The 72,089-nt window shown below is 37.7% G+C and overlaps 3 protein-coding genes and 1 non-coding gene across 4 annotated transcripts in view; 1 reads left to right on the top strand and 3 right to left on the bottom strand.

Moving 5' to 3' along the window:
* Positions 1–8,728: 8,728 nt before the first annotated feature.
* LOC141609136 (hydrophobic protein OSR8-like) lies at positions 8,729–9,283 on the bottom strand. The gene is made up of 2 exons (XM_074428326.1): positions 9,120–9,283; positions 8,729–9,023 (listed from the first exon to the last, which is right to left on the bottom strand). The coding sequence occupies exons 1-2, from the start codon at positions 9,207–9,209 to the stop codon at positions 8,889–8,891; spliced, it is 225 nt and encodes a 74-aa protein (XP_074284427.1). The 5' UTR covers positions 9,210–9,283; the 3' UTR covers positions 8,729–8,888.
* A 24,941-nt stretch (positions 9,284–34,224) lies between these two features.
* LOC141608092 (uncharacterized) lies at positions 34,225–35,498 on the top strand. The gene is made up of 4 exons (XM_074427443.1): positions 34,225–34,532; positions 34,727–35,049; positions 35,202–35,254; positions 35,406–35,498. The coding sequence occupies exons 1-4, from the start codon at positions 34,225–34,227 to the stop codon at positions 35,496–35,498; spliced, it is 777 nt and encodes a 258-aa protein (XP_074283544.1).
* Positions 35,499–41,834: 6,336 nt separating this feature from the next.
* On the bottom strand, positions 41,835–41,941 carry LOC141609724 (small nucleolar RNA R71). Its single transcript, XR_012527640.1, has one exon. It is a non-coding gene; the product is annotated as a small nucleolar RNA R71 (small nucleolar RNA).
* Positions 41,942–71,823: 29,882 nt separating this feature from the next.
* The window catches only part of LOC141605826 (hydrophobic protein RCI2A-like), a 1,083-nt gene continuing 817 nt past the window's right edge, over positions 71,824–72,089 (bottom strand). Inside the window, exon 2 of the mRNA XM_074424734.1 lies at positions 71,824–72,089. This exon is cut by the window's right edge and continues 115 nt beyond it. Within this exon, the coding sequence (XP_074280835.1) occupies positions 72,067–72,089 (23 nt within the window). The 3' untranslated portion in view covers positions 71,824–72,066.

The following is a 72,089-nucleotide window of genomic DNA, read 5'->3' as shown; positions in this document are numbered from 1 at the left end:
CGGTCTGCCACTAGCACCACGGGCACCGCCGGCGTCCTAGTATGCAGGGCTCCTTCTATTGCCCCGGACAAGTTGTTCGGGGTCACTTTATGGGCCCTGTTCACCTGTGGGTGTGCTGCCGTCACCGTCGTTGTGGCGGGGGTGATCGGCGTATTACCCATCAGGTCCAGGAGTAGCTTTAGTTTTGCTGCATCGACCACATGTCCCATGATAGTGACTTGGCCGGCAGGCAGCGGTGTTTCTGGTTCAGAGGGTATCCCGTACTTCACCGGCTCAATCACTCGGCCGGTGGGGGAGCGCCCGATCTCAGAATTGTGGACAGTGTCATCCTGATAGAATGCAGTTTCGTCGGTCACAATTGCTTCTTGTTGTTTTGACATCTTCTTAGCTTGATAGGTGGGTTTTGTTTTTTTTTTGTAAGGGATTTAATGAGCTTTTAGTAAGTGTTTTCCCCACAGACGGCGCCAATTGTTCCGGGTGTAGTTCCAGAGCAGATTTGTTACCACGTAAGCTTGTAGAATGATGACTTTGCTTGACTCTTCCTTTCGGCCTCTCCTGAAACGATGAACAAACTGAGGGCTCGGCTTGGTACCGAGCGAACTCACTCCGACGCTCAAGTCAGTAAACTTAAAGGGATTAAGTTGTGTGTTACTTGACACAAAGTATATTGTAGAGAGATAAGGGAGTTTATACCAGATTAGTATGTTTGATTGATTATTTGCGGATCCTTTCCTCAATGAGGGTTGAGGAGTATTTATAGACTTTCACCTTTTGTCACGTAGTGGCCAAGTGGCAGAGCAGGTGGAAAGACTGATCTACCCTCGGCCGAGGGACCCATGGCAGGCCGGCGGGCCCTGTTGACTCCATGCCGAGGGGTCTTGGATGTGAGTACGCGGATGTGTGTCCCGGCTGGCTAGTTGCATGGCCGAGACCCAAGTGACAGCCGACCGGGCTGCGCTCGGCTAGGGTCATCAAGTGTTGACTTGCTTTGGATATCTTTGACCTTGCTCAATATGTTGACTCGGTCAGCGGGTGCAGAATATGCCTCATCAACAGCTAAAATCGAAAAAAAACAAGTTTTTTTTTTTTTTAAATATGTCCAGCACGTGAACAGTAACAGAAACCAAAAAAATTTTTTTTTTCTTTTCTCTCGGCTGGATAGACAAAACAACAAAAACAACCCGTTTTTATTTCTTTCTTGTGGTTTTTCTGTAAAAACCATAACAAAACAAATTTTTTTTTTTTTTATTCTGGCCACTGTGAACAGTAACAGGAAAAAAAAATTTTCTTTTCTCGGATACTTTTCAAATCGGCATAAACAAAAACAGCCGTAAAAAACTTTAATCGGTTTTTCAGGAGAAACCGAAAGAAAAAAACAGAATTTTTTTTTTTTAAAAAAAAAAATACTGTTCATCCGTGAACAGTAATGGAAACGAAAAAAATAAAATAAAAATAAAAATAAATAAATACCACGGCTCAAAAAAAATCCAGCCGATTACTTTTTTTCGCAAACCCTAATTATTGTTTACAAACAATTTTATGAAAATCATCAAAATTAAAATTCGTGGCCTTGGCTCTGATACCACTTGTAGGATTCATCTGTATGCATCCCTTTAACTTTAAGGATTATAACGAATTTAAAGTGATGATAACTAGTCATAAAATTAAATTGCATAAACAAGATCGTAAAAGATTAAGAAATAACCTTCGGTCCTAGCTTTTATGGCCTATGAACAATATCGCAATGATATTCTCCTATCAGTTGCACCCAAGATGATATGAGAAATGCCCTTTGATTATGCTAGAATCGATCCAAAAATTAACTGATTAATTAGATTTTTTGTGTTTTTAGATGAGAGGCAAAGAAAAATGAGTTAGAATGAATTAGGTTAGAAAAATCACCACTAATCCCTCTTAAACCGTGTATGAGGTAGATTAGGGTAGATTTTTCTTTTTAATTATTCGGCCCAAATCCCGAAATAGCAAGGAGTATAATCTCCTTATTTTCGGTTATTCCAAAATGTAAAAAATGTGTAAATTGTCATCTAGTGAGGATTGAACCCATGACCTCTTGATTTGAGTACCCTCACTATTACCACTATGACACATTCATCTTGTTGATATTAAATATAACCGATTACATTTAATTACGAATTAACAGATTAATTCGTCCAAGCTAACATTACATACATTCAATTAAATATAACTTATTATATTCAATTTACGAATTGACAGTTAATTCGTCTCAACTAATATTATTTAATCTTCATTAAATAATTGTCTCATCAACACATTGACTAACTGTTTAATCATATAAGGCATCAATGTGATTATATTTCTATAACCACATCTCTCAAACACATCCTATAGGTGTGACCTTTAGGGACCAGTTGATCACCGCCATCTGTATGATAATAACGTCAAACTTTCTAGCAAGCCAACCGTTATTAGGTAATCGTTAATCAACTGATTAAAATACGAAGTATACCCTTGTGAACCTTTAAGAGATTTATTAATGTTATCACACTAATTTGTGGAGGACACAGGCTCCAACACAAGAACAGTCCCCTCCCAGCTGATGAATAAGTACTATCTACAATAGAAGCTATAGGATCCATGACATGATTACAAACTTACAATAATGTATGTTAATGTGAGGTTTTACTTAAGACCTATAAATTTTTTTTGATATAAAAACTTGAAAACCCAACATGACAGACCCTGAACTTTCCTCATTTTGCCAGGGTTAAGACCCGTAAAACTTGACCTATGACCAAATTCTGAAATAGCAAATTAATTTATTAAAACCCCATCCATCTCGATTGACGCGATGAGTCGAGGATAAGTTATAATTAGGAGCATAATAATAAACGCCCTAATCATCACTTTATCACCTTATCCCCTATACATAAAAGCTGAAGCATTTAGCTCAATCATATTGGCTCCTTAACTTTAGGGATTGAGAAACAATTTTTTTTTTTTTTACTGTAAATGAAACCCATGATCATCAATCCAATTAATTTCTCGCTTTCTTACTTTTAATTCTCTTTCCTATTTCCCATATTAATTACTATTGAATGAATTTTATATTATATGATAATACATTTATGGTTTCATATAGTTTAATTTCATTAATTAATGAACTGAACATTTTATATTATATTAAAATTGGAGTAGATCAATGAATATTCGAATTGGAAAAAAAATTAGGACTATTAAAACTGAACCAATTTGACACATATTCGAAAAGGAAATAATGAAGAAATAAGATATGAAAAAAAAATTAAAAAAAAAATATTTGCATATAAAATGAAGCACCAATTTTTATATGCAAAATATAAGAATAAAATAACATAATCCTATAATAAAATAACACAGTGAATAATTAAATTCCAAAACTCCTTATTGATAATTTCGTCTTTAAATGCCTACCAAAATAGCTTTGTATTTCAGAAATCAAAATTGTAAACAATGAGCTTTGTATTTCACAATCAAAATAGCAAAATTGTTCACATGCAGGAAACAAAAGCAATGAGTTTAAACAGCAAATATGAAAATCTTTACCTATTTTTCTAGAACTGTTACTTTTAGTGTCAATATTGATGAGAAAGATAAAACTAATGAATTAATAATAACAAAAAAAAAATCTATATATTGGACAAGACTTTATATTCTCATGGAAATAGAGATGAAATTATAGGGGGTGGCAGATTTTAGTTGAAAAAAAAAACATTGAAGATTTCAAGGGAGGGGGCGGCAGACGAAAGGAGGGAACAATAAAAAAATGAGCATTTAGGTTTTTATATTGAGGAAAAGATTTCTTTGATTGAGATTTATTAGAGTTGTTATATTGGGCTTGTGAGATTTGTGAGAGCTGTGATGTAGAGGTGGCAATCGGGTCAGTCGGGTCGGGTTTGGGTCGGGTCACGTCGGGTTGGGTCATATCGGATTCGGGTCATATCGGGTCAGCATACCCTTTCGGGACGAGTCGGGTCGGGTTCGGGTCATTATCGGGTCGGGTCATTTCGGGTCAAATGATGTATCGGGTCGGGTCGGGTCGGGTTTGCTCGGGTTCGGGTCGGGTCGCTCGGGTCGGGTCAGACTTGCCAGCTCTAGCTGTGAGTTATTATTATATTGGGTTTGGTTGTATACAAATTTTTTTTTCAAGGGAGTAATATAAAATCAAGTATTTAATTTAATTATTATTTTTTCTTTAAAATAATTGAATTGAGATATTTTTCTTTTGTCTTCTATCTATTATGTATTTCTTCCGTTTATTTTGATTCCATACATTCGTTTAATATACGTGAGATGTATTTTAGTAGAGATGTCAGCTATGACTCTATGAGTACCATCCAACATTCAACCTATTTGTGGAGGTTTGATTTATCTATCATGGTAGTAGAGTGAGCAATTGCTATAAAGATTTAATGCGATGCCGATAAACGTATGTTAGACGCAACTACTTATTAATGTAATTTATGAAGAGATGTTTTCAAATTTGAGTTTCATTGATTTTTATTTGTGCATTGAAAGTCCTTTTATAATAACATTTCTTATTTAATATGTTCATTTAGAATATGAAAGTTGCCGTATTAATTAACATATTTCGTATGTCACAATCAAAGAATTAACTCGTGCATTTTTTTTTGCACGGGATTAAAACTAGTTAGAGGCTTAGACCATCCCCAAGCAGAAGGTCGCCTTAATCGGGTCACCAAAAATTTTCCTCTTAATCTTACCTTATTAATCTTGACCCACTTTCACCCTCCCAAGCAGAAGGTCACGACCTGGGTCACCAACCCAATCATTTTTCCACTTTTCAACATTTCCAATCATTTACCACATTCACTACCCCACCAAAACCTCTCTCTTACTTTTACAATTATTATTTAATAACATACTACAATTAAGTTATTCTTTTCATTTTTAAAATAAATTCTACTCAAATATGTTAAGTAAATTAATTTGATAGTGTACATTAAAAAAAATTATTGGCAATAAATAAAATTTATTGAAAGCATGAGTCAACATATAAAAAAACCGCATACATAATTCAAAAAAAAAACACGATCTTAAAAAACATTAAATACTACGAAATAAAAAAAATGCATTCTAAACTAATTCGAGTTACGGAAGTTTTGCCAAATATGCTCAATGAGATCATTTTTCAGAGCGTTATGAGTGGCACGATCACGAATCTCACCATGAATTTCTATGAATCGTTCTTGAGGCGATCTTCTAAGACGATGATATTCATATGGATCATCACTAGCTGAAGTCGGATTATCTTCTTTGAACTCTGCGATTATGTTTTCATAGTTAAGATAAGTTTCTCTTTCATCTTCAACTATCATATTATGCATAATAATACAAGCCATAAGAACCTTCCCCATATTAGCTCGATCCCAAAGAAGACAAGGGCGTTTGATGAACGCAAATCGTTTTCATTCATTGATTTCATTCATTCCGCTTTGTGATTTATTTATTATCGAAATCTGATTAATCGTTGCAATTTTGTTCCGATTTATTCCGATTTATTTTCTGATTAATATTTAATTTTCGAAATCTAATTAATCCTTGCAATTTTGTTCCGATTAATAATTTATTTTCTGATTAATAATTAATTTTCGAGTTTAAATATTAAATATTAAATATTAATCAGAAAATATAAACCCGATTAATCCTTACAAAATATAAACCCGATTAATAATTTATTTTCTGATTAATAATAATTTATTTTCTGATTAATAATCCTTGCAACATATTAAATAAACTAAATATCAAACATATATTTGTCCATTAGCTTGTCCTTCAACTCTTGATCTTTCGGGTTTATATTTTGTTGCGAGAGCAATGTGTTCAACCAATTCATCTCTATTTTTGTTTTCATTTTTTGAATCCTAATTTGTTCGATTTCAAAATCAGCTGCAAGCCTTTTTTGCCGAAAATCAATTTGCTCTTTCGTAGTGAGCCTATTTCCCTCCATTATTTCTCGGTAAATGCCCCGCACTTAACATAGAATCGGCACGACCTCGGTGCTTTTCCATTCCGCTTCTTTTTAGTCGCCTCCCGTCCTTCGGGTCGGTCACTTGCGTCGACATTAAGACTAGACGGGGTTGGAACATTAACACTAGACGGGGTTCCAACATTTAGACTAGACGGGGTCCCGACATTTACACTAGAAGGGCTAGAATCCATTTCCGACCTTGACCTTTTTGAACCCGACTTAGAGTTTCCAAAGAGCTCAAATTGATGTTTTTGTAAGCTCCACTTGGGGTGACCACTCATGATTTTATCGTAAACATAAAAGTCGGTAAAATCGTTACCATTATTCACCTTTCGAAATAATTTTTGAGCTAATTCTATGTCGTCGTTGATGTTGATGTTAGTGCCGCTTTCAGGTGGTCGATTTAGAACTTGTGTGTAGCAACCAACCCATTTACTCACAAATTTGTATTGAGTCGTTTATATCGATTTTTCATTCCCTCGATACTCCTAATCCCAAGTTTATTTTGATTTTGATTTTCCGTACGACTTTTTCATAGAGTGAAATACATCATTCCATCTTGTGATGGTTCTTTGGTTTTTTCCAAGTATTGAGTCGGTACTACACATAATCCATGCGGACATAAGAGCTTCTTCCTCCTTTTCGGTCCAAATCCGATCATCCATTTTCGAATTGGATTGATTTTTTGTGGATGCTAATGATTTTTTGTTTTTTTTTTGAACAAAAAAGGGGGGTTTCTGATACAAATTCTTGAGTTTGTAGTTCGGACAACAAGATTTGATTTCCAAAAACATCGATATTTTGATTTTTTTGGCTATCCGAAATTAATTCCGTAAAAGTGGGAATTGGATTACTTTGATTTAAATCGAAATTTTGAGAGTCTTGATATGTTGAATAATCGTCAATAGCATAACTTGAAAAATCAAACTCGTTTAAATCCATAATATATTTGAAAATTGAGAATTATATAAGTGTTTGAGTTATATTTTTTTTATGTTTGTAATTAATTTTAGGTAGGAGATTAAAAATATTACTGATTTGCATTTTTTACTTCTAGTTTTATACTGTTTTTTACATTTACTTTTACTACCCAATTAATATTTATGGTTGTATGGTAGGAGTTGAGAAGATTATGGATGAAAAAATTAAAGAGACTTGGGGAAATGGAAGGAAATTGGCGGAAAGAAAAGAAGGAAGAAAAAGGGGTAAATTGTGAAGCAGTAAACAACAGAGAAGAAGCAGAGAAAGCTGCACTTTTTTTTTGTACTTTTTTTATGTTTTTGATTTTTTAATGTTGTAAACCAATAGAAAGACGCCACGTGTAAGGTCACCAACTTCTAACAATTTCTCTACTCAGGGTCATGGGTTGCCCCTGAGTTATTCAAGGTCACCAAAATCGTGTTGTTAATCCTAGTTTAAGAAGTCATTAGCGTGACCCGACAAGGTCACGACCCAGTCGGTGACCTTGCTTGGGGATGGTCTTAGAGCTATCAGGTTTTGCTTATTGTTCCTGTGTGTTGATGTTTACTTAAATTTGCCTGGTAGCAGTTCTATGTAGTGATGTCCGTGACTCCGTGAGCATAGCAGCTCTGTCAATCACCATTGCTTCCTAATTGGACTACTGTTTTCTGTATGCATAATAGGCTAGTACCCCTAATCTGAAATTCGGCAAGAAAAAAAAAGCTAGTACTGCAAATCTGCAATGTGCCAGGTTTACGTGTACAATGTTCTTTACTTTTCAATTTATTTGTTTGTTTTGTGATCCAGATCGTGTACTTGCGTGGTTTGTACTTTGTAATACAAACTAGATTTTAACTGTAAGAGAAGAAATAAATTTCCAGTATTTGGCCCAGATCTCAGGCCTAAAGCTTAATCCGTGTGATTTAGACTCGTTGTATTTCAGGCTAGTCTGGGCAAATGTGAGTCAAGCGTGTCTGAATCTGAACCTGGATCCTGCTAAACAGACTCTATAATACCCGATTAAACAAGAATTGTTGTTTCGTCAAAAACCTTGGTATCTTACTTGCTCTAGCACTCCCAACGGCTTAAATTTTCTACCAATCCATGGAACGAGACATAGATTAGCCAATCCCGTAGATAAAAGTCGCTAGATGATTCATTTATATTCCTGTACTGTCCTCAGAATGATTAAATAGGAATGAATGCTTAAATAGGAATGGCGGTCATCCACTATATCGGACGACTGCTTCGTTGAAGACCAACGTCCAAGGTCTACTTTGCTACTTTTGTAGGCTCAGAAGTCAAAATAAGGCCATTTTTGCACGGGAAACAACTCCAATTTTGACAGAAATAAGGCCCCAGAGTTGCTTCGATTAGAAGGAAGCATAGCACTAGGGATTGAACTAAATTGGGTTCATTTTCCAGATCAGACCAGAATGAGATAAAACCCGAACTGGAATGCTAAATTATACTGTATTATATTTGGATTGAAGACTGAACGGTAAACTTACATCCGAGTCCAGACAGATAGAACTCTTCTGTACTTAGAATTCTTCGAGTCCGGACAGATAGAACTCTTCTGTACTTAGAATTCTTCGAGTCCGGACAGATAGAATTCTTCCGCACTTAGAATTCTTCGAGTCCTGACAGAGAGAAGTCTTCTGTACGACCAGAGTATCTCTCTTAATTCGCTCACTGTCATTGTAACAGACTCTTAGGTTCCAGGTGAGCGAACGGTTCGGTCAATCGAGTCAAGTCTTAAATCTTAATCAATCCCAAATTCACATAAAAATAGGTCAAAAAATCGAATACACAGTGACAACGCAAATAACATTACGCAGAATTGCAGAAAATCAAATTAAGATCCATATTAACAAAAAACATAAGAAGGATTACGATACGCGACTTATAAAGTTGATCAAGCAAGAGAACGGTAGTGGTAATCTTCGTCTCTGTACCAATTATTATCAACGACAACAATTGCATAAATGGCGTATATCATTCCAGGGACGTATCCTAACATCGTCAACAGCACGCATATCAGGAATTCACACTGCAATTAATCATTACACCATGATTATCATTCCATGACATCTAACGATAAATCGATTAATTAGATAAGATATAAATAGTAAAGGAGAGAGCTTACACTGCAGCAACCATGGCGGAAGAAGACGCCGAGGGGAGGTAGAAAGATTGCGCACATTATCTCACAGAAAATCTCGCACCCGCTCGCCATTGCTGTGTTTTGTATTGCTACACAGATAAGAGAGGGCAACTAAAAAAAGCAAAAGAAATACGGAGAGATGCTGATTGATAATTTGATATGGTGAGGACTGAGGAGAGGTTCAAAGTCTCAGAGTATTACGTACACAAAACCTAAATTTGAATTGCCCAAATTCTAATATACTACTCCCCCTATTCTAAATAATCTTTCTTATCTCTTTTTTCGTCTATTCACAATACATCCCCTACTAGTTGGAAAGCCCGTGCGATGCACGGGGCTCCTATTAGAATTATCTGTAAAAATATATTTTTAAGTTAACAAAAAAGTCCAACTATGTTGATTCATCGATGAACAAAAATTCATGGTTGGTATAGTTGATTGATGAATTATTAGTGCTTTTACCGTAAAAATTTGACATTCAATAGTACTTATAACATCAAGTGATTTAGTTATAATATGTACTTTGCTTTTTCATTTTCGCAGGCACAACTGTATTTAATTCAATAAAAAAAACGCTCACTGTAAACATGGTGCAGCTCACCAAAATGAAACCTTAAAAACACATAATTTGATAAATTTGTGAAAACTTCTGTGTAAATAATGTCCTTCGTTTGGCCTTGATACATTTGGTCTCTATCACGATGAGAACCTTAATCCCTTAGATGACGTTTGTTCTTGACACTTTTACGTAAAGGTGGCAATTACTAAAAACTGGTTTCAACACATAAATTCCAACATGATTAAGTGATTGTCCCTGACTCTTATTTATTGTCTAGCGTAGCATAGCCTCAATGTATATTGTCTCCGCTTAAGAACAAAAGGAATCTTTGCATCCGAGGAAGTCATTCCTATGCTCGGTTCAGTACATTTGCCAACTTTGGAACCCGTAATTATCTTCCTTTCTATTTCGAATTTTCCAAGGCGATTGATAATAAGACATTGTCTCTTTAGACAGTCCTCTTACGGAGTTGATGTTCCTCAACAACATAAACGACATACCACACTTGGTAGAACATACCATTATGAGTTATGTTAAAAAATTCATCATGTATACTCCATTTCCTTCTTAATAAACATCTTTCCCATTGCTACTCAAGGGTCAAACGTCGTTTATAACATTGACCATTAATATGTCAAAAATCATGGTCAAACTAATTCATTGACGACTCTGCAAAAGCAATACAGAGGATCATTGCAAAGAGTATGACGTACATTTAGTGTGAAATTCCTAAAAGATAATGAATTTTGCTCCCAAAGTCTAACGAGACTAAAATACTCTACCAAGTCTCGAATAATAGGAAAAAAACGACTCCTAAAAGCAAGGATGTCATACGGGCGAGGGGACAGGACTAATATAGGCTTTCTCATACCCATATTAATTAGAAAAATTACATGCCCTTAGTTGTCACAAGCAAAAAATTTCAAAATCATAGATCAACTTTTGTAGATCTTAAAATAGTTCATTCCATATAAATGTTATATTCTCGCCTATTCTATAGGTTTCAAATATTTCTGATATTTTATTTACCCATGTCTATCTAACACCCATGGTTGATATGATTTAAAATTCAGTTTGAGTCTGAAACTTTATTTATATTTGCTGCATCTAAAACAAAAGAGATATAATTGGACAATTGTGATAGATTTTCCTTTTGATCAAATTTGAAAACCGGATATACGGAAAAACCGGGTATACGAAAATCGGGTATACGGTTAAATCGGGTCGGATCCGTATCGACAAAATTGTGAATTTAAAAACCGTATACCCGATACGGTTTTCAAAACCGTATCGGGTATACGGTTTTGCTCAGCCCTATTATTTAGTGATTACATTTTGATTAAATCGTAATTTATACTTCGTGTAACTACGTAAAATTACACTACATCATCTTAACATAACTCTTTAATAAAATAAATTCATCTTTTATCCGACAGCTTCTTGAATTTTGATGCGAAAATACAAACTAAAAATGTATGAGACCATAAGTGGGGGGAAATAAATACGATAACTTGAACTATTATGAATTTCTATTATCTATTTGATAATTTTAATCATCTACTTATATTAGGATAACTTTATTAAAATATATTTGATTTACTTATATTAGGATAATACTAAGAAATCTACTTTTATTAGGATAATTTTATTTATTTAATTTTTTTCGAAATCTACTCTTGTTAGGATTATTAAAAAAGTTGGACTCTCTAATATCGCTTGAAAAGTTCATACTTTATATATGTTGATCTACTTATATTAGGATAATACTAAGAAATCTACTTTTATTAGGATAATTTTATTTATTTAATTTTTTTCGAAATCTACTCTTGTTAGGATTATTAAAAAAGTTGGACTCTCTAATATCGCTCGAAAAGTTCCTACTTTATATATATATATATATATATATATATATATATATATATGTATTGATTGATTTGCTTTTTATGGTAAAATTTTATGCTTATTTTAATCACTTTACCCCACAACAATACCCATACTTTATGCTTATTTTAATCACCTTACCCCACAACAATACCCCACAACACCTTTTCTCCCTCTAATTACCTCACCCCACAACAATACGTTATGTTTATTTTAATCAAATCCTTAAATTTTGTGCCAATGTTGAATAGGGAATGTTATCCGGAATAAGAACGAATAGTATTGTTGCTCGACCCCGTCCGGATTACCTCTATTTAGAATTAAAATTTATTTTCAATTAAATAAAACTACTTTAAAGTTTTTTTTTCTTTTTAGGAAAGTTAAGTATATTATAAAAATCCAAGTGTTTCCAAGATACAAAAAACTGATAAACTCGTAATTCTACCATCTTTTCGTCATGTTTTGAGCACAATAAGTCAACATTTGGAAGCGGTTTTTTGTGATTTATGTCATTTCTACCAACTCCGAGTGTCAAGATCATAATGAAGATTTAATGAGGTTTCAAGTGGTGCTTGGAGTCCAACTAAGACCCAAGGAAGGCATAGGAAGAAGCTACAAAAGATCAAGTAAGAAGCCATCCAAAAAAACAAACAAAAGGAAAATTGAAGACACGACTCCAGCAGAGAATCCGCACTGTGCGGTTTTCTCAGCCTCAAAATCCGCACCGTGCGGTTTTGCTGGGAATAGGCTTTGTTGATTACGGGCTTTCACCTATCTTAAGGCCCATTAATTCCTCTTATGTTAGGACTATATATAGATGAATACCATTAGGTTTTTATCATCTTTGGCTTTATTTCTAATCAAGTTGTAATTGGAAGATTATCATTTTAATTGGGTTTTTAGATCTAGAATGGAGAGCTAAACTTCGTTTCCTCTCTCGAATAACATGCTTGGCTCCGTCTGTTGTCGCGGTAAGCCAGCTGCTAAGAAAGATTCTACAGCCAGCCTTGCTCCCCCCGTTCCTTCATAAGAAAGCCAAACTACCTGCCTTTCTTGGGCCTTCCCCAAGAATGGTCTTTACAGGACTGGTTTGGCGGACTGAGTTTGGGCCCGGATCGAATCAGAGTTCACGCCGTCCGACCTGAACAAATAGGAGGCGTGGGTGAATCTCAGGGCGTGCTCGAATTCTGCCCCCTCCTCCTTCCGATACAATTGCCCGACCCCTCCAAATTAAAGAAAAAAAAACCCGAAACCGCCGCCGCAAAGCTGGCTAATCGTACGCAGCAGGCTTGAAGACCCCTGGTTCTGGAAGGCACATGAGTCTGAGATGGCTTTTCAGACCGAGGACAGCTATCTATTCTTTGAGCTCATGACCGGCAATAGCCGGGAGTTCGATCGAGGATACGCCTGTCCTTGACTTTGAAATGAGCGTTGACTTTGTGAACGCCAACGAAAGAGACGAATTGCCAGATGTGCCGCCTTCCGTACCACCACAAGAATGGTCGTTCTTGGCTGAGAAATGGGATGTCAGACATCTCATTTGGGCAGCAGAGAGCCACCTGTCTTACAGGACGACGAGGAGTTTGGTAAGTCTCGAACTCGACGTTCCTTTATTACGTTTCCTATTCACTTGTCGTTTCATTTCTCGCTAATCTTGTGCTAAAGATAGCGTTTGACATGGATTGATACAGGATGCCGGGAACTTGAGGTCCTTTTCCGGCTATACGATGATGATGGAGGCCTACGAGAGATTGACGGAGGAGGAGAAGGCCATCATCGAGCTGGGAGCCTTTGGAGCTTTGGTGGGAGCGTGGAGGGCGATCAAGGAAAGGAAGATTTGGGCTAACCTTTGCCTGATTCGAGCTTTTATTGATCGGTACTGGGACACGACCGCGACCTTTCACATGCCTTTTGGAGAGGTCGGGGTCACTCTGGAGGACTACGGCATGATCTCTGGTCTGCCGTGTGGAGAGGAGCCCTTGGTGTGGCCGTTGACGGCCATGAGAGTAGACTCGGCCGAGGCGAGAGAGCTGATCATCTGGAACCTGGCGACGAGTGCTGCCATCGTTCCCGGGTTGGTGCCGAGTTCTTACGTCAGGGACTACTTCGCAGGTAGGACCCCGGCGAGGGTGAGGATGGATGGGAGGATGGTGCCTCCACCTCCTTGCAATGCTGAGCAGAGGGCTCGTTTGTAGTTGTGGGGGTTCTTGTCTTTGTTTCACCTTGGAGACAAGGGGGAGAGGCTGTCGACGAAGCTTCTTTCTTTTCTGTCTGACTTGAGTAGCCTGGGTCGGTGGGACTGGGTTACTCCTGGCTTTACGGTCCTCACTCGCTACATGAGGGCCATAGTGCATCCTGAGTCGATGGAGAAGGGGACTTCTCCTGCTACCGTCGGTCCTGGACTCCTGTTGGAGGTATGAACCTTCTTTTCGCATTATGAAAGATCATTATTTCTTTCTCATTTCTTTTCCTGTAAAATTATGAAAGATCATAAATGATTATCTTTGCTTTGCAGGCGTGGGTGTACTCATACTTTCCCAGATTCGCGCCCAAAAGGACGGAGCCTGAGCCGAGGGCGTACCTGGCCGTGAGAGATTGGGTGGTGTGCCGTAGGAAGATCTAGCGCTCTTCTTATGATGTTTGTCGACGGGGCGTGAATGCCCTGAAGTTGGAGGACGTAAGTACTTTTGATCCTTGTTTGGTTATTTCTTTTCATTTTCATTTTTATTTAGAAGTGATCATAAGAATGACCCCCTTCCCCGCTTAGAGCCGATCATAGGGATGACCCCTCGTTTGCTTATCTTAGTGGGTGCCCAGACCCTGGGTGGACTACCCTGACACTCCAGCTTTCGTGGCCGAGGTCCTTCGTCATAGGAGCTCGAGTCGGTTGTTGATGAGGACGTCCATGGGACCTGTGTGGTACCTGGGCGAGCGTTTGACTCGGCAGTGCTCTCGTGACACTTTCGCGGTTCCCATCGATCCTCCACGGACGATGTTTAGGGAGCCTTCTGACGCCGAGAGAGAGAGAGAGAGTCTGACTTGGCCGATGCGAGCGGTGACGCCCTTCTTCTTCTTGGCGAGGAGTACTCTGAGTTCGTTCGTCAGAGGTTGGCGTTTTGGCCAGTTGTGGTAAGTATCTCAATTTTCTTGTTTTGACTTGACGAATGACAAATGATCGTCAAATAAATAATAAAAAAACATATTTGAAAACTCGTAGGAGATCGAGGTGGCAGGCGTCGAGCCCCCAGCGTACCCAGAGACACTTGAGTACACCAACGCGGTGGGGATGACGATGATCTCGGAGATCCGTGACTTCGGCGAGGAGGTGACGGACGCTGGCCTGGAGGAGCGGTAGCACTTAGTGAGGAGGATAAGCCCCCAGCTTCGGCTGTCTTTTGCTGTCTTTAATGCACAAGAATGCATTCATTCTTTATTGAAAACCTTTTTCTATTCAAATGTAGGTGGCACCGTCTCAGCACGTGGCACTGTGGAGGATGGCCAACCGGCTGCGGGCCACGGCCATCAAGGCACTTGCATGTGGCCGGGGACGACATGTATGAACCTCTCACTCTCTTTTTTTTGTTTCATATTTTGTTGCGATTTCCCGTGTTTTGTTTTGAAACGGTTGAATGAAATGATTGAAATGAGGCATTTCTTTATCATTTGTAGAGAGAGCGTGACTTGGAGCGCGAGCTGGCGCAGTCCCAGGAGGAGACAGCTCGCCTGTTTAGGGAGTTGGAGGTCCGGGACGCTGAGATTGCCGCTCTCGAGGCGACCGTAGCTGAGTGGAGTGGTGACCAAGAGTAGCCGTTTTCCATTCTTTTGCTGTTTTCTTGTATATACTTTGTACCTTTTGGACTTCATTTTGGACTTTTCAGACCTGTTTTGGGCGAAAGCCCCCAGTTTGATGTACATATTGCATTTTGGTTGTATATATGACGGCCTGAGTGCCTTTGCTGCTGGTTGTTCGTTGCTCCTGTAGGTTAGCTTAGAAAACAGGTTTGGTAGATGACGGTTTGTGCCGTCATGCTACGCCAAAATTTACACAGAATTTGCAAATAAAACACATAACACATAGATGGCGTAAATTGGCGCAAAATGAGAAAAAGTGAAAAAGTGCCCGAAAATGAGTAAAAATGCAAAAAATGCCCAGAAATGAGCAAAAATGACCGGACGGTAGGGAGGGATACCCCCTAAAAAAACTTAAAAAGAAATGTACAAGTGTGAAATGTAGTGAAAACGAGGAGTGAAATGATTCCCCTAAAAAAGAAAACAAAACAAAATGGGTAAGTGTGCGTGTTTGGCGAAAATGTCGATTTCGTCTCGAAAAGCGAACCTGAAAAGAATTAGGAAATACAAAATTTGGTAATCTGACGGAATTACCAAAATAATAACCTATAGGAATAGAAAATTATAGCAAAAACAAATTAGGAAAGATCCAAAGCTGAAAATCACGGAAAACAGCCCGGGGAAGAGGCGCAGCAGATGCTGCGCCATTTCCCCAGCTAGTCAGACCTCGACAGAAATTAGGAAATAGCGTTTAGTATAAATAGAGACTTCAAGGAATCTTTTATTCACACAATTTCTCCATCTTTATTCCGTCTATCTCATAAAATCTCTCACATTTTCATAAAAATTTCAAAATCATGGATGTTTTTGAAAACCATCTCAAAGAGTGGACGAATGAGTTCACAAATGTTGAGAAACATGACATGGGTGCATTTAATTTAGAATCGATCTTGAGTCTCAAATTAGTGAAGATCGTGAAGCCTTTCTTGGATGCCTGTCTCGATTATTGGGACCCTAATTTTCACGTGTTCGCCTTTCCTGGAGGCGATATCTGCCCTTTCCCTGAAGAAATAGCTGCTATTGGAGGATGGGACCTGGAGAATGCGCCCGCTATACCCTTTAGCTCTCAAGGGTATAAGAGTAAATTTAGAGACTTGCTTGGATTGACCAAGGCTGAGATTGACCGTCTTGTAACCTCGAAAGGAGTCCGAATGTTTGACTTGACCGATTTATAAATAGGGAAGACCCTTCTATTTCTTATGTTGCGAGACGCAGGGCGTTTGGGTTTTGTCTACTTCACTGCTATGTCCTCCAAGGGCATGTTGACAAGGAGATGAGAGGAGATCCTCGTTTCTTGAGCTAAGTAGAACAAATGGAGCTGTGAAAGAGCCCAACATGCCTTTGCTTAGGAGAGACCATTCTTGGTTTGGATAACAGAAAAGCCAACCGCGAGCTTCCTTATTTGGGAAGTCCCATCATTCTGCAGGTAAGAACCCGCTTTCCTTTCTCCTATTTTTTTTTTTTTTACAATGAAAGAGGTCCCCTAATCCGGTGGATTGTGCCATGGTGGCATCTCAGGTCAGTCACTGGAATTTCATCTTTGGACCCGACTCGATCAGTTCGCATCCCTGGCTTGGAATTCATGATTTGCATTTTTTCGGAGAGGTTGATGAGGCAAGTGGGCTTTAAGCAGAAGATTTCGAAGCTTGACACCGTTCCCCAAACTGCATTGGCACACACTACAGAGTCTCGTCGAGAATGGGCATGAAGTGGGTTCAGAGGAACATGTGGTTCATACCAGCTCCTATTGGCTCCTTATGGGTATCTGACTCATACTTGCAATGGAGGAAGGCTGCTACTCCCGAAGAGCGTGAGAAATTGAGGAAGCACGAGCCTGTTGACTACAAGATTCACGATGTAGCAAAGGAGAACCAGAAGTAATTGACCGAGGAGGAAGAAGAGGCCGGATTCCGAGTTGTTCATCCGTCGAAGAAACCGAAGACCGCTCCTGCCGTAGAGATGGTGATGGATCGAAGTGGTAGGGCTGGACCGCGAGAGAGACCCTTGGTGATTAGGTCGGAGATAGCACAAGAGCGCCTGGCTGGTGGTCGAGACAAGAAATATGACAAGGGTGACAAAGGCAAAGGGAAAATGGAAGAATAGCCTTAGTCATTTATAGTATTTATTTATTATTATTAAGTTGTAATAAATGGCGGGGTTTTTAGAATCCTAGCCTAGCATTTATTTTCAGCATTTTATATTATGTGGCATATTATTATTATTTATAGAACAAATGAATAAAAAATTAATTAGTTAAGAAACTATTGTGATTTCCTTTCATTATTCTTGTCGAATTTCAAATGCGAATGCAAATGTCTTTCTATTATATTTTAAAATAACGGGTTGTATCCGGTGAAGGATTGCCTACATATTCATTTAAAAATGAAATCAAACCCTTGCGCGTAGTTCGAATAAATGTAAAAGAATAATTGTTCGAAGCAAGAGCTTGTAGTGAACTAGAAAATAAGCATGAGCTTTACTTACTCCTAAAGTACAATTCAATTTATTTGATGATATGAGGATGTCGAAGTGTCAAAATGCAAGAGCAAGGTGACATAAGCTTTCTTTCAGCGGGCCAAGGGCCAATTTTATTTCGTGACGCATGAGCGGCACGTGGGTGTTACACGAGGCACGTTTCCTGTCCTATACTAAGGGTAATATCACTTCAGTTGGTCGAGGTTAGTTGGGTTAGCGAATTCATTCCCATCTAGGTCTGTAATCCTAACCGCACCCCCGAGAGTATGGACTTGACTAAGAAAGGTCCGGCCCATTTGGGTTTAAACTTTACACGCGGATCGACAGGTAGGAGAGATCTGACTTATTTGAGCACCAAGTCTCCTTCTTTGATATTTCTGGGCTTAACCCGTTTATTGAAGGCTCGTTTGATACGTGCCTGATATGTTTGCACATTATGTAATGCGCGCAACCTTCGTTCATCCAAGAGGATGAGTTCTTCATATCTATCTCTCTTCCAATCAGCTTCTGGAATTTGACTTTCTAGCAGAATGCGTAGGGATGGAATCTCTAGTTCAACTGGTTGCACAACTTCCATGACGTAAGTCAAATAGAAAGGAGTGGCCCCAGTGGGCGTCAATGCGTGATCTGCTGTATTATCTACCAATATGTCGATGTGTGGTAGAGGGAAGTTGTCCTTGGGACTTGCTTTGTTTAAGTCTCTAAAATCAACACAAACTCGGATTCGCCCATCCTTTTTCGGTACGGGGACTATGTTAGCCACCCAGTCTAAATTCTCGGAAACTTTGATGAACCCGGCTTTGAATTGTTTATCGACTTCTTCTTTGATTTTAAGAGCCCATTCGGTCCTCATACGACGAAGCTTCTATTTTACGGGTTTGAAACCTGGTTTTATTGGAATTCTGTGTTCTGCAATATCCCTGTCGATTCCTGGCATGTCTTTGTAGGACCAAGCGAAAACGTCCTTGAAATCATGTAGGAGGTCTATGAAATTGGCCCTTTCAGTTGGGTTTAAGGTCATCCCTATCCTAAGTTCTTGGGGTTCTAGTTCGGTTCCTACGTTGATAGGTTCGGTGTTTTCTATAACTGGTGCCCCTTCCCCCTCTTGTAGTATCTCTTTAACCATATAGGGTGGTAATTCGACTGAGTCTGGGTCAGGATCATCCTCATTATCATCGTAAATAGAATTGCATTCAGAATAACATAAAGAGTAAGCAGAATCTGATTTATTTATATTAAATTTTGAAAATAGTTGAGACAAAGAAGCCATCTGTTCAGTAGTCAGTGGCGGTAAAGGAACAGCTGCTGGGGCATTTCCCAAGCTACTGTTACTACTTGATGCTATGTTAGGAGAAACAAGGGGATGAGGAGTGACGACAGAAGGAGACTCTCTAGCGAATTCTCTAGACTCAGATCTGATTCCGACTCTGACTCCGACTCTGACTCGAATTCGTTGTCTTCAGGTTCTCCTTTGAACATCTCTCCTTCTCCAGTGGTGACCTTGAAGAGCTCTCCTTTGTTGTTAGTCCACTTGATCGACTTTCTCCATCCTTTCTACTGATTTGAACTGGTTTCGGTGATTAATGCTGTGGGGTTGAAATGGTCATCCTGAAGTATCATGGTAATGATCTTATCCGTAAGACTTTCGGCACTTTTGATCAAGGGAAGATCCTGGAGGTAGACATCTTCATCGCTATCTGCCCATATTCCATTGACCTCCTCCTTGATTGGAGAGATAAGGTGTGAACAATCCAAGGTGGATTCCTCATCTGTAATCATCAGAACTCCAAGAGGATTCTGAGTATTGTTGGGCTTACCTCCAGGAGGTATGGGTAAATGACCATCTTCAATCATATCCTGAAGGACATGCTTTAGTTTGAAATATTTCTCTGTATCGTGTCCCTTGCCTCTATGATATTCGCAGTATGCATTCTCATCCCAGAATTTGGACTTTTTTTCTGGGTCAGGTGTAGGCCCTATGGGTTGGAGCTTACCCTGTTTCATCAACCTTTTCAGAGCATTGGAATATGTATCGCCAATGTTTGTGAACTTCCTTTATGGGTTATTCTTCTTTGATGATTCGACAAAGTTGACCTCATCAGTCTTGCTAGTAGAGCCATAAGAACGACCCGTTGAACCTTGGTATCCACGACCCACCGTTTTGGACAAGAGCCCTTTACGGATGTCATATTCAATTCTCGTCCCTAGCACAGTCAGATCCTTGAAGGTCTTTTTGTTTTGGTATCTCAAGTGGTTTGCGCAAATAGGTCTCAGGTTATCTACGAACTTTTATACAAGAGTAGCTTCATCTGGACGTTCAACCAATTGTGTGCTAGTCTTCCTCCACCAACTTAGGAAGTCGGTGAAGCCTTCTTTCTCATTTTGGGTAAGAACCTCTAGAGTACGCATGTTGACTTGGATCTCAGCATTATCTGCGTATTGCTTAGTGAATTCAATTGCGGCATCGTCCCAGGTGGCAATCTTCTTATGTTCCAAAGAGTAGAACCATTGCTTAGGAATGGTGTCGAGAGATGAAGGAAAGATCCTTAGGAATATCTCGGGTTTGATGCCTTTGATATACATGTAGCCTTTGAAAGCACGAATGTGGTTCAAAGGGTTTTCATGCCCCTTGAACTTTGGGATGTCAGTCATGTTGAAGTTGGTTAGCAATTGAGCATTTACGGCCTCATACTTACGATTGTTCTCCCTGTAGATGTCATCTCCCTTAAGGTACATTATTTGCTCCTCCAAGTATTGGAGTCGCTTTTCAGCTTCAGTTGGACCTAGTGGGGGGTTGGGTTCTGGTTGCCCAACAAAAGGTGGAATGTCATCATGCATGCTCACATTAGGAATATCATTCTCTGCAGGAGGAAGCCTAGTTTCTACAACAACTATTCGGCCTTCAATAGCGTTGAGACGAGCATAAGCTTGATCTTGGCTTGTTTGGAGACGAACGAGCGCAGCTAGGATTAGATCATTACCATTTTGGGGTTGTCCATTAACACTTGCGTGACTAGTTCCAGGCATCTTAAAAACTGGATAAGAGATCGACGACGAATCAAAACACGATCGACCATTTTAGCACACTTACTCAAAAAAAAGGCTCAACTTGTGAAGTGGGAGTGTGCCACTTGTGTTAAGTGAGGTCGAAAAATGACAAAATTTTGAAATGTTTGTCCTAAGCAACTGTGTGTAGTTGTAGGAGTGTTGACTAGAAGTGGGGTTTTGAGGCCCGAATTTTGACTGGACATTTGGACAGAGTTTCGACTCATTTTGCGCTAATTTAGGCCATTTTTGAAAATGTTTATGTTTTAAAAGGTTGTTTTTATTTTACAAAATTTCGTCATGGTTTTGTTTACAAAATGGTGATCACATATGATACAAGCATTCATACATGCATTATAACGGTATGCTGAGTGCATTTATAAGGATTTTGGCTTAAAGGTGGGTTGCCATACCAACTAATTAAAACGAGTTAAGAAACGAATTAGACGAGTTAGAACTAACTAGGACTAGTTATGAAGATGGAGACGAACTTGAAAGACACGATAAACTAAAAATAAACGACAGAAACATGTACAAGGACGAATTCCAGAAACCTGATATGAATGAATCAAGTTTCTAAGAATCCGGGTTTGATTTGATGGCGAAAACCCGCAAATATCGATTATTAGGGATTTGAGCCGTAAAATAAGACGATAAATATTAAGAACGTATTAAAATTTATTATTTATGAATGAAAGAAAGAAAAGAAGAAATTAAAACGAAAAGGAACGAAACCAACAGGAAACCGAGGAAGAAGAAGAAGAGCAGGAACTGCGGCAGCCTCTGGAAGGGGCGCAACAGATGCTGCGACTCTTCGAAGAGGCGCATCAGTTGCCGCATTTCTTCTCGGCGTGTGGTTACTGCTGATCCGTAAAAGAGTTTAATAAAAGGGTTTTATAAGTCGGTTTTAAACATACTTTTGACATAAATCTTACATTAGTCGACACAAAAATAAAATACAATAAAAAGATGGGATTTACACCCTCAGACTTACATGTTTGACGAAACGAGATTAATTAAGTTAACGTTTTAGTGATTGCTCGACTCGAATGTATGAAGAAAGTGCCCTTGTAAGAGGATTTAGATTAAGTTGATTGATGTGTAGTGGTCAAATTGGCCGGTCATGCAACGTGACTGGTACTCAGAATGATCTGAGCTTACGTGGTCGATTGATCAAGCACGTAGACGTCAAAAGCTTAGAGCACGGTCTTAGAATGCAAAGGGAGAAGAGAAGGGCGGACACTCGCGTGAAAAATATGTGGAACGAAGGTCCCTATTTATACTAAAAAATACGGAGAGTTATGGAATGACTCAAACTTTGGAAACAAATCACGAAAAAATCTGAAAACATGCAGAAATGAGTGGGAAGAGCGCGCAGCAGAATCTGCCTGCGATCCTTCAAGAGGCGCAAAGATTTGTCGCGTCATTTCCCAAATGGTTTTTTCTCATGACGTTTCTTTTTTGGAATTGCGGTGGATCTCTACTTCCTTATTTCTTAAAATAATATTTTCGGGATATATTTTACGAAAAGATATAAAATTAATTTATGAAATAAATATTCGGAATATTCTAGGACATTCCGACTCGGCATTTTAAACGGTTTATTAGAAAATGAAGCGGTTTTTTGACCCGAACTCCAAATGAACTCTAATTACTGTCAAAACGACCGTATCGGCGCGTAGATGACAACCAAGAGGTAGACACAAGTATTTGAGCTATCACTTGATGATAAACTATTGAACTGTCATAAATCGTTCCGCGTACCAAACATGCGGCCCAATCATCACTGGGTGGTTGGCGGGAGGTGCAGAAATGAGGTATCTACAATCTCCGCCAAAAAATAATATCATTGTGCCCCGCAACACCACATCTCTCACAGTAGACCACCTGTTGTGCCATAGTATGGAACTGAGGTGGACTACCCCAAGACTGTGTACTCTCCAGCTTGTCAGATCTTGTATTCTGAGCTTCAAACTGTGCTATAATTCTGGGGACATTAGACATCTTGGTAGAAGAATCAAAGGTACTCAAGCAATCCCTTTGATGATCTCTCCTAGAATCCTGTCTAGGTAGGACTTGTAGAACCTATCAAAACAACACTAAAGGAAAAAGATAAGAACTAACCAAGGAATAAATTCCTTGAGGCTAAAGAAAGACAAAAATAAAACAAGCAAATAAAATAGTTGCCTCCCCGGCAACGGCGCCAAAATTTGACACGGCTGTCGCAACCCTATCAAAAATAAACCAACCGGCTTAACTAATATAGTAGAGGTAAGTCGGGTATCGTACTCCACAGGGAGGATATTATATCTTCTTGTTATTCTAGTCCGTCACGGTAACAGATTGGGGGTGTTTTTTGACTTGATTTCTAAACTACTAACTGAAATGTAAAGCAAAGAGAGAAGAACAGTAAAAATAGTAAAAGGAAATAAGATGTGATCAAATAAAGAGAGAATTGCTAGGATGTCGGTTCACCACGATAATTAGCCAATTCAGTCATAACGAGATCAGTCAGTCTAATGTGAGAAGGGTAAAGGAAAGGTCCTCTCGGTCCGCTATCCGCCCTAAAATACTACTAACTTAGCTTTCACCCTAATTAGTGTAGTCTACTGTTCATAACAGGTCTGTTCATTCCAATCTCTCGATCTAGGTCTGAATATAACTAGATTAACTAGTTTAGAAGCGTTCACTTAACTAAACGATTACAATTAAATTGTTATGAGTCAATTCTCACAATCAAATGTTAGTTATTTAGACCAAATTAATACTCATATTATGATATCAAAATTATAAATTAATTTTAGGTGGTCTAAATCTACATGCATGCAAAGCAAAATATAAAAGAGATGGTACTAAACCATCTTAAGACGAAAATTCCTTACATTGTTATAAGGCAAAATGGGCACAACTCAAGGACTCCTTCCTTGATGTTGTTCTTCTGCTAATGTAATAAGGATGATCCTCCAACACCTTAATTACCAAAGTAGGTAATCTCCTAAGGTGGCACCCAAGATAAACCCAAAATTCTACTAAAATACTAACTAGGTAAATGTAGTAGTAACCTTGTTTATTTGTATATTTGATGTACTAATTAATATTATTACCTTGATAATATTATTAGTTTACTTTTATATGTGTTTATTGTAAAAGGATGAACAAAATAAGAAGAAAAATATGGTCTATTGATGGTGTATATGAACCATCCACAACAAGCACACAAAGACCAATTTTCTTCAAATTTCCAACCTTAGAAATGATGGAAGGACTTAGGTATATATAGGCATGCAAATGTATACAATTCACATACAAATGCTAGTGGGAAATGCCTACCTTTTCCACTCACAATGAGTTTATTAGTAGTGTATAAAAATCTGTCCAAATGGTCCCCTCCGGGTCCATTTCGATTTTCGACATTTGCCCCACAAATGCTTATAAGTCTTATATTTAGTTATCTGACATAATTAAATATTAATTTGATTATTTAAGACTTAAATAATATAAATTAACTACCAATGACTACTTAACTATTAAGTAATCATAAGACCATTTTATCAACATACAATGTGTCAATATTATCCCAATTAGCTAATTTTACAACCTCTTGTAAAATATAAATAGCTAATTAATTCCACCTCAAAACATATACACATATCGCATAAAATTAATTAATTAACAATTAATTAATAAATTCTAAATTATTAATTTATTACTTAAATATCACATAATTAAATAATAAATCTTCTCTGCCCGAGTTCGTATCCCGTCATCAAATAATACTTTTACGTGACTAATTAAAAGTCAAATAATACAAGGAATTAATTATCTCGTATCTCATACAAACAATTAATTCATTCTATTTGGGCGCCATCCTATAGGTGTGACCTAAAGGGATCACCTGATCACCGCCGTCACACGACAGTAATGTCAAACTCTAGTCAGCCAATCATTACCGAATAACGATGACCAGCTGACAAATAAAAAGATAAATCCCTGATATTCCTTTTACGAGATTTAATATGTAAACACACTTATTGTGGAAGACACTACTCCAACAATCTCCCACTTGTCCGACACTAGTGTGCGTTACCAATTCTCTTGGCCAATAATATCTCTCAGTCAATGCAAGATGTCTTTCAGGTCGTTCTTGCACGTGATCATATCATAAAGTGGTTTCCTCGATCAGGAGAATGACTGTCTGACCGGATAATCTACTATAGATCTCATCCGATCTTGGCCACGCATTTCCAGTCACCTCTCCTCGAGTGGCCTTGAGATAAAATATGACATAAATGGACAATCCCGTTGACCTATCTTCTTCGTTCGATACAGATCACAATGACCCGGTAAATGCTCATCGGCCTCCTTTTACGGTGCGACCTAGAACAAAAACCAAAGCCACCGGAAAACCGCACCAACTCAGACAAATAGTCACCAGTCTAAAGAATTGACTCGTAGGTATATATAGAAATCCTCGCTACGACCCAGCAACAAAAGGACTCTATAAACGGTCACTGTCCGACAAATCGTCTCACAACCGCCTATGTAACCGACTCAGTCATCATTATGACCATATGATGACAAATCGAACTCGTCATCTATCGCCTTACAATCTAGTCACTCCGAGACGTCACCTCATTAAGTAACTAGGGACAAAATACAATGTTAATCCAGTTCACTTTAATAGAGTTCGACTTTGTCACTACAATCTATTTGGATAAAACAAAGTATATAAAAATTCAGATATAAAGCTGAATGCAACGATAAATCTAATTATCATATATGAAATAATAAATACAATATCTTAATTATTACATATCATATAATTTACAACAGTTCTGGCATTCGTCTCAATCCCATCGAAACTACATGACTATCATGTTTGGCTTGAGACAAATGTTTGGTTAAAGGATCAGCGATGTTGTTAGCTGTCCCAACCTTACAAACTGTAATTTATTTCCTTTCGATTAAATCTCTAATTACATGAAATTTCCTAAGTACGTGTCTAGACTTGTTACTAGACTTGGGCTCTTTTGCTTGAAAAATAGCCCCACTATTATCACAATACAAAGTGATAAGATCCTTGGCGGTAGGAACTACTTTCAGTCCCTCTAAAAATTGCCTAATCCAAACAGCCTCCTTTGCAGCTTCAGAGGCTGCAATGTACTCAGCTTCCGTTGTAGAATCAGTAGTCATAGACTCTTTAAAACTTGTCTAGCAAACCGCCCCTCCGTTCAACAAAAAGACAAAACCAGCATGGGATTTCAAATCATCCCTATCGGTTTGGAAACTGGCATCCGTATAACCTCTTATACGTAATTCAGATTCTCCTCCAAACACTAAGAATGAATCTTTAGTCCTTCTCAAGTACTTTAGAATATTCTTGACAACTATCCAGTGACTCTCACCTGGAGTTTTCTGAAAACGACTCGTCATACTCAAAGCATACGAGACGTCAGGACGAGAACACATAATAGCATACATGATCGATCCAACAGCGGAAGCATAGGGAATCGATTTCATGCGTTCAATATCCTTAGGCTCAGTAGGACACTGTGACTTACTCAAAGTGATCCCACTGCCCATAGGTAGAAAACCTCTCTTGGAGTTTTTCATATTGAATCGGTCAAGAATCTTATCGATATAAGCTTCTTGACTCAATGCTAATATCCTTTTGGATCTATCCCTATAGATCCGGATACCCAAGATGCGCTGAGCTTCGCCCAAATCTTTCATTTGGAAGTGATTTCCTAACCACTTCTTGACAGAAGCAAGCATATCTACGTCATTACCAATGAGTAATATGTCGTCCACATAAAGAAGTAAGAAAACAACTTTACTCCCACTAAACTTCATGTATAAACATGGTTTCTCAACACTTCGAGAAAAACTATTCTGTTTAATAACATGATCAAAACGATGATTCCAACTCCTTGACGCTTGCTTAAGACCATAAATGGATCTCTTAAGTTTGCATACTTTGTTAGGATTTTTAGGATCCACAAAACCCTCAGGTTGTGTCATGAACACTTCCTCTTCCAGAAACCCGTTCAAGAAAGCGGTTTTGACATCCATTTGCCATATCTCATAATCATGAAATGCAGCAATCGCTAACATTATCCGAACAGATCTAAGCATAGCAACTGGTGCAAAAGTTTCATTATAGTGTAAACCATGAACCTGGGTGAAACCTTTTGCCACCAATCTAGCTTTGTAGACATCTTTATGTCCATCCATGCCGATTTTAATCTTGAATATCCACTTACACTGAAGAGGTCGAATATCTTTAGGTAAGTCAACCAGGTCCCATACCTGATTATCGTACATGGAATCCATTTCGGATTGCATGGCCTCGAGCCATAGCTTAGAGTCAGAACTCATAATAGTTGCTTTGTAGGTCTTGGGTTCATCACTTTCCAAAAGTAAAACCTCATAGTCACCATCTTCCTCGATGACACCAAGGTATCTATCTGGCTGGCGACTAACCCTCTCTGACCTCCTAGGTTCAGAAGGAACAATAACCGATTCAGACGTAGAAGGAACATTTTCCTGTATTTTTTTTTTGGGGAAAGTAAGTGTATATATTTATAAAATCCCATCATACAAGAGTTAAATAGAGATTATCAACCTCTCTAGTTAAATACAATTTGGACACACACTTGTGAACCACTCTCTAGTTACATTAGATCCTATAACAAGGTTTCTACCTCTCAAGTTCATTAACAAGCACTCCTTCACCTGTTTTATCAAAACAACAGGGAAAGGAAGCCCATACAGAACATTTTCCTGTATTGTCATATCAGTTTGTGGCTCTTGAACTTCATCAAGTTCAAATTTTCTCCCACTCTGTCTTCTAGAAATAAACTCTTTTTCTAGAAAGACAGCTTCACGAGCCACAAACACTTTGTTCTCGCTACTATTGTAGAAGTAATATCCACAAGTTTCCTTAGGGTAGCCTACAAAAATACATTTTTCAGAACGAGGTGCAAGCTTATCGTCAGACTTGCTCTTGACATAAGCATCACAACCCCATACTTTCATGTATCGCAGATTCGAGACTTTCCCTTTCCATATCTCATTTGGAGTTTTGTCAGTTGCTTTAATGGGACTTTGATTAAGTGAGCGTACAGCAGATAAAATGGCAAAACCCCAGAATGACTTAGGTAACTCTGTTTGACTCATCATTGATCGGACCATATCTAATAAAGTTCGATTCCTCCTTTCAGCCACACCATTTAATTGTGGTGTGCCAGGAGGAGTTAACTGGGATATAATACCACAGTTTGTAAGGTGATCTCTAAAGTCATTGCTTAAATACTCTCCACCACGATCTGATCGTAATGCTTTAATCTTCTTATTTAATTGGTTTTCTACTTCATTCTGAAACTCTTTGAACTTATCAAAAGCTTCACTTTTATACCTCATTAAGTAGATATACCCATATCTACTAATGTCATCGGTAAAAGTAATGAAATAGTCATAATTACCTCTAGCAGTGACTGTCATTAGACCACATACATCGGTGTGTATTAAACCTAACAACTCACTAGCTCGAGATCCTTTTCCTAGAAAAGGTGAACGAGTCATCTTGCCAAGAAGACAAGATTCACATGTACCAAATGATTCGAAATCAAAAGGTTTAATTATACCAGTCGACACTAGTCTTTTAATGCATTTCTCGTTAATGTGTCCTAATCGATAATGCCATAAATAAGATTGATCGGGATCACCTGTTTTGAGTCTTTTATTATCTAAATGATAAACATCGTTGCAAGTATCTAGAATATAAATACCATTGATTGAAATAGCTTCGCTATATACAATCTCATTAAGGGAAAAAGTACAACATTTTTCTTTAATTACAAAAGAAAAACCTTCTGTGTCTAACACAGATACTGATATTATATTTCTAGACAACGTTGGTACAAAATAACAATTATTAAGAAACAACTGTAACCCCGAAGCTAAGTTAAGTACATAAGTTCCTACTGAGACGGCGGCTACTTTAGACCCGTTACCCATTCGGAGATCAACATCACCCTTGTTTAGCTTTCTTATGCTTTTTAGGCCCTGCAAATGATTGCACAAGTGAGAAACACAACCAGTATCTAATACCCAAGTTGTATTTGAAGCATAATTTAGGTCTATCATAAAAGATTCGGTTGAGAAATTACATGTTGGCTTCACAATGCCAGCTTTGATGTCATCCAAGTATTTCGTGCAATTACGCCTCCAATGTCCCTTGTTATTACAGTAATTACAAGTATCTTTAAGAGGATTACCCTTTATAGGTTTAGGATTGGTAGAGCAATTTGCAATTGCTTTATCTTTGCCCTCCACCTGTATGCGCTTCTTACCTGCATTCCTCTTAAACTGCTTCTTCCCCTTCACGTTTATCGCAAGCACATCTTTCCTTGTACTCCCACTCAATCCCATGTCATTCTCTGCTTGCACAAGCAGAGAATGGAGCTCATATAAAATCTTTCTCATGTTCGTCATATTATAATTTACCCTAAATTGGGTAAATCCTTTGACGTGCGAGAGAGAGTGGAGCACTCGGTCCACCACACGTTCGTCGGGGATCTTGCATCCTAACCCCTCTAAAGTTTCCACGTACTCAATCATTTTAAGTATGTGTGAACTTACAGGTTGACCATCTTTGAGGTTAGCCTCAAATAAACGAACTGCGGTGTCATATTGAATTATTCTCGGGGTTTGAGAAAACATAGTTGAAAGCCTCGAGAATACTTCATGTGCATCACGAAACTTGACACATTGCCTTTGTAAAGCAGGATCCATTGAAAAAATCAAAACATTTTTAATTGCAGGGGATTCCTTTTGATAATTTGAAAAAGCCTCCCTTACATCGGCAGTGGCCCTAGTACTAGGCGAAGGGGGAGAGGGATCGACAAGGTAGCGTAATTTGCCATCACATGCGGCAGCTAATCGAAGTTGTTCCTCCCAATCTTTAAAATTACTACCGTCGGCTTTTAAAACATATTTGTCCATAAAAGAACGTAGCCATGAATCTCTAACTATGGTGACGGTTTCACTAGTAGAAATCGTCGTGATTACTACAAAGGAAATTTTTAACTTGTGAAACTATTTTAACAAGTTCCCATTTATATAATGATCTCCCAGTGAATTATATAAATGATTCCAAGATCCAATTTTATATAAACACGGGCACGGTGGACCGATTCAACCCATATTTATATAAATTTGGCGAGTTAACATTTTGACTGATTCTACTACTAGAACTCTTCGTTGACGGATTTTCTTAAAATCTATCTTTTAGCCCCAGAATAAATATGGGCACGGTGGACCGATTCAACCCATATTTATCCCGTTGAGTCCAACCAATTTTCACGCGTAATAACTTTTATTACCCTACTTACCCAACGTAAAAAGAGTGTACCTCGGTGATCCGAACCTACCTCTAATGAAGAAGGGATTCATAGGTGCTATTATTTGGTAAGGCTTAATCTCAATTTTAAACAAATGTGAGAGATCTTATCAATTTAATTGTCTATCACTTTTAAGTGAACAAAATTGGTGAATGCTAGACGATTAAATCGATAACAACAAAAATTAAAACATGTAGTGATGATTTGGCATGAATTCATAAATAAACAAACAAGTCCTAATATGGCCACCTAGTTAATCTAATTAACTAAAATTATTACATATCGGAAACCAACTCCTTGGTCCCTTGAGTCTTCATAAATTGGCCTCCTTCTTTAGGATTTCGGAACGCCTTTCCGAAAACACCGTCTTCATGAAAACTCCGTCTTTAGATGCTTCATTTAATTACTAATAATTAAATTACATAACAATATCCTATTATACAATTTGTAATTAAATTAAAATAAAACTATTAATTAATTACAAATTAGGTGATACGAAATCGCAATTAATTACAAAATAAATCGATATTCCCTTACATTACGGGAAATACCAATTTCTACCTATGGCCATATTAGGAAAAATTACATAATTATAATGATAAAAAAAAATATTCATCCAAATGAATAATAAAATGCATTATGGAAAATGACATGCCAAATCGTCTAACTCACCAACAACGATCATTTGAGCTTTCTTTGACGGAATTTTTACCAATAAAAATTCTTAATCAATTCTTAAAACAATTTTAAGATATGCTAATGATACTAATCTGGTCTAATTTCAAAACAATTATTCTCACTAATTATCTTGAATTAATATGGGATTAAAACACAAATTATGACAAAAAGACATAATAATTCACAATTATTATGGAAAAATTTCATTTAATTATAAAATTTATGGAAAAAAAAATTTCAAGGCCATGAACATTCTGGTCTTACACCAAAAATGACATGCAAGTGAAATATTTTGTTTTAAAATTTATTTAAAACGATTTTACAATTTAATCGGTAAAACGACAATTTTTACGATTTAATTCTAAACCAAACCATAAAAATTGAAATAACTTAAAATAAAATTTTGTAAATTTTGGAACAATTTCCAGGAGCTAAAAATTCAAAAATTTAGAGCCCAAAAATTAAATCAATATTTATTTGCAAAATAACCATTATTTACCAATTTGTATCAAATAAAAATCAATAAACTATCTAAATTAATCACATTAACTTAAAGTAACTACTTATCTCATAAATAGAACATGCATGTGGTTATTTCCAAATAAAATATGCATAAAATTAACATGCAATCCAATTTAATTAACTCTTAATTAATTTTAATGCATTTTTACTCAATTTTATGCCATTTTAAGTTATAAAAAATGGAAAAATATAACAAAAATCAAATTTTCATCCCATATCATCCTAAGACTAGATTATTTACATGCAAGACCATATATGTGATAAAAACTAATTTTAGTAACATAATATCAATTTTATTAATTTATCTCATAAATTACTAAAATCGTCTTAAGACAACATGCATGTATATAACAATGCTCTGATACCACTTGTTAGTTATTTAGACCAAATTAATACCTATCTTATGATATCAAAATTATAAATTAATTTTAGGTGGTCTAAATCTACATGCATGCAAAACAAAATATAAAAGAGATGGTATTAAACCATCTTAAGACAAAAATTCCTTACATTGTTATAAGGCAAAATGGGCACAACTCAAGGACTCCTTCCTTGATGTTGTTCTTGTGCTAATGCAATAAGGATGATCCTCCAACACCTTAATTACGAAAGTAGGTAATCTCCTAAGGTGGCACCCAAGATAAACCCAAAATTCTACTAAAATACTAACTAGGTAAATGTAGTAGTAACCTTGTTTATTTGTATATTTGATGTACTAATTAATATTATTACCTTGATAATATTATTAGTTTACTTTTATATGTGTTTATTGTAAAAGGATGAACAAAATAAGAAGAAAAATATGGTCTATTGATGGTGTATATGAACCATCCACAACAAGCACACAAAGACCAATTTTCTTCAAATTTCCAACCTTAGAAATGATGGAAGGACTTAGGTATATATAGGCATGAAAATGTATACAATTCACATACAAATGCTAGTGGGAAATGCCTACCTTTTCCACTCACAATGAGTGTATTAGTAGTGTATAAAAATCTGTCCAAATGGTCCCCTCCGGGTCCATTTCGATTTTCGACATTTGCCCCACAAATGCTTATAAGTCTTATATTTAATTATCTGACATAATTAAATATTAATTTGATTATTTAAGACTTAAATAATATAAATTAACTACCAATAACTACTTAACTATTAAGTAATCATAAGACCATTTTATCAACATACAATGTGTCAATATTATCCCAATTAGCTAATTTTACAACCTCTTGTAAAATATAAATAGCTAATTAATTCCACCTCAAAACATATACACATATCGTATAAAATTAATTAATTAACAATTAATTAATAAATTCTAAATTGTTAATTTATTACTTAAATATCACATAATTAAATAATAAATCTTCTCTGCCCGAGTTCGTAACCCGTCATCAAATAATACTTTCACGTGACTAATTAAAAGTCAAATAATACAAGAAATTAATTATCTCGTATCTCATACAAACAATTAATTCATTCTATTTGGGCGTCATCCTATATGCGTGGCCTAAAGGGATCAGCTGATCACCGCCGTCACATGACAGTAATGTCAAACTCTAGTCAGGTAATCATTACCGAATAACGATGACCAGCTGATAAATAAAAAGATAAATCCCTGATATTCCTTTTACGAGATTTAATATGTAAACGCACTTATTGTGGAGGACACTACTCCAACATCAAAACCGTCTAAACTAATTACAACATCATTGCTTCACTACCATGGCTCCCCTAATCCTAGCACAAAAGGAATTAGCTACTCATGGCGATGAATAAAACAATAACAACGATTAATGAAATAACAAGAGACATGATATAAAGATTAATAAGGATGAATCACATTAATTAACAATACTAATAAAATTAGAAATTATAGAGAGGAAACAAGTATGCAAAACAAGAATTAAATTGATTAGAAAGAGTAAAGAGGATTACAAAGTTTTAGATCCGGCAAGAGAGAACAAAAGCAACGTCGAAAAGGGAAAATTGTCTACTCAGTAATTAGGAGTAAAGTATCGGATTATCAAGTGTGTTTAAACCTAATTACGTCTCCCTTTATATAGGCGAGATATTTTATTAACCTAAAACAAAACTCAAGATATTAAATCCTACAACTAATAACAAATGTTCTCGATCGAGTACAATAGAACTTCTCGATCGAGTAACTTCCCAACAAAATCTCTCGATCGAACAGAATATGTGTTCGATCGAGGACCTTCAAAATAGCACCCCTCGATCGAGAACAGCAGGGTTTCGATCGAGGTCTTCTCACCACCTCTGTCTACTTGATCGAACAGAAAGGCTAGCAAAAGCCTTCGATCGAGTACACTGCCACTGAACCAGCTCCTTACTTCGTTGGTTAGCTTCCGAGACCACTTCACGCTTCCCGAGGCAAAGGCAATCCGCTTCAATTCTTCCATCTCCATAAATGCAGGCTAAGGGGCAACAAAAAGGCATGATTCTGCTACTTTCGGGTCCGTTCCTGCAATTAAGGCAAAACAACCCAAAGTAGACTATTCGAGGCATTTCGTAGCTTAATACTACGAGAATCGCATAGAAATACGTGCAATAAAGGCTCAAAAAGACTATATAAATTGCACGTATCAGCTATTTCAAGGGTAAACAATGGCTTAGACAAGGAGACCCAATCTCTCTGCTTCTCACTGTTTGTATGGAATACTTGTCCAGACTAATAGAGAGAGTGGTGAAGCATCCTGGTTTCTCTTATCATCCATTGTGTAAGCAGTTGAAGATGACACACCTAATGTTTGCAGATGACCTTTTACTTTTTTGTAAAGGTGATATTAGGTCTGTTACCATACTTATGGAAGCATTTAAGGTGTTCAGAGCCACTACTGGTCTGAATATAAGCACTGGAAAGTCTGATATCTACATGAGTGGTGTGGTAAGTGATGAGGCTAAGGCTATGCTAGATGCTACTGGTTTCAAAAGAGGTGTGCTTCCTTTTAAATATCTAAGGTCTGTATATCTCATAAGAAATTATCAAAGATTGACTGCAATATTTTGGTGGATAAGATGCTAGCTAGAACTAGAGGATGGAATAAGAGGAAACTCTCCTATTCTGCCATATTGGTCTTGGTTAAAGCTGTGCTGGCTACAATACATACCTAATGGGCACAAATCTTTGTTTTACGTGTTGGGGTAATGGATAGGATACAAGCTCTGTGTAGGAATTTCTTATGGGAAGGGGGTGATTCTTACTCCAAAGCACCTTTAGTTGGACGGAATATTCTTTGCAAAGGAAAGGACCTAGGAGGTTTAAGGCTAACTGATAGCAGAGTTTGGAACCTGGCTGCCATAGGGAAACTGGCATGGTGGATCCAAATGAAAAAAGATATGCTCTGGATCAGATGGATAGATAGTATATATCTCAAAGGAAGACCATGGATGACGTATACTCCAACTCCTAATAGTTCTTGGGCATGGAGAATGATCTGTAATGTGAAAGAGAAGTTTAAGGCAGCTTATGAGAATGGTACGTGGTAACTTGACACTGATGCATATACTATTGTTAAAGGCTATTCATGGTTGAGTAAGGGTGATGATTAGAAGGTTACTTGGAAAGCTATGGTCTGGAATAGGTACAATTTTCCTAAGCATATGTTCATTATGTGGCTGATTCAAAAGAGGAGACTGCTTATCTTGGACAGATTGAAGAAAAATGGGCATTTGTGAGGCTGGTATGTGCTTCCTATGTGACCAGGCCCCTGAAAACCATCAGCATCTATTTGAAACTTGTACCTATATTAATGCTTGTTTCAGCATTCTCTTTTCTTGGCTGGGCATTGTAAATTGTGGGTTACAAACTGGTGAAGCTTTGCTAAATGATAGGAGGCAGCCTCTTCTATTACGAATGCTGAAAAGCTCTGTGGTAGTGGCGCTATATTATCAAATCTGGATGGTACGGAATTCTTGCAGGTTTGAGTTGTATGTCCTAAGACCTGAGTGTCTTATACATCGCATTAGGGAGGATATTAAATTGAGATTAAAGGTGACCTATGTAGGTTACATGTCGCAACATATTTTGGAATGGTGTAAGAACAAAAGATTGTACTAGTTTTCTCCCATAGTTAACTAGGCTAAGGCTTGAAGTATGTAAACGGTTGTAATGGTGCACTTGATTTGTTTGATGATCAATATATACTCACAGTTCCACCAAAAAAATTTGTGTTTAATGTTAGATCTTGGAATTATTGTTTAATTAAAGTGATTACGTGTGATTTCCTTTTTGCTTTATCTTATCAATTTCCTTAATCCATTGTTGTTAGAGTTGTTAAATGTGATTTTCTTGCAATTCTATAAAAGCAACAACTTGTGTTTAAATTAGTGAGTGTGATTTCCTCCTAACTTGATCTACAAGAAAGGGGTTAACTTGTAATTAAGCATTAATTGTGTTCATTGTGTCTACTTACCCTTATTGAATATCTCATGCTTTTATCTTCTTATTAATTTAACCAATGTATGCGATTTCTACTTGGCAGGGTTGATAAGTTGGGTTAATTGATTAAGTGTGATTTCCTTGTCATTAACCACTATTAATGAGATTTAGGAGAGTAATCTTCACAATAAGGCGATAATATATAGTTAAGGGATTGATTGTGTCAAGGATCAACCATTAGAGGTCCAGTAATTGGATTGGGTTAAGTCTTTTTAAAATTGACAAATTTCCGTCTTACAAATTGATTGATTGCTTTCTTGTTACTTGCTCTTTACTCTTGTTTGAATTGTGACCTTGAAAACCAAACCAACCAACCGCCCCCTCCTCCCCCCCCTTTTCATATTTCTCTTGTTACTTGTACAATCACTTTAATTGCTATTTTTGTAACACCCCCGCACACCAGAATGCCTTACCAAGGACCATTCCAGTGTATGAAGGTGTCACCATCTCGGTTTTCCGAGGGAGTAGATCAAATTAGACAATAAAATAACGTTTATAGAATATTAATGTACCTTATACAATACGACTCTATACAAACTCTTTGTACGAAAGATAAAGACTACGACAACTCATGTTACATCACTTCTAGACTGGTAGCGTGATGACTCGATCCCTCCAGTCCTAGCAGCCACAAGCACAGTACCTGCTAAGCCAACTGCTCACCATCCTCGAATGGATCACCGCAGATACCACAAAACAACACGGGGTCAGTACCGACTAAACCAATTGAGAAATAAGCAAACAGTGTAACCAGCTGATCATCCTCCATCCCAGTCTCCCGATCTAACCTAGTAACCGACTACACCGAAATGTATAGCCCTGCCAGATTACCCATCGCAACAGGTAATCCTCGCCGCCAGTGGGTGACCGCAGCCCATCCCACCTAGTCCAGCTCATCAACGAGCGACTAACGATCCCTGTCCCTTAATGTGCACATCCCCTCCCGTGGCGGGTTCCACAGAGGGCGAACTAGGGTGTGAAGCCACTCCCGCAAGTGACTCCACCACAAACACAACACACACAACATCACAGCTGTCACAACATCTCCACACCAACACCGTCACAACAACGCTCGGACACCGATGATCAACAGATAACAATAATTATGAAAAAATAACAATCTCAATCAATTAACAGTACTGAGTAGGGAAACCCTACCTCGTCACAAACCATGAAAGGCATCCATATACAGCCAAGCAAGACTCCCATATGCATCCTACAACGATAACCACCTCCTATTACACAGCTATCCTCAATAAACTACCCAAAAGAGACACAAGGCAGAGACTTACCTAACAACGCGCATCGACGGCTACATACACGACAACCAAGAACGCCATCCTTCCTAAGCGAATACCGTCCTTCCCATGGTGGAGGTTTAGTCTATATACATGAGAGTGTATAGAGATGGGGTGATAAGAGAGGGAGGTAGGCTAGGGTTAGAGAAAGAGGAACTGTCGAGGAAATGGGAAATGAAATAAATCTCGCGAACTTGTGTTCTATATTAACACGTCAACAGCAGCCATACTCAGTCGAGTACTGGAGTACTCGGCCGAGTAGGCTCTACTCGGTCGAGTATAGGTGATACTCGGCCGAGTAGCCTCTGCTAGGTCGAGCAAACCATCCTATAAGGTTTATGTTACAAGCCTGATCCCTCACCCATTCATCCCTACGGTCTGTCTTGGTCAACAGGGTCGGTCAACAGAGTCCTTAAATATCCTGGGTATTATAGTCTTCCCCTCTTAAAAAGAACTTCATCCCCGAAGTTCGGCCCGCACACACACTACAAGGATACGCACTATGACACCATCCACATACATAAAGGCACACGAACTTCGGCCATCCTTATTACTGCCACCACATCACATTACACAAACAACGATCATACTACCACGGCTATTACGCACAAAATATATCGGGAAATAATCCTTTCATCGACTCACGGCGAAATATGTTCTTATCCTATACCACATGTTTTTCGTATACCACCTTGGTAAAGGCAGCACAATGACCAATAACCATATATGACCATAAAATACACATCTCACACAACCCTATTGAGTTGTTCAACACACGTTCATATCATTTAAAATATTTAAAAAAATATCACATAGATACAACCTCAAAGAAACGTAAATGTGACCTCAATAATATGAAACACAAATGCCAAATGTAACTTCAATAATATGAAACACAAATGCCATACCGAATCCTATCATACATAACATACATGTGATACATAACGTACATGTGATTCCAAGTATTACAGGTATAAAATTTTGAAGAAAAAAAAAAAAGGTCTCGGCCGAACCAAATTTTTTTTGCCGAGACAATTTTTTTTTTTGTTGTTGCTTTGTTTCCATTTGATTTATTGATATTGTTGTTTTAACATGTTAAGATGATAATATGATAAATTTGTAGATGTTTTGATTTAATAAGAATTAAATTAAAATGTAAATGGAAATCGTTTTTGTTGATGATGTTCATTTGTTTTGTTTTGCTATATAGTTTTGGCATACAAGTTAATTTAATAATGTTCAAATTAATTGTGATGAATCAAATATTCGGATAATCGATTTAATCATGAGTTAGATATTCATTTTTAAGAGGTTAAATTGAATCATCTAATTTGAATCTATGTTTAAATTAAAAGATGATGATTATGCCAATCTTGTTATATTAGCAACATTAAACATATTGTTCACATAAAAAGTTTTTTTTTCCGAGAAAAGAAACGGCTGAATGCCGTGAGCTTTTAAAAAGAAAAAAAAAATCTGTTTTTGTATTTAGGGCAAAATGCCGCAAGAAATAAAAAAAAAAAATTGTTTTTGTTTATTTTAGGGCACAATGCCGTGAGCATTGAAAAAGAAAAAAAATATCTGTTTTTTTTTGGTTTTTTGATAATGCCGAGAGCTGAAAAAAAAATGGTTTCGTTTTTTATTTATTTTGGCCAATAATCTTTATACATTAAATATATAATGTATGATTGTTTGTTGTGAAAAGGTTCACAAATTTGAGATACCCAAATTATTTTAAAGAGGTTTAAAATAATGTTAGATTAATTCATATTATAGGTTAATGTGAATTAAGATTGGAATTATTGTGAGTAATTGAGGAATTGTCACATAATTTGATCATTTAAATAAGTGGTTTGGATAAATTACTCTACATAATTAAGGAATTATGTCTTGAATGATTAATTTATAGTTGATGCATTTTATTTAGTTGAATGATTTGTTGAATGGTTTATTTACGTATTTTTGCAATCAGTTGTAATTTTGTATTACCTAGTGTGGCCTTAGTTAATTATGTTTTCGTAATGATGGAAACATAATTTTGATGTAATTTTGAGATCTCGAATCTCCTTTGATTTTCTTTAGTATTATTTTTGAAATTAGAATGTAAATAGGTTTATTTTTGTAATTTATTTATTGTAATTTTGAGAAGACTAAAGATGGAGATTGGATTGCTCACTCCCGCTACATGGACCAAGATGGAACATCAAGACAAGCTTCTTGGGTCCAAGGATGGATTTCAAAGTTGTATTTATGTTCATTTTGGTAGATAGGCCATGATGCGTGTCTTTTATATGATGCTTTACACCCTATTTTACACGCATTTCAGAGCCCATTTAAGTAGTTTATGCTACTATTCTCCCTATTTCCGTCTACTTTCGTGTTTTTGTACATTATTGCAGAAATGTGAAGAATCCAGCGGAAATCAAGCTAAATCCGTCCCCGAGTACCTTGCATAGCATTTGACATGAAGTACTTACTCAAGAGATGAACTTGGTGCGTATTTCAAAGCCCGAAAGACAAATCCACGAGAATTAGAAGTCAAGTATCAGCTAAAGCAGTCGATCGACTGGCCCCTTTAGTCGATCGACCAACGCACGACTTCCAGGAACTACTGTTCAGCATAGACCGGTCGATCGACCGCTGCCTATGGTCGATCGACCAAGCCGCTACTATGACGTGAATCAATAGAACGAGGAATAGAAAGCCCAATGTGTTCTAGGTTTAGGAATAAGAGTTGCGTACTTTTCCTTTATAACGTAACCTAGTTTACAGATACAATCATCGAGTTTTGATACATTCAGTCATTCATCAAGTTCTCATTCAGTTTTAGTTTAGCATTCAAATAATTAGGGTTTTCAATATTGTTTCGTATTCAATACAGTTCACTTTCGCGTTCGGCTTTGTTCTTTTCCTTCGCAATTCCACACAGTACTCTCCTGATTTTATTCAATTATTTTGCTTTCATTCATAGATTTAGAATTGCTAGATCAGTTTCCCAAAGCCGAGTTATCGTCTTATGTTAATCGTTTATTTAGCCGTTTTAATCATGAATTCTGTAGTTTTATCAGTCAATTTTATTGTTGTTATTATTCCCAGTATGAGTAGCTAAATAGCTTGTGCTAAGATGTAGGGGAATTATAGTGTAGGCGGCATTAGAATTAGGGAACTCTGAATCGCGCCATGGTCGATCGACCGTCCTACCTGGTCGATCGACTGGCCTCGTGAGGTTTTGTTTCGTTTTAATTGTTTTACTGCTTAATTCGACGAATCGAATGCATGCGACTAGTTGAATGCTTAGTAATTGACTGACCCATTAGATCAAAAGATAGGGAAGGTTATTAGACTACCAATTAAAATGACTAAACTTTGATGAGATCGAAAGATAGGTATCGTTTAGATTTTTAGTCACTTTTCAGGACGAAAGTTAGTATTAGTGATATTAGGGACCTGTAGCGAGATCGAAAGATGCTACTTGTGAGAGTGGACCGAGAGGACCTCTTATTTTCCCGTCTCACGTGTTTGATTTAGACTTACCTAGTTTGCTGCCGCCGAAACTATAGTGAACCGACAATCCTTAGCACCCTTTTAATATCTGTTTCATCCGTTTATTTAGTTTTTTGTCTTTTATTGTTTTAGCTATAGACCAAATCACATCAAAACCCCCACATCATTGTTACCTTAAGACCGAAATTAAGACAGCTAAAAATTTCATCTGCCTCTCTGTGGTTCGACTCGACTGCCGCTAGCTATAGTTGTAGTTGTTATTATAAATTTATTTTTGACACCTCACGACAGGTATCAAATTCTGGCGCCGTTGTCGGGGAGGCAATTGTTCTAATTTTTAGTTGCTTTATTTTAGTCTGTTTCTTAGTTTAAGGGACATTCGTTCCTTAAACTACTCTCATATTCTTTTTGTAGTTTCTTCTTATGCGCAGGTCACAGGGTGGTGAACTACTACCGATCAATCCTGAGATTGAGAAGACTTTGCGTGAGTTGAGACGATCATCTAGGATATTGGCGACAGAGGAAGAGCTGAGTACTCTGTCTAGTTACTACGAGAACGCTCTATTTGAGGAGGATCCACCTTCATCTCCAGTTTCTAATTCATCGGCTGAGACCGTCACTTCTCCAGACTTTCTAGAAATGGCTGAAGAAGCAACTATTGCCAGTCACTCTGAGCCGACAGCTGCGAATCTCTACAAGGGATTTGCATTACCAGGGACGGACAGAAAATTCGAGCCGAAGCCGTCTTATATCAACTTGGTTGAGAGAAACCAGTTTGGGGGAGCTGCGAATGAAGATGCAGCTAAGCACATGGAGACATTTATTGATTATTGCTGTTCCATACCCCCACCAACCGGTGTGACCCAAGACCAGGTGAAGGAGACCATGTTTATATTCTCTCTTCGTGATGCTGCAAGGGAGTGGTATAGAGACCTGGATCGAGCTGCTAATGAGATCACTGACTGGAATTCGTTGGCCTTGGTGTTTTACAAGAAGTATTTTTCTGCCTCGAAGACTAATGCCATTAGAGCTCAGATCACGAGCTTTAAACAGGGGCCTGATGAGAACTTTCATGAAGCATGGGTCCGTTTCAAGAAGCTGGTGCGAACCATTCCGCACCATGGGTTCGAGAAGTGGAGTCTATATAACCAGTTCTATAATGGGCTGTATGACGATCAGAGGGCTATCTTGGATGCGGCAGCCAGTGGCAGATTCCAGGAGAATATGGGAGAGACTAAGGGGTGGAAAATTATTGATGACTTGGCCACCCATAAAGCTGAGTATGGGAATTCCAGGGGAAATCAAAGGAGAGCTGCTGAATCTCCTTTTGTAGCTGCATTAGAAGCTCTCACGGCAAGGTTTGATAAGTACGAGTTGGGAGGTGCTTCAAAAGGAGGGATTTACCATGTAAATGCTGTTTCAGACGGTCCTTTCGTCTGCAAAAGATGTGGAGCTGAGGGACATGTTTTAGAAAATTGTCCTAGTCCCTTTGAGTCTTGTGCTGCCTTTCAACATTACAGGCAGACAAACACTTATTATGAGCCGAATGTCCATCCGAACTTGAGGTGGAGTAGCCAAAATGTCCTAAATCCAACTCCACCTCCACAGCAGCAGCAGCAGCAGAATTATGTGCCCCCTCATAAGCAACAACAGTACCAAAAGCCTCCGTATGTCCCACAGCAGCAGCAACAATCCCAAGGTTCCGATTTCACTGAATTGAAGAACTTGTTGCTGAAAGAGTCTCAAGCTAGAGAGGCCGGTATGAAGATGTTAGAGAGCCAAATTGCTCAATTGGCTAGCAAGAATACAACTCGAGCTCCGGGACATTTACCAACGCAGACGGACCAAAAAGAGACCCTTAATGCCATTACTTTGAGGAGTGGGTCCACCCTAGAGGGGCCTGCTATGGTTGAGGATGTCCCTGAAAAAGGTGAAGCGGAATCGAGCAAGAAAAAGGCCGTGTTGAATAATAACAAGAAAAAGGCGTCTACCAGGTATATCAGTCAATCGACTGATACACCCGGTCGATCGACTAAAGCACGCAAGGAAACAGCTTCTGGAACTGTAGAACTCAGTCGATCGACTGAGCAACATGGTCGATCGACTGAGGCCGCTACTGATATTGAACAATTTCGTCCTCCGATGCCCGACAACTTGAGGGACCACTTGTTTCGGGGTACGACCGCCCCGAAAGTTTTGAGGGAAAACCCAAATGCTGATGGGTCAGTTCCGGTTCCGAAGTACGACCCTATGTAGATTAATGGTTCACATTTGAGACGGTCTGAAGAAGGGTCAAGCTACAACAAGAAGAAGGTTGTGGACTTTCAGCCTAAGTCCACCGATGCCGGCATGAGAGATTTAGAGGAGAGGGCTAAATTACTTCTTACAGCCCCTTATCCGGAGAGATTGGTGCCGACGAAGGAACAGGTATCATTTAATAAGTTTGAAAAGGTTATTCGTAGCTTAAATGTACAAGTTCCTTTCCTTGAATTAGTAAATCAAGTGCCTGCTTACACGAAATTCATGAAACAACTTTTGTCCAAGAAGAAGTCACTTGAAACTGTGCATACTGTCGCACTAATTGAAGAGTCTTGCTCTTATTTGACCCATACTACACCACATAAATTAGCTGACCCAGGTAGTTTCTCCGTTCCTTGTAATATTGGTACCTTCTCAATTGAGAAGGCATTATGTGACTTAGGAGCTAGCATTAACGTTATGCCTTTGAGTCTAGCTAGGAAATTGAAATTGACTAGGTTTGCAGTAACCGATATGACAGTACAGATGGCTGACCGATCTGCGGTCCAGCCAATAAGAGTCTTAGAGGACATTCCCGTGCAAATAGGAAAGTTTTTCTTCCCTGTTGACTTCGTTGTACTAGACATGACCGAGGATGCTCGCATTCCTATTATATTGGGTAGACCATTTCTGCACACTGCTGGTGCAGTTATAGATGTCGGTTCGGGGACTTTGACCTTCAAGGTGGGAAAGCATTCTATTGTCTTTGCCCAAACAGCTAAGAAGAAAGCCCCCACGTGGCCAATAACTTGTAATACGGTTTCTGAGAAGAAATCTTATTTTATACTTCCTGATATGCCTTTTCCTGTTGTGACACCTCCGCCCCAGATTGGGAGCAAATTGGAGGAAGATTCGTCTTTTTCTGATATTGCAGGAGCTGGTTTGGGGAAGGAAGAGCCGCATGTTGCTCCAGCTCTGCAGGAGCCAATCGTCTCAAGAGGTGGTTTGGGATGCCTTAGCTATGGCACTGATGAGGAGCTTGACGATGAGCCGGTCAAAGTGAGGGAGTCCGATTTGGACGTTGATGAGCCAGAAGAGGTCATTGCTTGGGAGGATGATGAAGCTGTTGATCCGTTGAGTTCTGCGGATGTCGGAGTTGAGAAGAGTGCAGCTGAGAAGATGAGCACTGTTGAGGCTACCTCTAGTAGCCAGGAGCCGACCAAGTGGGCCATCCCGTGGCCGTTCTTGATCAACTATTAGTTGATCAAATGCTTCCTCATAAAACATTGTTTTTATTGCTTTTTGTTAGACTTTCTTTTTATTGTTTTGTGTGCGCGAGACTTCGCATGTTATTTCGTTTGCTTAGGATTTTAAACACTTTAGTCGGATACTTTGGGTTTTGCGCAATCTTTGGCGCGGTATTATGTGCGTTTGCAGGTTTATAGACCATATTAGCTCAAGTTCTCGAGCTAATTCGAAGAAATCAGAAAATTACAGCAGCATTTCCAGTCGATCGACCGCCTACCCTGGTCGATCGACTGAGGTGCGAGTTCCAGGAGCTTCTGTTCCTGTTCATTCCAGTCGATCGACTGCCTGCTATGGTCGATCGACCGTTGTCGCTGCTGTAACTGTTCACGACCTTTCCCCTGCTGTGCTTGGTCGTTTTGCGGAATTGAGGGAGTCTTTCCTCCTCTTTATTTTCCGACATAATTTCGTTTTCTTCAATTTCTTCATCTTATGCACGTAATTACCGCTCCCACATTGCTTTCTCGGTTTTACGCGTGGTATATGTTGTCTTTTCAGGTACTTATTGGTAGCACTGCTGGCTACTGAAACCTCCTAGCTCACGCTGGTTTGGAGAGGTTTCCTTTTGCTGCGCTTAAAGTCTTTTGAGTTTCCGAGTCCTCATTTCGCGTCTTATTTATTTATTTAACGCAAATTCCCATTTCCTTGATTATTCCATTACATGATTTTGCACAATGGGGACATTGTGTGATTTGGTTTGGGGAAGGGTTTTGCGTCGCATTTGCATATGTTTTACTGCATTTCAGTTGCACGTTTACATTCTGTATGCATTGTTTATCTCATTTCTTATATATACAGAAAAATCGAAAAAATTGAAAAATTTCAGAAAATTCAAACAAAAATGCACGTTTATTTTAGCATATAGGTTGAGTCGGAACGGTAGTATTTCAATGATGACATTGCATTTGCATCTGTTTTGCCTAAGCCTTGCTAATTGACATGTTATTAGTAGAATCATATGCATAATCTACGAGTTTTCGTTAAATTTCTTGCTGAACTTGAGACTTGACTTAGATTTTTGGCAAACTACATCATTTTCTGAGGTTTAGAGCTTATAACTGGTGTCATTCATGACCAGTTCATCTAGGATTGTGAGTAGTTACTGCTTATGAGACATGTTACATCAATGTGCATAAATATGAACTTAATCTGCTTAATACCTGTATGCATTCGGGTTTGTGGTTTGTTGACACATGTGGTAGAGGTTTCCTTTATTCATTATGTCCATAAGCTCCACACTGCCAAAAATAGCCTTTTTGTCCCGTTAGCCACATCCTACATTTAGCCTGCCCTTGTCAAGCTAGTAGTTTAGTTGTTGGGATTGTTACTTTGTTTTTGGTGGCATATGCTCTTTTGAGATGTTGATGGGAAGATGAAAAGAAGGAAAGAAACAAAGAAAAAGAAAAAAAAGGAAGACAAAATGATTCGAAAGAAAAAGGAAAGAAAAAAAGTTCTGTACTGTTTGAAGCAGTCGATCGACTGACATCATTGGTCGATCGACTGGAGTCCGAGAAAAAGGAGAAAAGAATCAATTCGCATATTTAAAGTCTTTATTTTATGGCGATTTTTGCTCCCATGTTGCATTTATATCTTATGGGGAGTTGATTGATTTATTATTTTGGAGATTGCGAGATTTGTGCTAATCATTAGCACCGGTTTTATTGAATTTTGAGCAAGAAGTTGGATGTTGTCATATGGTTCTGTTTAGGTACTAGCTTGATCACCTGTACCTCCACACTCCCATAATTATCTTTGCCTCTTCTTACCCATTACCTCACATATCCATATATATACCTCGGCATGTGTCATGGTCATCTGTTTGGTTGGAATGCATATGTACGGTTGTAGAGATCATTTTCATATTAGATTGCAGGCATGTTCTTATAGGTCATAGTTAGGTGAGTGTCACTAACAAAATGAATTCTTTCTATCTTTCACATTTATTCACCTGTATTTATTGAGTGATTTGAGCGATCCGTGAGAGTCCAATTTGATAAGTCTCTATAGTTGACGGTTCACCAGTTTTTAATGCCTACATAACTCGTTTGCATGATTCATACGCTAATTGATTGTTGGTTATTGCATTAAATTGGTTTAGGCTTTACATGTTGCATTTCGATCTGAGATTGAACTCATTCCTATAGATCGAGTCTAGTTCTTGCTTGGGGACAAGCAAGGGTTTGGTTTGGGGAAGTTTGATGCGTGTCTTTTATATGATGTTTCACACCCTATTTTACACGCATTTCAGAGCTCATTTAAGTAGTTTATGCTACTATTCTCCCTATTTCCGTCTACTTTCGTGTTTTTGTACATTATTGCAGAAATGTGAAGAATCCAGCGAAAATCAAGCTAAATCCGTCCCCGAGTACCTTGCATAGCATTTAACGTGAAGTAATTACTCAAGAGATGAACTTGGTGCGCATTTCAAAGCCCGAAAGACAAATCCACAAGAATTAGAAGTCAAGTATCAGCTAAAGCAGTCGATCGACTGGCCCCCTTAGTCGATCGACCAACGCACGACTTCCAGGAACTACTGTTCAGCAAAGACCGGTCGATCGACCGCTGCCTATGGTCGATCGACCAAGCCGCTACTATGACGTGAATCAATAGAACGAGGAATAGAAAGCCCAATATGTTCTAGGTTTAGGAATAAGAGTTGCGTACTTTTCCTTTATAACGTAACCTAGTTTACAGATACAATCATCGAGTTTTGATACATTCAGTCTTTCATCAAGTTCTCATTCAGTTTTAGTTTAGCATTCAAATAATTAGGGTTTTCAATATTGTTTCGTATTCAATACAGTTCACTTTCGCGTTCGGCTTTGTTCTTTTCCTTCGCAATTCCACACGGTACTCTCCTGATTTTATTCAATTGTTTTGCTTTCATTCATAGATTTAGAATTGCTAGATCAGTTTCCCAAAGCCGAGTTATCGTCTTATGTTAATCGTTTATTTAGCCTTTTTAATCATGAATTCTGTAGTTTTATCAGTCAATTTTATTGTTGTTATTATTCCCAGTATGATTAGCTAAATAGCTTGTGCTAGGATGTAGGGGAATTATAGTGTAGGCGGCATTAGAATTAGAGAACTCTGAATCGTGCCATGGTCGATCGACCGTCCTACCTGGTCGATCGACTGGCCTCGTGAGGTTTTGTTTCGTTTTAATTGTTTTACTGCTTAATTCGACGAATCGAATGCATGCGACTCGTTGAATGCTTAGTAATTGACTGACCCATTAGATCGAAAGATAGGGAAGGTTATTAGACTACCAATTAAAATGACTAAACTTTGCTGAGATCGAAAGATAGGTATCGTTTAGATTTTTAGTCACTTTTCAGGACGAAAGTTAGTATTAGTGATATTAGGGACCTGTAGCGAGATCGAAAGATGCTACTTGTGAGAGTGGACCGAGAGGACCTCTTATTTTCCCGTCTCACGTGTTTGATTTAGACTTACCTAGTTTGCTGCCGCCGAAACTATAGTGAACCGACCATCCTTAGCACCCTTTTAATATCTGTTTCATCCGTTTATTTAGTTTTTTGTCTTTTATTGTTTTAGCTATAGACCAAATCACATCAAAACCCCCACATCATTGTTACCTTAAGACCGAAATTAAAACAGCTAGTAATTACATCTGCCTCTCTGTGGTTCGACCCGACTGCCGCTAGCTATAGTTGTAGTTGGTATTATAAATTTATTTTTGACACCTCACGACAGGTATCAGGCCACACTAGGACTTTGTTTTTGTTTTACGTTTTTCATTCTCGTTGCTTTTCTATGCTTGATAATTAGTGCATCATATTCCGCCTAAACCAAACCACCTACTAATATGAATGAAAATTGACTCATATAGATTGAATGTTAGTTATCGTGGACATAAAGATGTCACACTTTTTAAGCCATCATCTTAGTTTATTCATTCTCGCATGCTAGATATTAGTTCACTTAAAATTAATTAAAATAAAGTTGATGGGATCTTCCTCTAAAACTAAAATTGAGACTATTCTTTATAGGCCAAACAACTATGAATCTCTTCTTCGTCGGTAGGCATATAGGACCTTACTCTCCATATGACCCCTTCTACGTTGGGTAAGTAGTTTGTGTTGACTTAGTTTACCTCAACATTATAATCCGAAGAGTTTCTCGAGATTATGATGGACTATAGATAGAATTTACAGAAATTTATCAACCAAGAATTCTAAAAGTAGAATTAGCCAAGAGGTTGGCTTATCAATTTACAGATAATTGAGTCTTGGGATCATTTATATAATTCTTGAGGGAGGTCAATTGTATAAATGCTTGAGTCTACGCTTTATAAACAGTTTTGCATTAGACTTAAATCATAACGATGAGTATGCTTATTATATTTTTATTCTTCTTTTTCGCAGTGTAGAATTCGTTTTATATTGATAATACTGCTTACAACAAATGGCTGGAAATAATGATATCCCTATGCCAAGTGCCACACTTGCACGCGAGTCCTGGCTCAAAACTTTCATGGACCACATAAATCAGTCCACACGACTGAAGAATGACGGGTCCAACTTTGCGGACTGGGAGGCATCATTACGGAATGCTGCCATTGCTGACGGTAAGCTCAAGTACTTAACTGAGCCAATACCACCAAACCCAGGCCCCAATGCAAGAGCTAACGAGTCACTTGCTTATAGTGACTTCGTCATGGAAGCGGGTGCGATAAAGAACATACTCATTTTGCAATGGAAACCAATTTCCAAAGACGCTTCATTGCCCAAGATGCAAACAATATTTTCACCACGCTCACTAATGAGTTCTCAAAAGCACCGAGAATCGTTACTTATGAGCATTCCTGTCGCTTCTTTGATGCGAAACTCCAGAAGGGCCAACCGGTTAGCCCACACATTCTTAACATGATTGAGAATGTCGAGAAACTGGAGGCACTTGATTGCAAAATCAGTGAGCATAGTCATTGAACGTATGCTTCATTCACTTCATGATGGTTTTGCCCTTTTCAGGGCAAATTACTACATGAATGACATGAAGAAAAGTCCTCATGAGCTACACTCACTTCTCGTACAGACCGAGAAGGATATGAAATTGAGTGGGAGCATGAAGCAAGATGTTCTCATGATTTCCAACAAGAATAAGGGTAAGGGCAAAGCTCACGGTGACCTAACTGTAGGAAAGCCAAAGTTTAAAAAGTCAGGAAACGGTAAGAGTGGGTCTGGTGAGACTAGTGGCTCACAAGGCAAGGTAAAGAGCAAGGACGGTAACGTGGAGTGCCACCATTGTCACAAGACTGGGCATTGGAGGAGGAACTGTCCCGTGTACCGTGAGGACATAAAAGCAGGTCGCGTCACTCCTGTTGGTATGTCATCTTATATTCATATGATTGAGATTAACCATGCAAGTTTCGGAACTTGGGTACTTGATACTGGTTGTGGTTCTCATCTGTGTAATCATTTGCAGGGCCTAAAAAACATCAAACCCCTCGCAAAGGGTGATGTGGACTGCGAGTCGGAATGGAGCACGAGTTGTCTAGTCTCAATGGGAACATACGTAATCCAGCTCCCTAGTGGTTTTGAGTTATATTTATATAACTGTTACTATGTACCCAGTTTATCTAAGAATATTATTTCTGTTTCCGTACTTGATAAAGACGGTTTTTCATTTGCAATAAAGGACAATAGCTGTATTTTCTCTTTTAATGAAATGGTTTATGGCAAAGCAGTTTCCATGAATCGATTTTATATCTTAGATCAAACCACAGATATATTACATGTGAATAATAAGAAATTAAAGGTTGGTGACAAAGATCAAACTTATCTATGGCATTGTCGAATGGGACACATAAATGAAAAACGTGTAAAGAAACTCATTGAGAATGGGACTATCCCCACATTTGATTTCTCTTCATTTGGCACGTGTGAATCATGTCTTATCGGCAAAATGACTCGAATTTCCTTCAAAGGTGTTGGAATGCACGCTAATGACCTATTAGGACTCATACATACTGATGTATGTGGACCTATGTCAATTACCGCAAGAGACGGCTATAGATATTTTATCACTTTCAAGGATGATTTGAGTAGATACGGATATGTCTACTTAATGAAGCATAAAAGTGAGTCTTTTGAAAAATTCAAGGAATACCAGAATAAGGTTGAGAACCAACTGGGTAGAAAGGTTAAAGCACTCCGTTCAGATCGGGGTGGCGAATATCTTTCAAATGAGTTTGATCAACACCTTAAAGACTGTGGAATAGTTTTACAGTTAACTCCACCTGGAACACCTCAATTAAATGGTGTGTCCGAACGGAGAAATCGAACATTACTTGATATGGTTCGATCTATGATGAGTCACACGGTAGTACCTGATTCATTATGGGGTTTTGCTCTTTTGTCAGCTGCTCTTATACTTAACCGAAGTCCGTCTAAAGCTGTCGACAAGACTCCATATGAAATGTGGAAGGGAACGGTCCCTAACCTGTCCTTTATTCGGGTTTGGGGCTGCGAGGCTTATGTCAAGTGGAGACACAAGGATAAGCTAGGCCCACGATCGGTCAAGACATACTTTATTGGTTATCCAAAAGGAATGTTTGGTCATTACTTCTATTCGCCTACCGAACATCGAGTTTTTGTTGCGGCTAGTGCAAAGTTCTTAGAGAAAGAATTTCTCGAGAACAAGTCAAGTAATAGAACCTTAGAGCTGTCGGAGATTCAATAACCAACTACCGAGGAACGGATGGAGGAAGATGTTCCTTCAACCAATGATACGGTTAAGATTCCTCAGAAACCTAGGAGGTCGGGTAGAGTCTCTAATCCTCCAGACAGATACAGTGGTATGGTCGAGGAAATTGACGTTTTACTCCTAGAGAGTAATGAACCCGCTACCCATAAAGGTGCCATGACCTGTTCCGACTCTAAGCTATAGCTTGAAGCCATGCAATCCGAGATTGACTCCATGTATGAGAATGACGTATGGGATCTTGTTGATTTACCTAACAAGGTAAGACCTCTTCAGTGCAAATGGCTTTACAAAATAAAGCATTCTGTAGATGGGCAACCAGATACCTATAAAGCACGACTAGTGGCAAAAGGTTTCACTCAAGTGCACGGATTGCATTATGATGAAATTTTTGCACCCGTAGTTATGCTGCGTTCCATTCGGATAATCTTAGCGATTGCCGCTTTTCATGACTATGAAATTTGGCAGATGGATGTGAAAACCGCCTTCTTAAACGGTTATTTGGAGGAGGAGTTGTACATGGTACAACCCGAATGTTTCATAGATCCTGAAAATCTTAAGAAAGTGTGCAAGCTTAAACGTTCCATTTATGGACTTAAGCAAGCTTCTCGGAGTTGGAATCACCGTTTCGACCAGGTGATAAAAGAATATGGTTTCACTTGATCGGTCGAGGAACCATACTTATATATCAAGTCGAGTGGGAGCAAGATATTTTTCTTGATATTGTATGTCGATGACATACTCTTGATTGGGAATGACATTCCTCTCTTATCTTCGGTAAAAGGATGGTTGAAGAACCATTTCCAGATGAAAGATCTGGGTGAGGCACAACGCATATTGGGAATCCGTATCTATCGAGATAGATCACGACATATGTTAACACTGACTCAGGAGTCTTATTTAGATAAGATTCTTGAAAGGTTCAGCATGACCAACTCCAAGAAGGGGAACCTTCCAATGACTTCTGGGATGCATTTGAGCAAGTCTCAGTCACCCACGACACCGTAAGGGGTTGAACGCATGAGTCGTATTCCTTATGCATCAGCCATAGGATCGATCATGTATGCCATGATATGCACACGTCCAGACGTGGCATATCCATTGAGTATGACGAGTCGGTACCAACGCAATCCAGGTGAAACACACTGGGTAGTTGTTAAAAACATCCTTAAGTACTTACGGAGGACTATGGATTGGGCATTGACTTATGGAGGAGATACTAAGCTCTGTGCAATCGGTTACGCAGATGCTAGCTTCCAAACGGATCGAGATGATTCGAAATCTCAGTCTGGATTCGTTTTTACTCTTAATGGTGCTGCGGTCAGCTGGAAAAGATCCAAACAGGAAGTTGTAGCAGATTCTACTTATGAATCCGAGTACTATGCCGCTTCAGAAGCAGCAAAGGAAGCTATATGGATGCGTCAATTATTACAAGGACTAACCATAGTTCCTAGTTCGAATGACCCAATCACTATCTATTATAACAATAGAGGTGCCATCTTCCAGGCTAAGGAGCCTAAGTCTAGCAACAAGTCTAGACATGTACATCGGAAGGCTCACCTGATCCGTGATTACGTGGAGCAATAGGAGATAGTGATTGACAAGATTGCTTCGGATGACAACATCGCAGATCCTCTCACTAAACCATTGAAATATGATAAGCATAAAGGGCACGTTATTTCCATGGGAATTAAACGTGTTCCTGAGTTGTAGTAGTTGATTATGAATTCGATACATTTTCTTTTTCATATGCTATTTATAACTTCATCGTTTTATTTCATATTTTGTTTTTCATGTGGATTGTACGACAACATTGAACGCCACAAAGTGAACTGAATTACATTATATTTTATTTTGGTCCGTAATCGCCTACATGAGCTGATAACTCTGGCTATTGTTATTGTGAAGTTGATTGATGGTGGGTTCAACGAGCCATAAGTCAAACGGTTGGCTGATCGATCACAGATGCGAGCTATAATGATACCTCGTAGGACAATTGTGACAACGTAATGGAGTCCTAAATTTTTAAAAACATTCGGTGCCAGGTCGTGGATTGGACGTCCATTGTGTTTCTAGAGTCGATTCTTTTGACTATCGACTGTCTCTTGAGATTAAGGCAGTTTTTGGGTGACTTTGGTTTCTTTCTCATGGTCGACTGTAACAGGAGGCTAAGCAGATTTTTATTGGGTCATTTCATACTGTGCTTATATCTGCAGGATTCTAGTTGAAGAAAATATCCAACCTTTATCAGGTTTAGTCATTTCTCAGGGCCACTCGAGGAGTTGTAACTGAAATGCATGGCCATGCTCGAATGATGATTCGTTTATCAGTTAAGTTACTCTCTAGTCGGGAAAACCACTCTTGATATTGATCACTTGTAAAATACGACCTTTGTGAATACGAACTTTGCAAATTATTTTACATTGAGTGGGAGAAATTTTAGGATATGAGAATCGGTTATCGCACATACACTTGTGAGGACAAGTGGGAGATTGTTGGAGCTAGTGTCCTCCACAGTTAGTGTGATAACATATATAAATCTCTTATAGGTTCACAAGGGTATACTTAGTATTTTATCAGTTGATTAACGTTTATTAATAACGGTTGGCTTGCTAGAAGTTTGATGTTATTATCATACTGATGGCGGTGATCAACTGGTCCCTAAAACTCACACCTAAAGGATGTGTTTGAGAGATGTGATTGTATGAAAATATAATCACATTGATGCCTTATATGACTAAAAGGTTAGTCCATGTATTTGACTAAAAATTTAGTCAATGTGATGATGAGACGATTATTTAATACAATTAAATAATATTAGCTGAGACGAATTAATTGTAAATTCGTAAATTGAATATAAACTGTTATATTTAATTAATGTATATAATGTTAGCTTAAACGAATTAAGATGTTAATTTTTAATTAAACGTAACCAGTTATATTTAATTAGCAAACTATAAATATGTTATATTTATAGTTAATCTATATATTATGCTAAATTGTCATAATAAAATGTTGACAGACCGGTATTAATAAATCGACTACAAACTGTTGTGTGTGGACTTATTAATACATGTCGACTTGTTAGTCATTTAGACTAAATAATAGTCATCTTATGATATCAAAATTACATACTAATTTTGTTTAGTCTAAATCTACATGCATGCATAAAAAGAGATGGTATAAAACCATCTTAAGACAAGAATTCCTTACATTGTTATAAGGCAAAAATTGGGCACAACTCAAGGACTCCTTCCTAGATGTTGTTCTTGAGCTAATCCAACAAGGATGATCCTCCAACACCTTAATTACCAATGTAGGTAATCTCCTAAGGTGGCACCCAAGACTAACCCAAAATACTACTAAAATACTAACTAGGTAAATGTAGTAGTAACCTTGTTTTTTTTTTTATATTTGATATTAGTTAATTTTATATGTGTTTTTGGATGAAAAAGATTAATAAAATAAGAAGGAAAAAATGGTCTTTTATGGAGGAGAAGTTATTCTATTTGGGTGTCATCCTATGATGTGTTTTCTCCAAATAGGTTGTAAAGACAATGTCGAACCCTATTAAGTGAACTGGATTAACATTGTATTTTGTCCCTAGTTACTTAATGAGGTGACGTCTCAGAGTGACTAGATTGTAAGGCGATAGATGACAGGTTTGACTGTCATATGGTCATAGTGATGGCTGGTCGATTACATAGGCAGATTGTGAGACAATTTGTCGGACAGTGACTGTTTATAGAGTCCTTTTGTTGCTAGGTCGTGGCGAGGATTTCTATTTATTCCTTCGAGTCAATTCTTTAGACTGGTTACTATTTGTCTGAGTTGGTACGGTTTTCCGGTGGCTTTGGTTTTTGTTCTAGGTCGCACCGTAAAAGGAGGCCGATGAGCATTTACTGGGTCATTGTGATCTGTATCGAATGAAGAAAATAGGTCAACGGGATTGTCCTTTTAAGTCATATTTTATCTCAAGGCCACTCGAGGAGAGATGATTGTGAATGCGTGGCCACGCTCGGATGCGATCTATAGTAGATTATCCGGTCAGACAGTCATTCTCCTGATCGAGGAAACCACTTTATGATATGATCACGTGCAAGAACGACCAGAAAGACTGACAATTAATATGATACACATTATATACAATTTGAGAACAACCAAAAATAAGAAGATTTTTCTCCTTATTTTTGGTGGTTGGTGAAACCGAAAATAAGAGGAAAAAGAGGAAGAAAATATCTTCCCCTAATTCCTCCCTTGGACGGTTTTAAGAGAAGGAAAGGGAGATCATTTTCTCTCATTCTTTTTGACCTAATTCTCACATCACACAAACCCTAAAAGTTCATAAGAAATTAGGGATCTATTCTAGCAAAGAAAAGAGGCATTTCTCATAGCATTTTGGGTGCAACAATTAGGAGAATATCGATTTCAATATTTGTTAGGCCAAATTGCTAGGACCAAAGGTTAATTCTAATCTCTATTCTTTTGTTTTACAATTCATTTATGACTAGTAATTTCATATATCATATTTCGTTATAATCCGAATTTCTTGATGAAGTATACCGATATTTCCCACAACTCTTCCCCTCTTAAAGGAACTTCGTCCCCGAAGTTCACTACTAATTACCTTCCGTACTCACAATAACCACATCCCTCCTAACTGTGACATAACTCACAACTGTAATTGACTTTAAAACATGTTACAAAACTCAATCTATGACATTACACATTTGTGACCCATAGCAACAGAATAATATGGCAGTAAGTATTCTATATACATCTAAATATGATGTTATCGAAAGATAGCAGCTTTATTCCTTAACTTGTCATTTTAGTCATATACCGTCCACGAGTTTCACCCATCCAGTTAGACAAGTTAAATTCCTTAATATCAACCACTGCCATATGACTACATTCATAAATTGATATGTTATCCAAGAAATTTACATACCTGAGACGTGATCATAGCCCTTTTTTTTGGACGTTTAATTACACTAAGCGACACTATGAAGCACCCACATACACTGTCATACAAATATTCACATAAACCTCACAATTCATAATTGTCAAACACAAAAGGTATCTGTAACAGTAATACTCGGTCGAGTATGAGTGGCTACTCGGTCGAGTAAGCTCTACTCGGTCGAGTATAATTGTATACTCGGCCGAGTAAGCTATACTCGGTCGAGTAGTGTCTATACTCGGTCGAGTTTTAACGGGCAGAGAGCTATACACTTCGACATAATGCATTCTACGCACTTACCTGCAACCAAACTTACAACCACGAAGCCAAATATAACCAAATCTAACATGTCTCCACACGTTAGGCTAAAATGTAGAACGGCCCTATGGCCGGGTACAGTCATCCAACAGTAAGAAATAAATCCGGAAAATAAACATCCAACACAAAAGAAACCAATCCAGGAAATACAACAATAGGATCAAAAGCCAGGACCCTCCTCCATGTTATCATCACCACCTGCACCAGGAGTACCTGCACCTGAACTACCCGCTCCTGGAAAGCCTGCTGCTGCTGAGTAATCCCCTCCTAGCTGGCTGCCGTAGTTGGCACCCCACGGTCCCGCGAGGCAGCCAAACTCTGTCTCCTCCGGTGGCCTCCAGAAACCAGGATCAACTCCGTAGCTGTGAAAGACTCCCGTGTCCACTCCAGGTCCTCTCCACCAGACAGGCTGAGCTAGCTGTGTCCCTATGCCCTGGTTAAGGGCCATCTCATGCATGTTGCGGAGCACCAAGGTAGTGGAGATCCGCTCAGACAAGTCACTCGGCTGCATCCTAGGGTCATGCACGGTGGGGTAGGGCGAGTACTGGTAGGGGTAGAAGTCAGGGGTGGAGTAAGAGGGCTCAGACACGACCGGGTCTGTCCTAGATTGCCTGACCCTACGGCGCTCTCGAGGTGGGGGAGGTGCCTGCCGCTGTCCCTCAGGTACGGTGACCGGCTTAGGTAGGTCCAAAAGAATGGTGGGATCAATCAGATAGGTCTGGGGCTCAGGCCTAGGTATAGCACAGGGTTCCCACTCAGCCAAGTGGTCAACAACAGGGAGACGGGCGGGGTCAGGAAGTACCATCCACATAGATCCCATCACCCTCCAGGCATAAGACCCGTCATCCAACTTCCTCAACCATCTATTCTGACGCCAATATTGAGCGTCCATGGTAGGAACAATCTCCACATACTCATCCCCCTCAGGAGGTGGGGCCTCAAAATCAGTCAGGTGCTGAGCTAGGCGGGTCACTATGGCCCCGCAAGCAATGTGTCGGGTCTCAGACTGTGCCATGCGCTCCAGACTAGAGCACACTATCCCCGGAGTACTATAATAGAACGGCTTCTTACGGTGCAGGTTAAGGTAAGACATAAGTAACATGACCTCATGAGAATTAAGCTTACTCACATCATCTCTCGCATACAACAAACAAGTCATCATCCTCAGGAACATACGAAGGGAAACATGCTGCACATCATTGACCAGCATAACACTGGCACTAGAGGCAGGTCGACCAGTCAGGAAAGGAAGGTAAAGAGGGGCACCACTATTCTTAGCCACATCACTCAGGTATCCCGTCCCCTCCTCCTCCAAACCCAGATGGCCCGCAAACTCGTCCAAAGTCAGCTCATGATCCTCATTCAAGAGACGGAAGGAGACGGTCTTCTCCTTCTTATCATACTCATACGAGCTCATGAATTCTAAGGTCAGATGGGGGTAGGACTTCTTCCTTAAGTGATATAACCCTTCCATTCCCAAAATCTCAAATATATGAATTATGTCCCCCTTGATCCTCAAGGCCTCCAAAATCTCGGGATTCACACACCGAGTAGGTCGAAAAGGACGCCTCATCAAGGCTACAAAAGCCTTGCGCTGTTTGAAATCAGAGAAAACTACCGATGGATATGCCTCCACCGGTGGAACTACGGATTCACTGCTTGACTGACCCGTCTCAAGTTGAACGTTAGGACGGGTCCTCTTATTGGGTAGACCTCTAGTTTTCACCATGCTTCAAAAGACAAACTTTAACAAAAATAGATTGACACACCAACAGTTATCGCAAAAGACGGACTGTTTTTTCAATTGTAAACAAATTTTGAGACGAACTTTGAAGACCAAAATTTTATCAGAAGTCACCAAATACTTTACTCATTACATCGTTCCCAGCTTCAAATTGTCTCAAACCGAATGATAATTAACAAAAATAGAGGGTATTTCGTTTTTAGCAAACCCTAAAATTTAAAATCCAATTTTAAACCATGAAATTGCTTAAACAATGGCATACTCGAGGTTTATACACAATTAAATCCCAGAAATAACAAGGTGAAGACTCAATTTCAGTTACTTATGATGAAAATTCGAATTATTGACAAAACCATACATAACTTTCAAAACAAAGGGAGAAAATTGAGTTAAACCTTACCTTAAATTGGTTTATGGCAAGTGAGGACAAGTAGACTACCAAGAATTCACCCAAAAGCTTGAGAAAGAAAGGGTATGGAGTTTTAGAGAGAAGGAGATGAGAAGATGGGAGGCGGAAATAAGAAAGAATGGGACGAAAATAGGGTTTTTGTATAACCCGTTTAAGTCTCGATAAAGCAGTACTCGGTCGAGTATTGGGCATACTCGGCCGAGTGTCGACTACTTGGTCGAGTATTCCTCTTGCTCGGTCAATTTTTCAAGGACAGTAACGATTTTAATTGTCACAAATTAGACACTCGGTCGAGCACCTTCATACTCGGCCGAGTATCGTCTACTCGGTCGAGTACAAATTTCTACTCGATCGAGTTTTCAAAAATGAAGACGGAATTGAATTTTCTTTGTTCCTGCAAAATAAATAGCATAGTTCGGAGTTCCGTGCAATCGGCTCGTCACTGTTAGATCTTATCCTACCACATAAACACACATCAACACGAATTTTGTACTTCCATTACCAATTCAATCATCATTCCTTCCTAAGCGGTTACATTACACCTTTAAGCATACGTAGCAATTAAATACAATACCTGCAAAGTTTAGCTCCTATACAACACCATTACACATTCCGCTAATCACCATGTATTCACCTTAACCAACATTTACAAGACAACAATCATCACACAACGCAACCATTGACAAACAATTAATTGACTTACCTCTGGTCACACATTGCAACGATTCATTCACCCATTCTAGGCTTTTCCACACATACCTTGACACACATTATCATAAACACAGATGCACACGACAACCATTACCAAGCAATCAACGACTCTTACTTGCTGCCCTTTTTCCGTGTCTGGCTTAAGTTCGATGGGGCCATGATTTTGAAATGAGGGCGCCTACTCACCCAAAATCTAGCATCGGCTGGGGCTCCCAACGCACATACACCAGGTTCATTTTAGTTGACACCCTACATTCATTAGATTCATTGGTTCAGGTTCCAAAATCGTCGGCTCTGATACCACTTTGTAACACCCCCGCACACCAGAATGCCTTACCAAGGACCATTCCAGTGTATGAAGATGTCACCATCTCGGTTTCCCGAGGGAGTAGATCAAATTAGACAATAAAAGAACGTTTATAGAATATTAATGTACCTTATAAAATATGACTCTATACAAACTCTTTGTACGAAAGATAAAGACTACGACAACTCATGTTACAACATTTCTAGACTGGTAGCGTGATGACTGTTGGAATATGTGTCCTCCGACAATAATGCGATCACGACTGTTGATCATGATGATCACATGTTTAAGTCTCATTATAAAGAATACAATTGGGAAGTAATATTTTTACTATCAACTGGATCAACATATATCGGTAATGATTGGTGACTAGAGTTTGACATTACTGTCGTGCGATGGTGGTGATCAGTTGATCCCCTAGGTCATACCTATAGGGCAACACTCTTAATTGATCATTTGATTAATCGTATAACGTTACGAGTTAATTAAATTACTTGAAAATTGACAGACGATTTTGGAAGTAAAATTTACGTATTTCATTGAAATTTGATTAAATGAGATACGGTCTGAGTAATCGAATTGTATTATTACTCAGATGAAATTATTGTTTAAAGAAACAATTGAAATTGAATGAATTATTATAAATACAATTCATTGTGATTTATAATTGATAAAATATTTTGGTACATGTAAATATGAATTACTAAGTCGGTTTTTGTATATGACGTATTTTTATTAATACGTTGATTTTTAATATGTTAAAAATACATAGCAATTTTATGTGACATGTGACATGTGACATATTGACAAATTGACAAAAATAATATGAAATCCATATTAACTATATGTACCGAAAATTAGAGGAAGATTAAGCAAATATTATGTTGATTATATTAGTGGAGGGCATGATGATTACCTACTAATCTAGCCTTGCATACCTATTGCTCATTGTGAAGAACAACTAGAGCATGCATTGGCTCCCTCCCATGCCCCTCTTCCACTTGGTTTTTCCTCTTATTTTACCTAATATACACAAAATGTTTTTGTGGTATTATTCATTCTTCATTCATCTAAAATTTGAGTTTTAGAGAGATAAAAAGCTTCCTTCTTCCTCTCCCATAAAACCAAAAATATTAAAGAGTCCTATAATATTTTTGGGTCATTTTTCTACAAGATTAATATTGTACTAGTATTTATAATATTGATTTTAATTAAGAGTGTGCTTTGGGTATAAATCCTTGAGAGAGATCCTACACTTGGGTCTTTGTTTATCCAAAAGGAAAGCACAAGAACAAGAGAGAAAGGTGATCTCTCTTGTGCCCATATTAACCGAATATCCAATGTAAGAACAATGTTTCTTCTTTATTTTGTTTAAATGTTTGCATGCATAAGATCATTTGTTAATTTTATGACAAATTAAATTAAAACATATATGAATATGTCAAGTATATATATTTACTTTTCCTTCAATCGGTATCATGAGCCATGGTTGTTTGCATGAAAATCGGTTAAAAGTTTTTCCGAGTTATAAAGATTAACATATAAAACTTGTATAATTTGTGTTATTATGATATATCACGAAATTAATTTATGCATGTTAAAATTTCTGGTCCTAAAATTTTTTAGGATATTTTGGTTATTTTATGGATTTTTATTGTTCATATTACATAATAATGACATTAAAATATGATTTTATGAGTATAAATGTCATTTTCGGACTAAAAATAGCTATACTTCGAATTTTCCAGTAATTTTTGGATATGTTGTCACATATATTATTTTGAGATAACCTGTAAATTGTCATAATTTTTGGACTTCTTATGCTCGAAAAATGGATTTTTCATTATTAAATTCGGTTTTAGGTGAAAAATAGGTTAATATGAGATAAATTTCGAATCTGGTCATAGAAATTTTGTATGTTGTCACATGAAATTTTACAAGATGTGTGTAAAATAATAGGCTATATTGAAGTCTTTTTGCATGATTTATGGATTTTTGAAGAAAAATGGCATGAATAGTGACTTTATTAGTGAAATATTAATAAAACATACGCTATGACTAAAGAAAAACATTATATGTTGCATTTTATTATCTTTTTCAGATCTAAAATTGAAAAGTTAATGAATATAATTTTTCTCATGTTTTTATGATTATTTTGTTAAAAACCGATAAACCGCAACATTGTTTTTCCGGAAAAATTTCGAAATTTTTAACCTAAGTTTTTGAACATTATGAGTGTCATGGTATTTTTTCCAGAATGTTCATGAGTTTAAATTTCAAATTTTGAATTTATTTGAAATTTTGTGATTTATTTGAAGTTTATAGCTTATTTTTGTATTTTTTGGTCCATTAATGAACAATATTAGAAATATGAGTTAATTATGGTCAAATAATTAGTGAAGACTAAATTTTGAGTCCTAAATGATTAGGGTAGTTAACTTATGCATAAATATGAATTTATGTAATTTTTGTGATTATAAAATGTTGAAATCACGCAAATCCGTAAAAACCGAGTAATATACGATATTGGCTAATTAAAGGCGATTTAGCATAAAATTGGGCATGTTCATACATATTATAATGCTGCATTTTCTTTATGATTTTAATTGGTATTTCCCGAAATGTATGGGAATATCGATTCGGTTGTAATTTATTGTGATCTCGTATCACCGTTTTGTAATTTAATAGATTTATTTTATTTTAGTTACAAATGTATAATAGGAAATTATGTAATTTGCTATGTAATTTAATTTATCTCGGAGTTCCCAAAGACAGATTTCTTCAAGAATGGCGATACATAAAGACGGTGTTACCTCGAGATGCGTGCCACAACCGAAGTTCAAGGGACCAATGGAGTTGGTTTCCGAATATGTAATCGTTAAATAGTTTTTCTATTTTAGGAAGGCCATACTAGGATTTATTTTATGTTTGCATTTTATTTATATGTCGCATGCATCGCTAAATCGCCATAACTAAAACATGCATCTTCTTTCATCGAGTTTATCGACCGTGTCAATTAAAATTATCGTAGTTCACCGCTTTAGTTCACTTAAAACGTGATAGATAATAAATTGACATGACCTCTCGCTAAAACAATTAATTGAGACATAGCCTTACCAAATAGTAGAAACCATGAAAACCTATTTCGCGAGGGAGTGCACTCGGCCCTACCGGGGTACAAACCTTGTTACGTAGGGGAAGTGGGTGATGAGTGTTAATCCACCGAGTTCATGTTAATGAGGGTTTCATCGGCCATACCGTGCCCAAGTTGATGTGGACTTGGATCATGGACACATTTATTCGAAATTTGGATTGAACTCAACAAAAGTTTTTGATAAGGGTTTCATAGGCCACACCGTGCCTAAGTCGATATGAATTTGGGTCTTGGAATCATTTATCTAGTTGGGTAGAGGTCACTAGAAAAATGCATAAAACTTGTTTAAATTATACATTTTTACGAGTATTATTATTAAAACGACATTTGTTTTACTCCTTCTATTTTGTTTTGTAGACCACTTCTTTTTCTCATAACAAATGGCAACACCAACCCCTAACGCCACGCCTCTCGCTAATACATCATGGCTCCGATCCTTCATGGATCGATGTAAACTTGAAAAGAATGGGTCAAATTTCTCCGATTGGGATGCCCAACTCAAATTAGCCGCCCAAGGTGACGACAAGCTTCGTTACCTTACCGAGGCCTCTCCTCCCGAACCTACTACTAGGTCGACCGCCGTCACTAGGGAAGCATATGAGGCTTACCAAAAGGAGTCCGCCGCAATGAAAAACGTCTTGATATTTGCAATGGAGGCGGATCTCCAAAGGAGAGCCTTTAAAATGGGCAACGCTAATGAGATTTACTCCAAACTTGTGACAATGTTTTCACAAACTCCGCGGATCGTCCAATATGAGGCGGCCGCGGCATTCTTTGATCTCGACTTCAAAGAGGGCCAAAAGGTTAGCCCTCATGTGCTCAAACTTATGGAGCTTGTCGAGACCTTGAAAATTCAAAAGGTTGAAATCCCCAAAGAACTCATTGTAGATAGGATTCTACACTCCTTGTCCAAAGTAAAAGCGTATGTTCAATTCCGGGTGAATTTTAACATGCAAGATAAGGATGTGTCTCTTGAAGAATTGCACAAGTTACTTGTGCAAGCCGAGAGGGACATGAGGTTAAATGTGAACCCACCAAAAGACGTGCTTAACATAAGCACTAAGAGTAAGGGGAAGTTCAAAAGGAATGGGAGGAAGGGTAAGAAGCAAGCTCCCACTTTCACCAAAGCTAAAGCTAATGATGCTAGCACTTCTAAAATCAAGAAAGGTCCTCTTGATAAATGCCATTATTGTAATGGTATGGGACATTGGAAAAGAAATTGTTCCAAATACCTTGGTGATATTAAGGCTGGAAAGATCACTCCAGTAGGTAATTGACTATCCCTTCTTTTATGTTTTTAATTCAACTATGGTATTATGATACAAAGTTGTGATAATGTATCTCCCTTTTTATTGTAAATAGGGCCTCCACCAAGCAAAGACAAAGGAAAGGAAAAGCAAGCTTAAGAAACCATCAAGGAGCTAGGAATAGCTTTCATGGAGCTTCGCTTTTTATTGTCTTATTTTAAATTATGTTTTGGATTTTTAGAACCTTAAGTTTCCGTGTTTGACATGGAAAGGTATTTTGGATAATTGGTTGTATTTTGGATAATGGTGACTTGGTTTGCAACCCAAGTCACCCGTTTTATCATTTTATCCTTTGTTCTAAAATCCGTATTTAAATGCTTGCTCTTAGAAACATATGATTATTCACTTAAAGTGATCTAATAGACAAATATAATGACGCGATTCATTATATGTCCACATGCTTAAGGCTTGTGTATGATCATTTATAAAGTGGTGTTGAGTCTATGAACTCTCTTAAAGGAATGTCAATCACCAAGTACACTTACGAAATCTATAACTATTAGTCAATCTATGAGATAGTTCTCCTTATACTTCAACATCATTACTTGTGTCTCATATGCTATCTTTGAATCTATAGTGTATTTATTCTAAAGATAGAGTGGGAAAAAAATGAGAACACAACACACAAGGCAAGATAAAATTGTGTACTTGTGTAAATGAAGATCTACGCAAGAGAGAATGATTTGAATGAAGGTATATCTATTTATATAGTATACCAAATAGATGAAATCTATGGTCTCAAGTAAGTTCTATATGACAAAAGAGACCAAGTGAAGTAATCGAAAGAACATATTCTTAAGATAACTACACGAGGAGACCAAAAGAAAGTTTTGGAACAAAATGACTAATGTAAAGTCTTAACAAGAGTTTTGACTAAGTTTATGAAAATTTTGACCAATAGTTTCAACCTTGAGATTTACTTAAGAGCCTAAATGAATCAAAGTAACATACTAGTTATGATCGAGTTGCAAAGATTGATATACCGATATCTTTAATGGCCAAGTTTTAACCACGCAGATGTCATTACTTAACCTCATTATAAAATGGTTAAACTTCCTTCCGAAAGGGTATTTTGAAGGACGTGTTCTAGATATTATTTATATTTGAATAAATGACATCGCTGCACATCATTATGATATGTGTGAGTTAGAGATTAAAATCTCTTTCCATAAGGTTAAGATGAGACCACTTCAAAATAGGTATTTTGAAAGGATATGATGGGAACATATATGGTTTTATCTTAATAACTTGGCAATGCAATTTATATTTCAATTCTTGAAAAGTTTCGATTGAGAAGTCAATTTCGAAACGTGTGGAATTGAGTGGGAGTTAGGAAATTATCATGTGAAGACATGGAATTTAGTGGGAGCTATCATCCTTTTGAATGTTTACAACTCATAACTCATTGAAGAATGACGAGCTAATACCTTCTTTCATAAAGAAGCATTTGAGTTTTCAATTCTGGATGAATTAGGACTATGATGAATCCAATTACATCAAGAAATATTGGATCAGTATTGAGAGATACACATCGAATCAACAAGAAACATAGGTTATTCATGTAAATGAAAATGGAATTGCCATTAGCAGTCATGGTCGTTCCTTGAACCTAAATATAGTTGATGACATGATTAAAAGTTACTAATGTTTCCGCCATTAGAATAATCATGCACATGTCCAATGGTGAATCATATGCATAAGAGCATGATGATTCATTGGTAAGCCATAATAGAAACGTCATGAATTCTCGAGTAGAATCCGATGAGCGATTTCGGTGTTTGACGGAATGCTCTATTGTGTGTCAAGAGGTTACACATATTATAGAAAATCTGTGCACATGCAAGGATTTATGAGAATCCTAAACCTTTTCAAGCTAGAAAGAGAAATAAGAAGTTTTGGAAAGATACATAGTTAGAGAATAAGTTGCTCAAAACTAATCTTTCCTAATATGCTAGGACTTGTGAGAAGTGCTAGGCTAATCATCTTGACAAATTGTTGCAAGATTCTACAAAACATATACCTAGTGCATTGTGTGTGGATGGAGTACTTGATCAGTACAAGTTATATCATTCACCACAAATTCATTCGTTATGTGATAATCGATTAGGAAGTTCTTTCAAGATAAAGAACCGAAACCAAGGTCGGGAACCTTGATGTGTACTTGGTAAGGTTCATGCTATGAGAGAGAACATGAATGTAAAGGAAAATGCAAGTATAAGAAGTTTGAACACATGGACACATGGCATGTTAAACTTCTATTGCAATCAATAAGTGTTTACACTTACGATATGCATCACAAGGTTGTAATATGGTATTGACTACCCGAGTGTGATGTCGACATTTGTCGTTTGAGTTATTATTAACTCACCTTATACTTTGTTACATCCAACAGGTTGTGGAGACAATTGAACCCCGTTAAAGTGAACATGGATTAACATTGTATTTGCCCATAGTTACTTACATGAGGTGACGTCTCGAAGTGACTAGAGTGTGATGCGATTGATGGCAAGTTCAAGTGCCATAGAGTCATGTGAGATGACTAGTCGATCACATAGGCAGACTGTTAGGAACATTTTGTCGGGCCTTATGACCGCTTATAGAGTTCTGGCAAATTTATATAGCCTGGTCGTGGCGAGAGCTACTATAGTATTCAAATGAGTCGATTCTTTTGACTAAAGACTATTCGCCTAAGATGGCACAGTTTCAGATTAACTTTGATTTGTGTTACTACGACCTTCGTAAATGGGGTCAAATGGGCATATTTTGGGTTATGATGGCTGTGGCTAGTTGAAGGGAATGAGTGCGATAGGAATTGTCCACCCCTAGTCAGGGTTATAACAATATCTCAGGGCCACTCGAGGAGTAATGAACTGGAAATGCGTGGCCACGCTCGGAATGTATCCATGGTGGATAAATCCGGTCAATCAGTTATTCTCCAGATCGAGGAAACCACTCTCGATATGATCACTTTCAAGTACGACCTGAAAGACACCTTGCATTGAGTTGGAGATAGTAATAGGAGAAGAGAATTGGTGACGCACACTTGTCGAGGACAAGTGGGAGATTGTTGGAATATGTGTCCTCCGACAATAATGCGATCACGACTGTTGATCATGATGATCACATGTTTAAGTCTCATTATAAAGAATACAATTGGGAAGTAATATTTTTACTATCAACTGATCAACATATATCGGTAATGATTGGCTGACTAGAGTTTGACATTACTGTCGTGCGACGGTGGTGAACAGTTGATCCCCTAGGTCATACCTATAGGGCAACACTCTGAATTGATCATTTGATTAATCGTATAACGTTACGAGTTAATTAAATTACTTGAAAATTGACGGACGATTTTGGAAGTAAAATTTACGTATCGCATTGAAATTTGATTAAATGAGATACGGTCTGAGTAATCGAATTGTATTATTACTCAGATGAAATTATTGTTTAAAGAAACAATTGAAATTGAATGAATTATTATAAATACAATTCATTGTGATTTATAATTGATAAAATATTTTGGTACAAGTAATTATGAATTACTAAGTCGGTTTTTGTATATGACGTATTTTAATTAATACGTTGATTTTTAATATGTTAAAAATACATAGCAATTTTATGTGACATGTGACATATTGACAAATTGACAAAAATAATATGGAATCCATATTAACTATATGTACCGAAAAGTAGAGGAAGATTAAGCAAATATTATGTTGATTATATTAGTGGAGGGCATGATGATTACCTACTAATCTAGCCTTGCATACTTATTGCTCATTGTGAAGAACAACTAGAGCATGCATTGGCTCCCTCCCATGCCCCCCTTCCACCCGGTTTTGAGAGAGGAAAAACCACTTGGTTTTTCCTCTTATTTTACCTAATATACACAAAATGTTTTTGTGGTATTATTCATTCTTCATTCATCTAAAATTTGAGTTTTAGAGAGATAAAAAGCTTCCTTCTTCCTCTCCCATAAAACCGAAAATATTAAAGAGTCCTATAATATTTTTGGGTCATTTTTCTACAAGATTAATATTGTACTAGTATTTATAATATTGATTTTAATTAAGAGTGTGCTTTGGGTATAAATCCTTGGGAGAGATCCTACACTTGGGTCTTTGTTCATCCAAAAGGAAAGCACAAGAACAAGAGAGAAAGGTGATCTCTCTTGTGCCCATATTAACCGAATATCCAATGTAAGAACAATGTTTCTTCTTTATTTTGTTTAAATGTTTGCATGCATAAGATCATTTGTTAATTTTATGACAAATTAAATTAAAACATATATGAATATGTCAAGTATATAGATTTACTTTTCCTTCAATGACTCGATCCCTTCAGTCCTAGCAGCCACAAGCACAGTACCTGCTAAGCCAACTGCTCACCATTCCCGAATGGATCACCGCAGATACCACAAAACAACACGGGGTCAGTACCGACTAAACCAATTGAGAAATAAGCAAACAGTGTAACCAGCTAATCATCCTCCATCCCAGTCTCCCGATCTTACCTATATAACCGACTGGCCTCTAGGGAAGTCAGTGAAAAGGGAACGGGCGAGAAAAGAGGCTATGCCTCCACAACAAATCGTGCCTGTCTCCTTCTGCCCGACAACATTAAAATGCTGAGCTATCAAGTAAGCAATGAATTCAGATTAGCCTCTCAATCGAACCTAACACATATGTGCTTTATCTGAATTCAAGTAAGCAATGAATTCAGATAAAGCACATACGCCCTTCTTTGGCGCAAAACTCACTAACCATAAACAACAACAACTCCTCAAAAAGATATAAATAAAAACGGAGGAGTAAGACCGTCACAAACTTCCTTTTTTTTAATACGGTTTATTCTTTTCATTTTCCAACTTCCTTTTTGGTCCCCGACAACGGTGCCAAAATTTGATACCGTCGTTAGGTACCAAGTAGGGTCGATCTCCACAGGGAGGCTAAGTATCTATCTGCTAAGTATGTCTGTCGGGTCACAATTGGGGGGTTTTAAATTGGTTTTCTAAACTACTGAAGATATAAAGCAAGAGAAATAAAGACAAGAGCAATAAAGGCAAGAAAAAGCTAAGATTGATCAGATAAGGAGAGGTATGTCAGGATTTCGGTTCACCGTGGCAGTTCACTAACTCAGTCATAAATAGCCTAGACAATCTACTGTGAGAAGGGCAAGGGAAAGGTCCTTCCGGTCCGCTATCCACCCTAGATTACAACTAACTTAACTTCCGTCCTCATTAGGGTAGTCTATTGTTCATAGCAGGTCTGTTCATTCCAATCTTCCGATCTAGGAGCGAATTTAACCAAATTAAAGTTATTTAGAAGCGTGCACTCAACTAAACATATTACAGTTATATTGCTATGGTCACAGGTTCTCACAATCAACTGTCTAGCCAATTCACAACTTCGTCACTTTACTACCATAGCTCCCCTAATCCTAACATAAAAGGATTTAGCTACTCATGCAATCAGATTTAACAATAATAACGATGATAATGCTAAGAGACATGATAAAGAGAGCAAAAGAATGAATTGTATACTAGAAACACTAACAATAGAATAAAAATCAAGAGATAACGAAATAAAGAAGAACAATAGATAAAGCAAGCAAAAGATTAGATTAAGGTTAAGAGAAAGAGAGATTACAAAAGAGCGAATCCGGCGTAAAGAACAGAGTAGCAGCAGTGATTAAGAGTAAAGTATAAGTTGTAAAAAACGTAATTATGACCTAATGACGACTTCCCTTATATAGGGAAGCGTTTTATTAACATAAACAAACCTAACACGGATTAAGAAACCCGTATATAATAGCTAGTCGCTCGATCGAACCTTTTCAAATTACTCGATCGAGTGAATTTTCAGCAAAGCCGTTCGATCGAGCAAAAGCAGCTCTCGATCGAACACTTCCAAATTAGCCCGCTTAGATCGAGTTCAAGAACCACTCGATCGAACACCTGCAGCTGCCAAACCACTCGATCGACCTCTAAAAGCTCTCGATCGAGTATCTTCCACTGAAAACAGCCTTGACTTCGTTTGGCCAGTCTTCTAAGGACTCCTTTACGCTTCCCAAGGTACGACTTCTGCTCCAAAACCTCCATCTCCTCAAAATGCATGCTAAGACGGACGAAGAAGGCACGATTCCACTACTTTAAGGGTTCATTTCTGCAATTGAGACAAAACAAACCAAAGTAGCCAATTTGGGGCATTTTGCAATACAAAGCAATGTAAATGGCATAGAAATGCGTGCAATAAGAGGCTAAAAAGTCTGTATAAATTGCACGTATCACTGACCGGGCCGGTTGTCCTGATTCTCGTCGCTCGACATTGGATTATTTTTTCTTATCATTCGCACACAATTTACCCATTGCGGAGGTAAAATGAGTAAATTGCTTAACCCCATTCATAAACAAATTAATAAATTAAATAACTCCCTTATATAATCGACTTTTTTTTTTGAAATAACCCTCTTTTATAAATTTTTATTCAAATAACTCCCATTTAAAACATGTTTTTATACAAATCAGTGGCTCTTCACCGGAATGAAACTTATTTTTGAATTTTCCGGCCAAAAATTCATTTTTTCTTTCATGTTTCACTTATATAAGATGTTAAATTACTATGCTGCCCGTTTACTCATATGTTGTTCTTTAAATAAGACAAAACGACGAATTTATGCTTGATTCTTCTTCGTTCAGAGTGCATGATTTGAGTCTATTATATTTGAGAGAGATTTGGAATTGGTCACAGGCTATGAAAACATAGTAACGATGTAGGGATTACGTTATAAGAAGGGTAAATCGATCACATTATAAAAAATAAATCTAGTTCCGATGAAGAGGCATTAATTTGTTGAAAAACAAGTTTTATGAGGGAGTTATTTGGATAAAAAAAATTATAAAAGAGAATTATTTCAAAAAAGATGACTATATAAAGGAGTTATTTATAATTTACACTAATAAATTTGATCAATTTTTGACTACACATAACATACATTCTACACGTGAGTATCCGTGGAAAGAACATGCCACAATTAAGCCTGGAGTATAGGTGTAGTGAGTAGTGAGTAGTGAGTTTTAGTTATGATGCGGATAAGATATTTTCTTTGGTTGAGCAAAGAAAATACACAAATTCTCATCTGTGAAGATTGATGGACGATATTAATCACAATCTTGTGACGAGTTAAATAAAATACATATGAATAGGTAAAGACAAGTCATTTGTGATTCCTTAGACACACTATTTTTGTCTTATCTACTTGTGTGGATGATACTTAATCTGTCACAAATTTCTATACCCGTCACAAAGAAGAGTTAACGAAGAAAATAATACTAGTCCGTACTTGTCTTAAATTTGAATGGGGTGAAAACCACATAATTATTGGAGCCTACACATGCATAAGAACATGGTATACCGTATACATGACAGATTGACAGCCCATGCTTTTAGTCCTTTCGTTCTTCGTTGTGCAATTCGCTAAATAATCTCAATTGTCAACAACTCCATACCGAATTATGGAGTTAATGAATGTTGTAAGCATATTGAATGCTTAGAGTTGTAGCGTTAAGCCTTTGGACGAGAAAATGTTGCCATTTTATAATAAAAATGTGACTGGTTAATGTTAAAAAGTTAAAATTGTCTTCTTATGGAGATATTCACATTTATCCGTCGTAATTTCATACGGATATATATCACCCGTCTGAATTCTGAAATGAGAATTTGCCAAGGTTTAGAAGGTTGTTTTTTGTATGGCTGGCAATAAATTTGAAATTATGAAAGAAAAGAAAATGGCAAAGAGAAATTAATGGTAAGTTTTGAGAAGAAATTCACTCAGTAAGTCCCATTTTTGATTACAGACAATTAATTTGAAATTACAAAAATAGATCAAATTCAGTACAGAAGATGAAAGGAAAAACACACTCAAACCCAATTCGATCCCTACACTCATCAATAATTACGAGGGTAAATTTGAAAAGTGTAAAGAATGGAATGGAACGCCAAAAGCGTTAACGAAAGCGAGGGACAAATTAAAGGTGCAGATCGACGAGCATAGAGTTAGCTAGTTGTGTTATTGAGGAAGAGGAGCATAAA

Source organism: Silene latifolia, chromosome 10 (genome assembly GCF_048544455.1).
Source record: "Silene latifolia isolate original U9 population chromosome 10, ASM4854445v1, whole genome shotgun sequence".
NCBI classification, from domain to species: domain Eukaryota; kingdom Viridiplantae; phylum Streptophyta; class Magnoliopsida; order Caryophyllales; family Caryophyllaceae; genus Silene; species Silene latifolia.
This window is presented reverse-complemented; position numbering and strand designations above follow the sequence as displayed.

What these genes read in the sequence shown, in the direction of transcription:
- LOC141608092 (XM_074427443.1), top strand. Translation starts at nt 34,225, where the DNA reads ATGGAATACTTGTCCAGACTAATAGAGAGAGTGGTGAAGCATCCTGGT. An exon ending in CTTCCTTTTAAATATCTAAG is followed by an intron (nt 34,533 to 34,726) that starts GTCTGTATATCT and finishes GGTAATGGATAG; the next exon opens with GATACAAGCTCTGTGTAGGA. An exon ending in AATGGGCATTTGTGAGGCTG is followed by an intron (nt 35,255 to 35,405) that starts GTATGTGCTTCC and finishes GCTAAATGATAG; the next exon opens with GAGGCAGCCTCTTCTATTAC.
- LOC141609136 (XM_074428326.1), bottom strand. Translation starts at nt 9,209, where the DNA reads ATGGCGAGCGGGTGCGAGATTTTCTGTGAGATAATGTGCGCAATCTTT. An exon ending in TCCGCCATGGTTGCTGCAGT is followed by an intron (nt 9,024 to 9,119) that starts GTAAGCTCTCTC and finishes GATTAATTGCAG; the next exon opens with TGTGAATTCCTGATATGCGT.